Below are 56,017 nucleotides of genomic sequence, written 5' to 3'. Positions count from 1 at the left end.
TTTGGATTTATATAATTACAAATGTTGAGAACTAATGATGGGATCTATCATCAAACAGCTATTAGTCAGCTGTTGTTGCTTGGTTGTATAACTAATGGCCCTTGTGATAGAAAGCCCATTTTTGAAAGGGAAAATGTTTTCATATGTTTTTAACATATACTAGTCGATTTACAAAAGCTGTACAAATCAACATTTATATATTTAGAATTTTTTTTTTTTACTGTATTTTATTTCATTCATTCATTCATCTAATAAAAAAGTTGGTTTTGTATTGATTTTATTATTTTATTTGATAAAACTCAGTTTGAAACAACACACAGAGCTGTAATTGTACAAATGCCAGCCCAAAAAATATTTATACACACATAAGAAGTAAAAATGTGCACATGATACTACAGTATATAACATGTGTATTACTATATATACAGTGGTGTATTAGCGGTAGTGTGAATGAGATATCCACAGTCTGAATGCCTTTAAAAGCTTTACCAGTGATCATTAAATACTATAATTAAAGCTGTCGTATCTGAGAGCGTTATGGGGTCAAAGGTGAGCTTCACTGCGGTAGTTTTTGACCCCCAGAGGCTCCAGGGTCCGGCGGACGCTCACCAGCAGGGAGCCGTCGGGGTTAAAGGTCGCGCTGACAGACAGGGGGTCCATGTCCTCGGGAAACAGGGACTTATGGGTAAATGTGTTGCTGACGCTGCCATCATCCAGCACCTGAGAGGCAGAAGAGAACACAGGATTATTTTATTACATTTTATGACTTGTTCAATACTTTTTATTACTTTAAGGACATACTATTCTATTACAAAAAAAGTCACACACCCCCACACACACACCTACACACACACGCAACACACACACACACACACACACACACACACACACACACACACACACACACACACCCACACCTTCTGGGCATGGATGACAACATGGTGGTTGAAGGCCATCACGGCGATGTCGTGCGGCTCAAACTGTCGCAGGTCAGCTGACAGGAAGTAGCAGTCGCCCAGGCAACGCACCGCTCCACCTGTCCCCGTCACAGCGCCCCCTACAGGAGCTACAGAGAAACAACAGATATTTTCTGATACTGAACTATTACTTTTTTATAACTTTAATGACAAACAGCACCGTTTATTTTTCATGTGTTTTTTACAGCATACTTTTTGTTTTAATCTTAAGATTTTTGACGACATACCATAACTTTTTTATGATGTTTACAACATACTGAAATTTGATTTTTATGTGACTTTTATTGACAAATTACACTGCTACTTTTTTATGACTTTCTTAGACTTTTTGTGACTACTATATGTCTATTTTAGGACACACTGTAATTAGATTTTCAGGTGACTTTTTATGACATAATGCGCTATGACATTTTTATGATTTCTTATGACAAGCTATATGATGACTTTTCACAACACATTATCCTTTTCGATGGCTTTTAATGACTTAAAATACTATGACTTTTTTAGGCTTTTTCTGAAATGCTTTATACTGTAACATTTTACTATGAGTATGACTTTTCACAACGTTTTACAAGATACTTTACTATGACTATTTTATGACTCTTATTAGATACTAGACATTGACTTTTAACGACATACTATAACTTTTGAAGACTTTGTAAGACATACCATAAAAGGAATTTGTAAGAATTTTCAAGACATACTATACTATTACTTTTTTGTAATATAGTATGGGACTGGGACTTTTCCGTAAAACATACTATATTATTACTTTATTGAGTATTAAAAACATGATATACGTTGACTTTTTAGAACTTTATAATATACTTATCCATGACATTTATACTACTTTTTACCACTTACTAAATAATAACCTTTTAATGACTGTTTTCACGAGGTTCACTATACTGGTTTCCTCCCTGAGTGGCTTTTAAAGGGGACCTATCATGCAAAATGCACTTTTTGATGTCTTTTATACATAACCATGTGTCCCCGGTGAGTCAGGGAACTCACGCAGTGTCAGGAAATAAAACCCTCTCTCTTTTCCTCCGTACCCAAATCTCTAAAAACGGGGAACAACGGAGCTGATCCAGATTTGCGTCCGATATGAGGTAATATCTGAAATGTGGACCCACGGCCCAATCAGAAACGTTGCTATCAGAAACAATGCCCGACTGTTTTGGACGTAATATGGTCGGTGTTTATATTAGCATCGCTAACACTCAGAGCTAACCTGTACTGGAGAGCATGTGTGTGAAGAAGCAGGAAGTAAAAAGGAACTCACCTTGTGGTATAACCGGCAAGAGAGAAAGCCTTTGAGCTCCTGACTGTTTCAGATCCTTGATAATCCATGATATGGCGTTTCATCACGGCAGTATTTAGTTTAGACAGTAGCTGCCGGGTCCCGCATGAGCTCAGACCCCTCCTCTTTTTATTTTATCAAAACAATTTTTTTAAAGCTTTATTCCCCAAATCAGCACTTTTGAAACAGGAAGTGAAATAGAGGGATATGAGGCATGGCTAGAATGGGTGATCTGTTTGGTATTTTGAGCAAAACACTTCATAGACATGATTTTTATATATCTGAGACCTATGCTATTGACTAAAATAGCATGATAGGTCCACTTTAACATTGAACTAAAAATAGCTAACTTTGCTATCTGGACCGGTTTCAAAAAGATAAGGAAGTGTTGACACCCCCTGTCATGATAAGGGGACGCAAATAAAAACATGTGAATTAAAAATAACATCAAAGATGTGGGTCGAATGGAGGAAATGCAGATATGGGAAAGTTACAAATGTTATTTGTTTGTAGCCTTTATTTAACCAGGTGAAAGCCCCTTGAGATCAAAAGATCTCTTTTTCAAGGGTGACCTGCAGAATTTATTGAAATAAAGTTAACTAACCATGTCACAATCAGTGGTTCATTTGTACATTTTACACAATGTATTCATGCATTATGTATTTTTAATTTAATATATGACACCTTCAGGTCCATATGTTGGAGCAGAGCGTTATTGTCTCAGTGGTTGATGAGAACACAAAGATCATTAAACACCAGGAGAGACTGAAGCTCCTGTATTTGGCTGTAAATGTGTTTTACTACCAGAGACAGCCTCTCATTAATAACAGACTCAGCGGGAGCATAAACACGTGTGAGCCTTTGATATTAAAGTACTACAAACGACCAAATGGCTCAATTAAATCAAATGTATAACCTGATTATAGATTATGCCATGAGTTAGTCACACCAGTAATAAAGCTTATTTTATGGCGGTTGTTACGCCAGAACTGTTTTATTCTTCCTGTGTTTTACAGCCTAACACCCACCCTCTCACACCTTGCTATTATTTCTCTATTTGACACAGTTTCCGGAGCCAAACAGACTCTCTGAAACGCAGCTTCTTCCTCTCTGTTGCATTATTATTCAACCCACACCCTCAAATACACCTGCCTCCTTCCTGATGAAGTGAAAGAAAAAGACCCTTGAGCAAGGCACTAAAGCTTTTTCCTGCTCCAGCACATCTGATGATGCGAGAAAGGCTAATTTAAACTACTTTAATGTAACTTTTTTGCAATAAAATACGGTTTTTAAATATTAGCAATCAGTACAAAACAGGGTTATGTTGGAACAAAAACCATCTGATCTTTTCCATTCGTTTTGTTCACATTTTTACTTCATAATACCTTCCCCTTGCATAACAAGAACATGTAGTTTCTTTATTTGGCTGTAGCTTCAGGACAACATCATGCATGTCACCTTAAGAGCATATTTAAGACCCTTTTAAAGTAACTTTCGTTTATAGCTGCAGTTGATTACATCTGCTTGTCTTCAATAGTGTTTATTGTCAGAGTTTATAGATGTTGTATCTTCACGGTCTACTGTGTATTTTATACTTTTTAATGCTGTTTAAATTCTAGTCTTGTTGATTTCTACTCTTTAATTTCTATTTATGTGCAATGCCTTGTTTTGTTTTTTTATTCTGCTGCAACGCAAGACATTCCCAATTTGGGTTAACCCTCTTATCTTATCTATAACACAATTGTAATATCATCATGTCTCCTTCTTTACGAAAATAATAGTAAATGCTCCACATTGTAATCTGCATGTACAATAACAGAGAGTTTGACTACAATAACAAATGTGGACGGGGCTTTGCAAACATTCCTCTCACCAGCAGAGGAGGGAAGTAGTGGAGTACAAATACTTCGTTACTGTACTTAAGTACATTTGGAAGCCCATACTTCTTTACTTTTACTTGAGTCCCAAAGAGTAGAACGAAGCGGTATGAAAACAGTTTTATCCCAGCAGCTATTGCACAAATTAATAAATAATGGGAGCGTCACACAGATGGCTATTTATTTCATTATGAATTGTGAATGTCCATGTTTGTACTTGTGTTTTTCTTTTTGAATGTTTTTTAATATTTTGAGATTTGACGGAGCAGGGTGTATTAGTTCTTTTATTAGAGATGTGTCAGGGTGGATCCCTTGTGTTTTTATCTGCAAACTAAATCTACCTACAGGTACAAATAAAGAACCTGAACCTGAGTTAAGAAGTTTAGTCAGTACTTCTACTTTTACCAGAGTATCTGTACTTCTACTTGAGTAAATGATGTGTGTACTTTTGCCATGTCTGCTCACCAGTGTGTCCGTAAGAGGATCTGCTGCTGAGTCTGCTTCCAAAGGGGGTCGAACAGACGGGACCCCCGCTGCTCTCCTCTCCAAACAGACTGGAGCCATCAGCAGAGTCGAGAAACGGCTCGTAGATTGGATCCAAAGAGTCGGACAATCCTCCCAAAGATCCCTCAGACCGGTAGGAGCTGGAGGTGCTGTAACGAGAAGACGAGCGGTACGACGAAGAAGATCTGCGGCTGGACGAGGACACCGAGGCCATGGCAGAGGATAATGCACACTGAGGGGGAATCTCAGAAAATGTGTTGGCTAATCAGAATAAACATTGACACATCAAAAAAGTAGTTTGACCAAACAGCTACTAACCTCTCACTAGATGTCCAGGCTTCTTTTGTTTGAGTTTTTTTTTATAGAGCCCAGGTGCATTGTGGGTTAGTAGCGGTCCTTCTTTAACCTTAAATGGCAGTATGCCCGACCACTGGTGCCAGGAATGTAACGGTCAAATAATAATAAGATAAGATGTGGAGACCCCCTTCTTTTACAGACACACAGTGGAGATAAGGATGAAGAGTGTTCAGAAATAGCAGGTCGTCCGTTAGACCGACACAATATGAGCACTTTATCAATAATGCAAGAGAAAACTGGGCTCTTTATCTGCTAATGGAACAACAGATACTGTAAAGTTCAAATGTGAAATGGACAGAGAACAAATTCAAGACTTGAATCACAAAATGTGCTTTTTTTGCACGACAAAAGCCATAGTAAATACAGGCCTTGTTGACCTTAACATTCCCATTTTTAAAAGCTTTAATTGAGGTGACATTTTCGTATTGACAACACAGTCCTCCGAGCAGCGCCACATGCCAACAATGACATTCAACACGGTCATAAATAGTACTTTTATATATATATGTGTGTGTGTTTTTTATTGGAGGAGGGCTGAAATGACATTCAGCAGCATGGACGTTTTGCCCTTCAGGATAATGCAGTCGTAGCAGAGACGTTTCCTGTTTGTGAGCTGTAAAGCTGAAACAACGCAGTTATTAACAGCAGCATACATCAACATGACAGTCCCAATGTGTGCTCTCATGTGCAACACGTGTATCTGTCCTTGTGTAAAACGTTATGCATTAATAAACCCCTCTACGGCATATTTAAAAAAAAACAGCTTTAAAAAACATTTTCTGTATGACCTGAAAAAATGCAGGATATTGGAGACTCAGCTCCTCACAGTCAGCAGTAGAAGAGTTCGTTCAGAGGTCCAACGTCTCCACTGGGAATATTTGTAATCTCCAGGTGGCAGACTGGGGTCCCAGGAGCCCAGTGAGCACATCACTGACCTCTAACAGATGGTGAATCATGAGGTGCACTCTGGCTAAACTCAGAAGAGAGGGAATAAAAGAAGCAGGAATAATTTGTTAAACCAGAACATTATTTTTAGCACTTCCTGTTTGCTGGTCTCAAAGTAGGTTTTTTCAAATGTGGTTTTGTTACAGTAGATGGTAAGAATCTCCACATGTTAACACCAATTGTATGATTTGTAAGCGTAAATACAATCTGTAAAGGAAGAAGCTAACACAATCGCTAAGCTAAAGGTGGATAATGTTTGATTGTCTCATTAGCCACTTGTTAGCTACGGCTGTTTTTAAGACACATAATCTCATGGAAAATCTCTTCAGCTTGTGTTAACCATAAGTATTTAGACGCTTTTTTTCAATTTGAATTACATACACTTCAATACGGGAGCAATGTTGGTTAGATGCTTAAATAGTAATATAATATGGTTAATGCTGAAGAGATTTCTATGAGATTTTCTAGAGTTTATATTTGTCTTAAAAACAGCGGTTGCTAACAAGTGGCTATGAGACAAATTAGAGAAAAATTAGCCACGTTATTTTAGCGGTAGTGTTAGCTTCTTCCTTTTGGAGATTGTATTTACGCTTAAAAATCATTCAATTGGTGTTCATATGTGGAGATTCTTACATTACATTAACTGGTATTTAACTTACGCTTGAGATTTTCTACAATTTATGTGTTTTAAAAACGGCGGTTGCTAACAACTGAACATTAGCCACCTTTAGCTTAACAGTGGTGTTAGCTTCTTCCTTTTGGAGATTGTATTTACGCTTAAAAATCATACAATTGGTGTTAATATGTTGAGATTCTTATATTACATTACCTCCTATTTAGCTTACGCTTGAGATTCTCTACAATTAATATGTGTCTTAAAAACATTGGTTGCTAACAAGTGTCTAATGAGACTACTTAACCGAACATTAGCCACCTTTAGCTTAGCGGTGGTGTTAGCCTCCTCCTTTAGAAATTGTATTTACGCTTAAAAATCATTCAATTGGTGTTAATATGTGGAGATTCTTACATTACTTTACCTGGTATTTAGCTTACGCTTGAGATTTTCTCCAATTGATATGTGTCCAAAAGACAGTGGTTCCTAACAAGTGGCTAATGAGACTGCTTAACTAAACATTTGCCACCTTTACCTTGGCGGTGGTGTTAGCTTCGTCCTTTAGAGATTGTATTTACGCTTAAAAATCATACAATTGGTATCAATATGTGGAGATTCTTACATTACAAAACATGGTATTTAGCTGACACTCTTATCCAAATTGACTAACATACACTTATATACCGTAGTTTAAATATTTAGCCCAAAGCCTCCTGACTTCATTGGTTGTGATTAGCTAAACATTATGTTAGCCATTTACTTCTGGCAAATGCATTTACTCTTCAACTATTATAAAAGTAGTATAACTGTGTGGAGATTATCCTGCTGACCATGCTCTTTTAGAAAAATATTGAAAGATCCTACTGGCTTTTTGTAAAGGAAACCAGAGGGATGCTAACTTCAGGGTCGGCCTACAAAAACACGTCATCCCTGCAGCACTTTAAGATGAGATGGTGCTAACGAGGCAAAAGCACAAGTACTGCAGCTAAGGAGAGAAAAATAACATCAAAGAGGCTCCGTTAAGCATTTTGGGCACAGATTAATTATTGTCAAGTATCTTGCAATTCTCAGAAATCCTCTGTGAACTCCAGGGTTAGGACAAGTTGTATTTATGTTTATTGAATGGCATGTCAGGATGTTGCAACAGGCAGAAAACTGCAAACTTCTTCTTAAATATAGTCTTTGAGATAATGTCAAATCCAGGAGAGTTGGTCAAGTCTACCACTTTGGTCAAGACTTAAATATCTCCTCTTCTGGCTGGATTTCCATTAAATGTACATTTCAATACTTTGGTTTATGACCATAAATGACCTGCAAACTAGTGCCCCTCCCACCAACTTAAGCCTTGAGTTCAGTATTGTGGCGTATGTTAGCACGCTGCGAGGTACTGTAAGCAGGTGACCATGATGAACAATTGTCTGCATTTACATACCGTTTGCAGAAATAGAAGTTCAATCAGGAGAGAGGGTTTTGATGTGATGATACATATTTAATGCGCAGATACACAAATGAATGTGACAGTAGTTTTGGCAATTAGGCCCCGTTGTGCAGGAAGTATCATTCGGGAGGGTAGAACCGATCCGATGAAACCACCCCCAGGGTCTAGACACTGGGGGTGGTGAATGGATAGTTGGGTCGGTCTGAGGAGGAATGGTTTAGCTTGACCCTGGATTATGAGGGACGGGAGGTGAAAAGGGGTGGAGGAGGGTTGCGTTGAGTCACCTGAAATGACAGCTGTCGGAGGGGAAAGAGCAGAGTTTAAAGGGTTTGACGGCACGCTATGATAGGCTCTTGGGAATAGAGCGAAGTGATTGGCTAAGCTGAAGAGTGACGCCCCCGGTCACTTATTGAGAGGAGAGAGAGTAGAAACGTGGAGATAGAAATACATGAATGAGTAAAGACGGTCTTCCTGGTTGAATTTGCGCTAAACTTCATAAATCCTGGACAATCCTCCTGTTACTTTCAGGATTATAATTCCTACTGCTAGCTTTGACATCATTTAAAATAGCTACAATTAGAGATACAGGTCTTTAAAAAGTGCATGTAATTCCTTCTAAATTGGTGTTAACATTAGACATTTTAGATTTACCACAAACAAGAGAGGTATCATAGGTGTCAAGATCCTCGTAAATCACCAGTCCTAAGTGCAACATAACTAAACCAACTCATTAGCACTTTAAAAAACGTTTCAATTCAATTGATTTATTACCCCCCTCGTATGATTGTCTATGTGTGTTTTATTTGTGTCTGTTTTTGTTTGCGCACTGTGACAGGGTTGCACTACAAAATAATGTTTTTATAATGACTATAAAGACTATATATTCTATTCTATATCTCAACTGTAGTATTACAACTTAAAGACGTGAATCTTGTGAGTTTTCTGCTTGTAATCAGGGTGCCAGTATTATAGCCAATCATTAAACATTAGCATTGTCTTCAACTGGAGCAAGTCAGCATTTAGTTTAAAGTATAGCCTCATCAAACTGCAAGCATTCATTCACATTTTAGCATGCTATATTTACACTAATGTCTCAAAACTAATGCATGAACAATGTATTGATATGAAAGTGCTGCACACATAGACTGTATATACACAAAGAGCCTGTAAAGAACCATCAATCTATCCCATATTGATGTATTGGAAATCAAACAGTAGCGGTTTCGTCTTGAGTTTCAGGAATGATATTTCAGATATTGGGATTTACTGAAGCCTGACCCAGATACTGCTGGTTATATTGAGTTCACATCTCCTGTGGCAGCGACTCAGACTCAATCCTAATAAACAGATTTTAATGATCTAGTCACAGCCATGATGTAATGGATGGAAACATTCATTTTAAACCTTCCTTGTTAGCGAGAACTTTAACCCGTTAAGCCCTGAGCCTATTTTTCAGGTCTCAGGCTCCAAAATGACATTCCCAGAACAAATGACTATATCTTCCCTTCTAAAAGGGTTACATTAATAATCTTTGTTCTCAAAGTAATGATAAATATGTGAGTTGGATGTTGAAGAGTCAGAATCAATATAGATGTTTTTCATTTTAAAGTAAATTCAGATTGAACATAAAAAACTGTAAATTATAGTGTCTGTCCAAAATACAAACATTACTTATAGTGAAAAGTTTTCACTATAAGTAATGTTTGTTTTTTGGACAGACACTATAAGACACTTTAAGACGTGGACATGGTCATTTTGTTTTGTAACATTAAATAAAATAATAAAAATATTTTATAAAAATAAAAAAACATTCCCGATCCCCGATTTTTTCCCCCCGATTCCGATCTTTTGAAAATCACGTTATCGGCTCCGATCCCCGATCACGTGATCGGATCGGGACATCTCTACTGAAAACCACCCTTGAATGATGGGATGGTAGACTAAAGCTTTAGGAATCCACACTATAACATATAATAAGTACCTTGTATCAAGATTGATTCAAAACAAGTGACATTTGACCTTTTTAGAGAGATTTAGAAAGAGAAACCCACCTCTGGGGTCATTTGGGTGGATTTTCCATATCTCTGTCCCCCCTTGGTCGATTTTGATGATTGACACCTATTTTTAACCCTTAGAGCCAATAGAATCGAGGGGAGGTTCCTAAATCTATCAAAACATTACCATTGGTGAATGAGTGATGCGCAGCCAGAATGCCCAAACCAGAAGCTGGCAGCTCTCACATGAAAACTACTCTGATTGACAAAATGTTACTATGGATTATCAGTAATAATTGTGCAGATCTGATGAAGTATAACATATTTCTACCGTGAGTTATGTGCTAAGTGCGTTAGCACTCTTTCGCTTAGTGCTAATTCAATTCTAACAAGTGTTTAGAGTTTTGGTGGTCCTGATAATTATTCCGGTAAATTACTCTGACCTACTAATTGACCTGACCGAAGTTATTGAGTCTATGTAAGGTTGCTGCTTGGCTCAGATCCACCAAACGTCAGCAAGATCTCACCTCTACTAACTTCCCGAAGAACCAAGGTTTCAATTAACTGCTGTTTCAATTCAGACAACTCTTTTTTAATCTGTTTAAAGCGATCCCGAAGGATTTTGATATCAGTAAATGGAGTGTGCTCCTACCTAAGTGTGTGTGGCAGAGTGCAATCTTACCTTTCAAGCAGGAGAGGAGGGCACAGGTGTCTTTTAAATTATCCCAGTCCAAAAGGTGGGATTCAGTTTATTTGAAGAAAAATAGGTCCAAACTAATACAGGGTTTTTACCTTCTCTCTTTACAACATTATAATCATCCTAACAAAAAAACCGTGCTGTGATCATGTTCAAATGAAACTTTAATTCACAGTCTTACATTTATTACCAAAATGTTTTAATTTCAACTGCCCATTTCAGTTGTGACATTTTAAAATTCTCCCGATAGAATTTAGAGGTATTTCCTCGTAAAAGACCGGTGACAATAAAAAGCGCATTCAACTTTTTCATTTCACCAACTCAATTCACATCAGTTTCATACCGTTTTTTCCAACACAGACGGCGGGTATTACATTTAAAAACCCATACCTATCCGCAAAATTCGGGGGCAAGATTTTCCCCACAGGTAGCGGTATTTATAATGTTCATACACTTTTTCCGACACAGATGGCGGATTAACACTCAAAAACCCATACCTGTCCGCAAAATTCGGGGGGCAAGATTTCCCCACAGGTCGCGGTATTTATAATGTTCATACACACATCTCTCATCAAATCATTCCACTCAGCCAACAACCAATAAATTCGAGAGATATTTACCCCCGTCTGGAAGGACCTTACCGAGAGCTATTAACCCAGCTCTGAAGCACACAGCCTACCGGGGAGAGAGTCTACCAGGGGTCAACCCCCCTCTCTCCTCTCTCTCTGTGGCTCTCTCAAAAAAACAGTCTCTTTATGCTAAAAAAACTGGATCGAAAACCCAAAAAACAAACTCCTCCTATACACCCAATTTGTGGAAAACTGCGCATGCCCACTAATGTACAAGGCTAAACATGTCTCAACATGTTCCATAGTTTTATGACATGAGACATACCTCCTCATGTTAGTGTGAAAAGGACATGAACTCTCTTTGGCCTCTAATGTTTCTCCCCTTAGTGTGAATCCCCCCCCTCCCTGTGGACTGCTGCCAGAGGAAGAGGAAGAAACTCAACCTAAACAAACCACTTTGTTTTGTTTATACTGTAACTATAGAAAAACCTAAAATATGAAGCATTTTCATTGTGGGTTATACAAGAATATAATTGATTATATTTTATTATAACTAACTTTCGTTTTTAAGTATTAAACATATTATGAAAAACTCTCAACACAAGTTAGACTTGTGTTTTGGTAAAAATGGTTCATATCGTCAGGTGAGTTTCTTCCCGTTAAGTGCATGACACATTCATAGTTTGTTAAATGTTAAGAAGCCCTCAGACGCTGTTTCTTGCAAGATGTCATTCACATTTTATTTGTATTGTATTTAAATTGTACATTTTGATTTAATGTTAATATTTTTATAACAATCCTAATTTAACCAACTAGCGAATAACTAATCCAACATTAGCTAGCAAGCAAGCTAAAGTTAGCCAGCTAGCTGTAACTTAGCTACACTCCTTTGATCAAATTGCTTCATAGCATTAGCTGATAAAGTAATTTGGAAAAGGCGAGCTATAGCCTATTCATCAACCAAATCATTTCCAAAAGACTGGATAAAATAGCTAGCTCAAGGCAGTTTTTTTTTCGACATGAAGCTTCACGCTAATGGCGCTGTGGGGCAGCGGAAAGTCGGGGAGGATTTTTAAGTTAGTTTACAATCCATGAACATATTAGAAATATAACGTGAATGATAGACAACATGTTGAGATTTATATGAGAATCATTACAACACTGTGTTGGTATTCAACACATTGATGTATGGAATAAGTATGTTTTTCTTTGCCAAATGTAACTGTTACACACTGGAGGTTGCTGATCTGAAAATGAAATTTAATACAGAAAAAGGCCCTTTTTCAGAACATGATTATATCCCCCAACCATGTCCTGAACAGTGAATATGAATTGTTACCATCAAATGGGAGATACAGGGTCCCACGATTTAATAAAGTTAGACTGAAGCACTCTTTTGTGCACCAGTCAACTCTGAAATTAAATACACAGTTAAAGTAAAATGTACGTTAAAGGGTCTTGAACATGTTGTCTTAGTTATTGTAATGTTGTGGTAAATGTACTTTATCATCACATTAACCTTCCTGTTGTCTTCGGGTCAAATCTGACCGATTTACTACGTTCATCAATCATAAGTTTTACATTCGATTGCATTAAGGCTTTATGATATCCTTCACAGTAAGACATTTGAACATAGAAAATTGCTGATCACCACTTTCATTGAAATTTGGATGATTTTGTCAACTTTGTAACACCATGGTGTTCCAGGTCAAACATGAGCGCCATAAAGAAAAGGAATTAGTAACCATCCGGATCAGATAAAACACACACACAAACACACAAACACACACACACACACACACACACACACACCACACACACACACACACACACACACACACACAGACACACACCACACACACACACACACACACACTCTAGATGTGTTCCCCCCCTTATGTGCCCATCCCCCCATGTGAATCACACCTGGCACACACACTAACACACACACGCACGCACACACGCACACACAGTACAATTTGACACATTTCCCGCTCTTATGTGCCCCTCCCCCCACATGGATCACACCTGGCACACGCAATACATGTCAGTGTCTATTCTTTGTATATTTACTGCAGTTCTTCATGTATACCAGTAGCCTGATACAATATGTACAGTTTGAAAGGGTGTTAAATGAAATGTGGTGATGATTAATGGCTTTTGTGTTAATGTAATAGCAGTTAAAACAGGACCGGTCAAATTTGACCGCGAACACCAAAGTAAGGGGGAAACGAAGACAATAGAAGGGTTAATATTTGTCCTTGTTTTGAAGTTCGGAGCTGCAGTGATGCAAGGAACATTTTAGACTTGATCTGACAACTGAAGTAGACGTATCTTATCTCAAGTCCATCAACAACATATGGTTCTCTAGACCTACATTTGACTCTTTTAGTTTACATCAGGATTTGGGTTGGTGTTTAATCTCCAACTTCACATTTTAGAGAAACCCTTTCCACGCGGATCTGATTTCGTTCCAACACAACCAGAGTATCCCCCACACACAAGGCTCTATTAGAAATCCATCACATCCTGCTCTTATATTTCCCTCCTCCTCCTCCCTCCGCCGATGCACCAAATGGATTTAGTAATCTCCCCGGGGGCCCATGATGTCATGGAAAAATGAAATACTTACTGCTGCAGGACGGATCACTGAGACTTTGTGCGGTCTGTCTGACTGCTTGTTCTCTGCCCTGCTAATAACATAGTAATGATGATGTAGTCGTGTGAGGGCGCTAATTGCAGAAGGCTTTATGGTGTGTGTACCCCAGTGGATGTCTGCTAGTAAATGGCTTTGAAAGAGGTGAATGTGTTCATTATCTAATCATAACCATAACACGTTGCATTAATGGACTTCACTGCACTTATCATCTTTACCTCTTTTCCTTTCGCTTTAGTAAATAAAAGCTTAATGGATATCGTTCACAAAGCTTATTCTGCAGCTTCTCAGCAATATTGTGCATGGTTGAAGTACTTGAGTGCTAAAGTAGGAATGCGTTATTAGCTACGCTTGACTTATAATACATGCTTTCATTTTATTTTATCAAATGCCTGTTTTACCTGATGGTTTCAAACTAATTAGTCAATCACCTTCATCTTTTATAGCCAGATATAAGACATTACGCATTTGTGATACATTAGTATATCTTGTTAATATTAAATTCTGGTTTGTATTGTGTGCACTTTGTAACAGATCCTATCAATAAAGTTATAATTGTTGTTCTCATAGGAAAGTATTTGTTCTTGTTGTGTAGCGTGAACGGGGCTGTTTCCAAAAAAATCACATCATACCAGTTTCTGTATTTTTTGCAAAGAACAATAACAATATTTTATTAATTTGAAATAATATCAGATGCAGCAAACAAAGATTCATTGTTCAAATCCAAGGTGGCAATATTCAAATAATTACATTCAGTCAAAAGAGGAAGAAAAAGCATTAAAAAGAGAAAACTGAAAAAGACAGGATTGTGATTTCAGCGGGAGGAGACGGTCGAGTGTGTGTGTGTGTGGTGTGTGTGGTGTGTGTGTGTGTGTGTGTGTGTGTGTGTGTGTGTGTGTGTGTGTGTGTGTGTGTGTGTGTGTGTGTGTGTGTGTGTGTGTGTGTGTGTGTGTGTGTGTGTGTGTGTGACTGATGATGGTGATATGGAACCCACTTAGGATGGATGGGACAGTACATTTATTTTTTCGGGTCTTCAGTATTCCTCATACCCTGTCAGTTCATAGTGTCTCTGCTGAGTTGTATGGCTTTGCTCTCTGAACCTTCACTAGCCTCGTGTGTGTGGTGTGTGTGTGTGTGTGTGTGTGTGTGTGTGTGTGTGTGTGTGTGTGTGTGTGTGTGTGTGTGTGTGTGTGTGTGGCCTACTGTGTGCATACTACTGTATGTGTACATGTACGTGTGCACCGATATAAATAGAAAAGGAGCAAAACAGACATTCAACTGTTTTTTTATTGACATTTAAACAAAACCAAACAAAAATGGGGATGTAGTAAATTCTTTAAAACCAGCTATGGCTGAAGTATGACGGTATTAGCTCTCTAGATAACTAGCCAGCTGTACGCAAGTTAGCTAGTTAGCTTGCTCATTCGACCATGCAATGATGCAACAGCAGGAATATTCTAAGCTAGCTAGCTAACTAGCCAGCTATCCGCTAGGTATTTAGCTAGCTTGTTAATTCAAAACATTTTTAATGCCAATCTGGTTAGGCCGAAAAATACTCATCTTGCTAAAGCTCTGTGCTTTCCTACGCTGTGGGGCTGGAGGATATTAGCAACGTTTACTTATTAATCCAGCTTTCTTTACTTTTAAAATTAACATTCCTTTAGAGAGGTTGCAACTTGCCACTAGTCGGTTTATACAGAAGTAGCCTGTTGCAATGGCAAAGCTACACATACAAATGTCCACTGCTTTGTCCATCCTGCTGTGTTGATTTCAAAAGGAAAAGTCCATTCTACTCATATCCTATTTATACGGTGCACCAGAACTGCCCCGGAGGATTGTGGGACGTTTTAATTAAAACGTTGGAGGCTAATGTGGGTTAAACGTGTCTCTCTGTGAAGATTACACTCAGGTCCTACAGCAGTTTTCACAGTCTCAGTTTTGTTCACAGGTTTTAATATTCACCGCTGGGGGCCGGTGGAGAGGCTTTGTTCTCAGATGGTAAGTAGGCTATATGGTAACAGGGGCACACCACCCGCTGAATATTCATCCGTCCTCCTGCCTTCACACTGTCCAACAGATGCGTCGGTATCTTTTTATAGTGTTGGGTTATCCCACCACTATCACACACACACACACACACAGAATCTGGAGCACTTCTCTCTGATAAGTATCCATGTCAACGCTTGCCTGAAGCAAGAAACTTCACTGCCCAGAGACACACACACTTGTACAGAAAGAAACACATCCGTCTCCCACAAGGACAGCTGGTTGTTCCTCTGTTATTGGTTTACCAAATATCAATCAGCTCCCAAAAGAAAACGAGAGCGAGAAACACTTCCCTTGATCTGAGTTTTCTGGGACAACTAACAAAAGATGTGGAGGAGGAGGAGGAGGAGGAGGAGGAGGAGGAGGAGGAGGAGGAGGAGGAGGAGGAGGAGGAGGAGGAGGAGGAGGAGGAGGAGGAGGAGGAGGAGGAGGAGGAGGAGAGAGAGAAGAGGAAGGGAGGGTGCAGATGGAGTGAAGGGGGAAAAGACTCAAGGGTGAAATGAAAAGACAGACAGGAGCGATAGACATCTCCTGTTCGTCAGGCGGTTTTGTAATCGTGGGCTAATTGCCTGTCTGCAAAGGTAGCACTCTGACGTCCTCTTAGTTACGCAATGAGCCCCCTGTGGTGAATGATGGAGGTGGGAGAGAGAGAGAGAGAGAGAGAGAGAGAGGAGGATGAGGGGCAGGAAAATGACAGGATGGAGACAGAAGGATGGAGAGGGGAGACATTCATCAGGCTGTGTGTGTGTGTGACGTGTGTGTGTGTGTGTGTGTGTGTGTGTGTGTGGACAAAATGAACTCGCAAGGATAGAAGAGTGAACAAATGGAACAGGGTACACAGACGGGATTAGGTCGGATTTAAGGTTGGGATTGGATTTGGGGTAAAGGTAACGCTAGATAGATGGTCTTCAGCAGTAGGGAAGTATCAAATGTCTTTTCTTTTTTTTTCGTTTACATCTTATTTGATTGTGTAGAAAAGAAAATGCCCTGTTTGTGTGCAGCCAGGGGGAAAGCAAGAGTTTGTGAGCGGCACAACGCAACCCATGAATAATTACACATGTCTGTTTCCCATTAACGTTTTCTTTTAGACTTTTGTATGAAAAGGCATGAGTCAATAAATATCACAGACGTCAGAAACAATCCTCATATCTGTGAAGCCTTCACTTCATCAGCAACTGTGCGGAACAAAAGGTTTTAAACACAATGAAAAGACGACAAACCAGAAGCTTCCAGGCTGCTGCTGGTTTCATATTTCAATGTCATTTTGGTGCAACTCAGAACAATAATCAACAAAGAAGCACATATGTCAATGTGAGAGACAGCTGTGTGAATGAACACACACCAAGGTGCCCGTCCTCTCTCCCACACACACATAGCTCAACACACACACACACATACCATGTATACATCACTTCAGGGGACATTACATTGACTTACATGCATTTCCTGGAGACTTATGCTAACCGTAACCATAACCAACACATGCCTAACCCTAACCCTAACCCTAACCAAGTCTTCACCCTAAAATTAATGATTCCCCTTATGGGGACCTCCAATTTGTCCCCATAAGGGAGGCGAGTCCCCACACGTGACTGTGTAAACAGATTTAGGTCCCCACAAGTATAGTAATGCTAGGCCACACACACACACACACACGCACTGCTCGAGGACAGAATGGAGGACATTTAGAGAGAGCGAATGCACTGTGGTGGACAGAGCAAACGGAGGGGGATGTGGGGGTCGAACAATGGCACGCTCTCATCACAACGCCAGGACAAAGCAGCATCGCTCGGCTTTTTAATGTCAAGCGAAAGGACAGTGACGCAAATATGGTCCGCTGTAACCTCCAGCTATAGCGAGAGGGGAAAACACACCCAGCGGAGAGTTAGCGCCTCGAAAAACAGAATTTGAAAAAGGGAGGAAAGAAGTGACTGCCAGCGTGGAGGATGTGATGATGGACAACTTGGGAGGTCAAAGGTGACGAATGAGTGAAAGGCACAGCTATGGCTTCCCCCTGAGTTGTCGCTGTCTTTTTCCAAAACCTCCTCAATGTCCTCCAGATTCGCTGCTTTTTAAAACCGCCAACATTAGTTAGATCCTTCCAACAACGTTTTAAAGGGGATCGCTGCATTGGAGGGGTTTATGAATTGATATGCAAGCTCAAGTAGCTCGCTGACATCTTACAATACACACACACACACACACACACATTTGAACAAAACGTCAAACATTTTTGTCGCATGTCGAGGCTTTTTCTTTTAAACAGTCGATCAACAAGAAAGAAGGATTCGGGGAATGAATCTGTGCTTTAATTATTTGTAGAAAATACCATGCTTTTTCTACAAAAAATGCACACACACACACACAACACACACACACACACACACACACACACACACACACACACACACACACACACACACACACACAGAGAATGACAGATGATTGGTGTTATATGTGCGGGCGGGATGCATCGATGCTCTGGTCCAAATGGGATTTCCTGAGTTGTATGAATGACATTTCCCTCGACGTCGCTCCTCATATCTCCGGAGATGAATATGTCACAAATCAATGTCGTGCCATTTTGCAAATATCATGAAAAAGAAAGGAAAGTATAGAATCAAAGGCAAAGCTTCCAGGGTGTGAGAGGAAAAGACAACCAGAACACTCGTCAGGAGGACCATGACAGAATGCAATAACAAAATCACAGTATCCTCTTTTGAAATAAAAAATTAAATTCACATTTGTTATTTTTTTTCCCAGTAAACTATATCACACAGTGATAACGAAGAAAAGGAGAATAATCTACGGCCACATTAGCTTCGTGCAAAAAACCACATACACTGGCACGCCGCGTAGGCAAAGAGATCAAAGCAAGACAACGCATACAAAAATATAGAAAAATCTCCGATGCATCTCTGCAGAGAGACGACTTCCTGTCTCTTCCACTGCGGCCACTTCCTGCCAAACATCCCTTACACTTCAGGATCAATCTGTCAGGGTTTGTTTCAAGACAACCAAACTATCCCATTTAAGGAATCCACGGAAACCCCCAAAGATATCCAGAAGCTATAGTCGGCAGAAGTCCATCGTAATGATGTCTGGAATAACGTGAACAACAACATGTCAGAGTGATAGAAAACTAGTACAATAAAAGCATATCATTTCTGTTATATCATTTGTGACAAATCTTTTCTTTTTAAACTTTTGTTATTTTAAAATACATACTATGCCCTGTCACTTTGTAGACATTCCAGCATTTGCTCATAATTGGTAGTGACAGGGTTAAATAGTTTGGCATACTTAGCAAGCCATGCCCGAAAGGATGCTATTTTGTCTCTTGCAAAGGAGAAAAGGGGGGAGGGGAGGAGAGGGAGGAAATCCCGGGATGCAGGTTCAACGCTCCCCTCCAGAGGGATACTGGGGAGAAAGGGGAGGGGGAGGGGGGGGGTACAGAACAGCTGAGGACTGCAAACCGGGCTCAAGACCAGGTCAGCCCCATCGGTTTTAGCACTTGCAAAACACATGCAAATATAAGTCAGAGTTTTGGGACTCTGTCGTTCTGTCGGCCTGTGGCGGCGTCCGTTTCTTTAAAGAGTCGCTTCACAGGAAGGGACGGAGTCTTTCTGAAGTCCAGCACTCCTGTTCTCACACTGATAAAAAAAGATTGTTTGGACGCCTTTAAAGAAAATAGGAGTCGGTACAATCGAATGGGGACAAAGCGAGGGCGGGGAGGAGGAGGAGGAGTTTGAAATGCTGCAAGTAAGGCAAAGACGGATGCTTCAGTCAGAGGAAAAGGGGGGGGACAGCATGCGAGGCGCTTCAAACGTTTCAGATGCCGAAATAGTCTAGTTGCCTAGGTCACATAGAGTCCTTTTGTGATCCTGGAAATGTTGAGTAACCCAAAGTGTTAGGTTTAGAAATGTTTAGTACGGGTTTGAAGCACAGTAGGGGTGCAACAAACTGATCGACTATTAAAATCGATGACCAAATTAGTTACTAATTCAGTCGTCGATTCGTTGGTGACGTCATAACCCTGTGTTTTACGCGCCGTTAAGCTCCAACGTTATTGGTCTTTTTATCGGTACTGGAGACATTTAAAAAATATATGTCATGTATTTTGAATCAAGTATTCATCTTTATTGTCTTCATTGTTAGTTTCCACATGCCTAAAACAACCTCAAGCTACATCTAAAAGTTGATGGCTAAATAAGAGCGTTTGAGAAATTGTGCAAGGCATACAGTAATAGTCCGAATAGTCGATTAATCGTTTCATTAATCGATTATCAAATGAGTCGTTTGTTGCAGCCCTAAAGCACAGAGAAAGTGCCGGATGCTAACATATGTTGGACATTTTATAAGTTGCGTTAAGTAGCATTAATAAGCAGAAAATAGCTAAACATCTATTGTGACATTTTTAAGATCTTTAATGGCAGTTTTGAATTCCCTAAAGCTTTAAAAATCGACCCATCTGGAGAACAGATATGGCCTCTTTCTGGTTTCAGACTGCCATTTGTTATCCTGAAAATGCCAGAAATGGATTCAAACATCCTCAATAACTCCCAAAACCACAACTAAATTGTCCAAAATCGTCAAAAAAAAAACTATTTGAAAACTAATGTGGTGCAAAACGCTTATTATTGCATCAACTTGCAACTCATGCTAATCGTGTAAATCGCTCAACAATGCAAGTTAACATCCGGCAGGTTCTACGTGCTGGGGACCCGCACTCTACATTTCCATCATAACCCTTTGGGGTTGATCAACACTGCTGGCAACTAGACTGTGATGGAGAAGGGGGGCAACAAAACAACACATTCTTCTGAAGAGGGGGAGAAAGGAGTGCACTGCTCGTCTCCTGCTCTCTCCTCTTCCTCCTCCAACTCCTCCTCCCTCGTCCAGAGACCACCACCCCCGGAGGACGCCACGTCAGAGACCCTCCTGCGCGGCACATATTCTGGGGGGAATACCTCCTCTTCCTCTCCTCCATTTCCCTCCCCCCTCCACCTGGCACCCGGTGTTTTCATAGTCCTTGCAGGTGGTGGTCCGTCGTCGTCGTCCTCCCCGGTGGAAGGTACGTCTCGGAGTAGACATGGAGTAACACGGAGAACCCTGACCTCCACATGGCCTATTCCTCCTCTCTCCTCCTCCTCCTCCATTTCCTGCTCTCTGGAGGCGTGCCAGCAGAAGCTCCTCCCCCCCCTGCAGCGCGGACAGGATTTGTGGGCGGCGAGCTCGGCGGCGCTGCTGTAGTATTCCTCGATGGCCGCCATTCAGGGTCTCTCAGAAGAGGAAGATGGTCGTGCCAGAACTGCAGAATGCTGGAGCACAGGGTGTCTGGGGAGCCAGCGGTGGGGGAGGGGTCTCCACTTTCCTTCTCCTCCTCCTCCACTTCCTCCTCCTTCTCCTCCTCCTCCTCCTCCCACCACTACCACATTCCTCCACCTCCACCTCCTCCTCCTCCTCCTCCTCCTCCTCCTCCTCCTCCATCCTCCTCCTCCTCCTCCTCCTCCTCCTCCCCTCCTCCTCCTCCTCCTCCTCCTCTCAGACTCAGGTGCTGGCAAAGCTGGTTGTGGATCAGGTCCTTCAGGTAGGGAGGATACGAGGACAGGTCTGCAGGAAACACACACACACTGTGAGCATGACTGAAGAACAAACACAGCAATAAAGAGAAAACACAATGAATGAATGACCAATAGCTAAATTGTTATTTACATTGTTGTGTATATTACAATTAAAGCCAGCATAATTGTATCGTAAAATACTGCAAACAATTCGTTATATTTCCTGTATGTTTCTCATTTTAGCAGATTACAAAGTGCTGATACCGATAGACAGATATTTTGCATTTCATTATTTCAAACTAAAGTATTTTAAATTAACATAAAGAAAACGACTTTAACTTAGGTATCATTACAAAACACACCATGTTTATGTTTGAGGGAAAATGTACTAATTTCATCTTTCCAATATTAACATCAGCAAATATGTTGATAAGAAAATTATTTGACATCAAAACTAGGTAAAACATTTGCAAAATTGCTGCCAATTAGTTTTGTGTTATCTCACTAATTGTCTCAGGTAGTCCTGAATATAATGTTGGGAAGTTTAATCTTCATCAAAAAACATAATATTTAACAATACTTCAGTATTTGTGTGCGTCAAAGACTGGTTTTATAAGGAACCGGTAACTAGAAACTAAAGCTGTACAAAGAACAGTTTCTCTCTTCAAATTGTAGAAATTATAAAGAAAGCACATTACAAGTACCTCACATGTTTACATAAGTACAGCAATGAGTAAATGTACTTAATTACTTTCCAACCACTGTTAAGATAATGTAATGCTTGTTTGTGTGCGAGTCCTGCAAGAAGAATCCATAGATGTGTATATATATGAGTGCTGTCAAAATTATCGCGTTAACGGCGGTAATTAATTTTTTGAATTAATTGCGTTAAAATATTTAACGCATTTAACGCATGTGCAGAATGGTCCGCCCCATACGTGCCACCAGTGGCAGCGCCATTGTATGGCTGGGGCAGGCTACACCCATACCAATAAATGGCTTAGCCCCACCATGACAAATGATGTTAAAGTAAGCGAAATAAAGTCTGCCAACTCGCGCGGAGTAAATTTTACAGACAGCTGTTAGTAAGATTGATTTCAGCAGCCACGGTTTTGAAAACTTTTGTCACGTAGTGATCGTCTTCTCAATAGAACATCTTTGATAACGGCGTGGTGTTGTTGCAGGAAGTCCCGACGGAGAATATTTTTGCTGTAGTACGGGGTGCACATAACTGGTACGCAGGTTATGTGCGTAATCTCTCTGAAATGCGTACCGTCACTTGAGTCACAAAGCGCATTTGCGTACCGACGTACTTGTGAAGCTTTTCCAGAAGGCGGTTAGATCACCGGACGACAGAGTCGCTCTCCGTGTGCACAGACAGGGCTGCTGTTAACGTCGGTCTGTACAACGGAATTGTGCCAAAACTACGCCAACCGGCTGCGGAGGGAGATTCCCCCCCTTCACTGGAGAACTGCGCTAAAACAGCTGATCACAACGTTCACACTCTGTGGTCACGAAGTACTCCACTAGCCGCCCCCCCCCCCCGTCGACTTTGCTGAAGTACTCCGTCGTTGATAGAAATCAACACGTAATGAATTAAGACCCCACGGTTTGATGATTGATAGATGTGTGGGTTGTCTTTCATTTTGACACGCAGAAAAATGTTTTAATAAACATAGATACTGTATGTTAAATGGATATATCCGCCTTCTTTCATTTATCTTTCCATTCCCACAACAATATACATAAATAAATGGCATATTTTGGACATAGTTCGAATGGTGATTAATCATGATTAATACATTTTAAAGCTGTGATTAATCTGATTACAAATTTGAATCGTTTGACAGCCCTAATATATATATATGTATACAGAGACAGAGCTGCTTGTTAGTAGCTGCAGATCGTACTGGCTAAGGTGGTTCACTGTAATCAAGATGAATGCTAAAAGGTACACACACACACACACACACACACACACACACACACACACACACACACACACACACACCACACACACACACACACACACACACACACACACACACAGTGTGTATTTATAACCCGCTCACACACCCTCCCTCACACGGACACTGTCTCTGCAAGCAAAAGGAAATTATATTAAAGTTGCAGGAGGGATATCAGATTGCGCTGAGGAACAAAAAAAAGATGTCGGGAGAGGATGAAAACTAGGGCACTGGGACAATGAGGGGGGGGGGGAGGGAGAGGGGGGAGATAAAGGGAGAGAGAGGGGAGATAAAGGGAGGGAGAAAGGGAGGGAGAGGGGGAGATAAAGGGAGGGAGAGGGGAGAAAGGGAGAGAGAAAGGGAGGGAGAGGGGAGAAAGGCTGTGAAATAAATTGAAGATCAAAAAAGAACTGCTCTACATTTTTTTGACAGCAACTAATCGATTAATCTGGAAAATAAATACCTGAATAATCTGTGTGTGTGTGTGTGTGTGTGTGTGTGTGTGTGTGTGTGTGTGTGTGTTGTGTGTGTGTGTGTGTGGTGTGTTGTGTTGTGTGTACCTGTGCTCTGTGTGCTGGGCTCGTTGTTAGGCAAGAAGTCCTCGTCGTACGAGTCGTCGTTGGACTCGTCTCCGTCCACAGAGGACCAGGCTCTCAGCTTCGCCTCTGCTATGGCAAACTGCTCTGCCACACCTGTGCACAAAAACACACACACACACATGTTTAAACACAAACAGGTTGATTTAATTGTACTCGAAAGACATAATGGGATCATGTTTTATGTGATCAGAGGATCTGTACCAAACCGTTCACAGCCCACATTCAAGTTTTTTTCACATATTTTGCCATGTTTGTACCAAATATTGAACTTACAAGGATTTGGATATTGGTCCATGTTGTGATTTGTATAAAGTTTCTATTAATTGTGCAGCCCTAGTGTCATATCACAATATTGGAATACATCCTGATAATCTATCCGAAGCTTGAGAATAGAGACACTTAACGTAAAGATATATAACACATCTAGTTGGAGCTACCCTAAAACGAATCTAACCCTCAAAGGTCCCAAAACATTTATTAATCAGTCTAAAAATGGGTTTAATCTATTAAATGGAAAACAATGGATCAAATTGAATGCATTTCAAACTAGAGTGACTTGTTTAAAAGTCCCTAAGAATATTTAGTGTTTTAAGCTTTGACATATTTTAATACACACACAGATAAAGACATATTTATTTGAAGTTATTATCTAAATCTCCAACATGTGGACCTCTGCGAACCGCACATTGTAAGATTTATGTTTACGTTGAATTACCCTTAATAAGATGCTCTTCCTTAGTCTTATATGTGTGCGAGGGGAAATAAATGACATGCAAACACATAAATATACACGTAAAGTGCACACAGAAATACACGGTAGGCATGGAAACAAGGAGGCAGGAACATTGTGTCCTGATGTCATGTGTGTGTGTTTGATTGACAGGTGTGAGCGAGGAACCAAGTGCATGCTGTGATTCTTCGGAGGTCGTTTGGCCGGTGCACTTAAGATGGCCCTAAGCGATGTGAGCGTTGTGTGTTGGTGCCTTTCTTCCAGCGCAGAAGATTATATAGAAAAGCACAAACATCATCTTCAGGAGAATACTTGAAATCCATCTCCAGGCATGTTTTTCAGTATGTAACAATGCTCTGCCTCGATAAAGATTTAGCTGATGTCATGACCGAAAGAACGAGATCGCGGATACAAGCGGCCGAGATGGGTTTTCTCCGCAGGGTGGCTGGTGTCTCCCTTAGGGATAAGGTGAGAAATTCGGTCATCAGGGAGGGACTCGGAGTTGAGCCGCTCCTCCTTCGCGTCGAAAGGAGCCAGTTAAGGTGGTTCGGGCACCTAGTTAGGATGCCACCTGGGCGCCTCCCTAGGGGGGTGTTCCAGGCACGTCCAGCTGGGAAGAGACCAAGGGGTAGACCTAGGACCAGGTGGAGGGATTATATCTCTTTGCTGGCCTGGGAGCGCCTTGGGATCCCCCAGTCAGAGCTGGTTGATGTCGCCAGGGAAAAGAAAGTTTGGGGCTCTCTGCTGGAACTGCTACCCCCGAGACCCGACCACGGATAAGCGGGAGAAGATGGATGGATGGATGGATGGGTTTCTCATATAAAAAGTAGTAAGGAAACTCTGCAAGGGGGCAAGACATACATTTGCTCAATTGCTTAGAAATAACCTCAATGCTAATTCTGCCGAAATTAAATCAATGTTTATTAATGTGCAGATACAAGTAAACACATTAGAGGCCACTGAGAGGATATTCCAGCTTGATAGCAGGTGACAAAAGAGACTAACAAACGCATAATTCCCAACATTAGCAGCCTTTAGCTTAGTGGTGGAGACGTGAAGTCATGTGACCGTGCTGTAGTTCCTTTATAGCCCAACATTAGACTCCTTTAGCTTAGCGGTGGTGACGTGAAGTCATGTGACCGTGCTGTAGTTCCTTTATAGCCCAACATTAGCCACCTTTAGCTTAGCGGTGGTGACGTGAAGTCATGTGACCGTGCTGTAGTTCCTTTATAGCCCAACATTAGCCGCCTTTAGCTTAGCGGTGGTGAAGTGAAGTCATGTGACCGAGCTGTAGTTCCTTTATAGCCTAACCTCAGTTTTTACTTCAAAAATCATTGTTGTTAATACGTGGAGATTATCCCACTGAACAAAATGTGTAAATATAAAAGTTTTTTTTGTCTCAATTCAAATATTCTGTGTTAATCTAAAGTCTAATAAAATAATCCCATTGGCTTTTAGTCGAGGGAGCCCTTGCAATGCTAACGTTTACATAAATACGTCACCACTGCATCGCTCCATAATTCACAAGGTCCAAGTGACCAATCACCTTCGATCACCATCAGGAGCCGGCCAATCAGAGATCGAGCCTCCCTTTTCTCTTCTTCTCTTGTCCTCCACTCATCCACCTGTTTGGTATTCTCTCCTGTTCCTCCTCTCTCATTCATGTCCTGCCTTTTTCTTCCAATCGTCTCTCTCAATGAGACGCTCCATCGACTCACCTGACTCCCCTCATTCCTCCCGTTCACTTTCCTTTACCCCTGCAATCTTTCTGTCGCTCACATCTCATCTTGATTTCTATCTCTCTCTCTCTCTGGTCGATGCTCAGTATTCATCTCCCACGGAGAGATCGATGCTCTCATTTATCTCCCACTGTATCTCAGCTCTCCTTGAACACGCTGCAAACACCATGTTCTTTAGTTATCTTTTTAAAAGCCTTTCACTGCATTCATACTTTGTTATGCCACTGACCCACATACCCAGCAACAAGGAGGTGACCCAGTTTCTCTACGGACAAATAGAGGAAACTAAGTGTTATGTTGTGGGGAAATTAAAACAGAAGGCATGATGCAAGGTTTGACTCGATATGAGCTTGGTATCTTGGGATTTAAGCACTTTTCTACGCTGTAGCAAGAACGAACAAATGTCACAAACAACTTTACTAAGTGAAAGCTGAGCTGGGAGTGGAGAGGGGGAAATCAATCAAACCTAATACGAAGATGCTGTGACACACACTTACACATACCTCTACACATGTACTGGATGAGCGTTTGACACTATACGCAAAAGATGATAGGTTCAAATACTTGATTCATTAGATATAAGAATTAAAACTGCATAACATGTGCTAGACATATAATCTGAAGTTAGGACACATTGAGATTGAAGATACCAGTGTAACACACACACACACACACACACACACACACACACACACACACACACACACACCTCTCTGTCAGAATAGGCTGGCAGCCAGTTGTATGCACAACGGAGAGACACTGCTGGATTACCTTCAAACTGTGTGTATGCATTTGTGTGTGTGTGTGTGTGTGTGTGTGTGTGTGTGTGTGTGTGTGTGTGTGTGTGTGTGTGTGTGTGTGTGTGTGTGTGTGTGTGTTTTTGGCAGGAGGCATTACATCAATAGGACAACCCCACCTGCCTTTTTTCAATACTCGTGATGCCTCCTACACAAACACACACTCTTTTTTTTCCCACAGTCACACACTCTCACTCTCTGTACTAACATGCTCGCTGACATTCACACAGTCCCCGCGATACAAGGAGAGTCAGCACAACTGGTGTAATGGATGATGTCATCTGAAGAGACAAGGAGAAGTGTATTGTATAGAAATGTCTGGGTAGGTAAAACAAAGAAACGGTGCAGAGCTTCAGATTTTCTTGCTACGGGTTGGATTCTGTTCATGTGCCATTTACAATAAAGCAATGCTTGCTAAAACTATATTATTTTAATCATTATTAACAAATTATCTGCTTCTGAATGTGGCTAAGACCAGAGAGATGTTAGCTGGGTTTCATTACATCACATTACATGTTACTTATTAGACGCTTTTATCCAAAGCGACTCACATACTCAATACTGTGGGCAATCCCCACAGGAGCACTTTGGGGTGAAGTGTCTCAGGGACACAACGACATGCTGACTGCAGTGGGGTTTGAACCTGTGACCCCCTGATCCGAACACCAACACACTCGTCCACTGCCACAGCCTCCCTCCCTCAGATATCAGGGCTGAGACACATATGTCGATATAGGGGCTGCACAATGGAGACTTTAGTGAAATCAGAATACGGACCAGTCCAATATCCAAAATGCAATGAGTGCAATGTTTTTGGTATAATATATGGAAACATCTGAATATTATGCTGGATTGAAGACCCTGGTATTTTACAGACTTTATAAAAAGTATTTGTTTGGTAATATCGTGAATCATTTCGCAATATCAGTCAAAAATATTCATCTTTGTTTATTTTGTTTTTTATTTACTTACTTATTTAAATCACATTTACTTTGTTTTTCAAAATTGTGCAATTCTTAATGAAACTAGATATAGTTTTCAATATTGTCTTAAGGAATACGTGTCTTTTCCTGGTTTTAAAAAGCTGACATGACCTTATTATTAACCTTTACCCATTTAATAACTTATGAAACTTATGATTATTTATTAAAAGGCTCATTGTTTAAGTATTTTGAGAAAAGACACCAATGGTCAGGGGTCTCAAACTCAAGGCCCGGGGGCCAAATCCGGCCTGTGACTTCACTTCATTGCGGCCCCCGCAAGAGCTTGCAAAGAATATAATATGTTTATTATACGGTTACATGATTGCTTTACAGAAGCTCGTTGCCCATAAACTACATGTCCCCACAATGCATCTCAAATTTGCCCTAGACCTCTGCTTTCAGACACAGCTAATTATGAAGTTATTACCCTATCAGATAATAATCCAACGCAGAGGCAATAATGTAATATCATTAATTTATATATATTAAATATTTATATATGTATTTTTTTATATAGTCTTATATATAAAACTGGCCCTTTGAATGCAACCATGATGCTAAAGTGGCCCGAGATGAAATTGAGTTTGACCCCCCTGCTCTATGTCATCCAGCTCTATAAGATACACGCTAACAGAGTCATGTGACCAAGAAGAGCGACAATTCAAAAACAGGTCTAGCGAAGGAAGCAAGTATAAAAAACTCCATTGAATAAACTCTTCATTTCTTTTCTAAAATCCCTAAAAGCTTCACCGTATTTCATGCAATGGCCAGGTTCAAACTGTTCTAAAAAAGCCTGTTTATAGAGCTGTTTGAAACTATATAAGGAATATAATAAGTCATGGTTGAGCAAAGAAATGTGAACTTTCCTACCCACCGAAAACTCTTAATTGATGCCTTTTTTGAGGGCATGAGAACAGACGAGAAGTCATGTAGGAAATGAAAGAGAAAGGGGAACAGAGGAAGCATGCAGGGAAATCGCTCAGTCATGGTGGCAGAAGCCAGGAGTAAAACCTTACTGTGCAAATTAACCTTGAGAGTCTGCATTGCAGGGAGAACGGAGGGAGAGCAGGAGGAGAGAAAAAGGGAGAGAGAGAGGGCAGAGAGGAGCGTTTAAAGACAGTGTGAATGGGATGAAGAGGGAATTGGACGGGAGTGAATGTTAAAGATGAGGTGAGTAAGGGAAAGATAAGAGGAGGTGTGTGTGTGTGTGTGTGGGACTCTGAGAGGATGTGTGGAACATTTAAACCTGAATAATTAATATATCATCTGATGTCAACTAAAAAAGACAGCTGTCCTCCAACAAAATCGTTGTTATCATCGCTTCAAAAGTCTGGGACAAGCTCACTATTTAAGATTGCAGAAAGTCTACACACAGTCTTCTGCCAAAAAAACACCTGTGTTGACATTTGTTTTAAATGTGTATGAAGCACTCTTCAATGTTTGGCTTATAGATGGTTGGAGGTATCAGTCTTAAACCAGGACATTATTCAGCACTTCCTGTTCCTGTGTCTTGAAGTAAGTGTTATTTTAAAAATGTGTTTTTGGTTAAAAGCGTGAAATAAGGTCTGTGGTTAACAAAAGACTATAACGTTGTGTTATATGACATGAAATACGTCAGTAAATACCCCACTGATAGATTTTAAAACGGTGGTTGCTAACAAGTGTCTAAATGAGACGACTAAACGTCAACATTAGCCGCCTTTAGCTTAGCGGTGGTGACGTGAAGTCATGTGACCGCACTGTAGTTCCTTTATAGCCCAACATTAGCCACCTTTAGCTTAGCGGTGGTGACGTGAAGTCATGTGACCGCGCTGTAGTTACTTTATAGCCCAACATTAGCCACCTTTAGCTTAGCGGTGGTTACGTGAAGTCATGTGACCGTGCTGTAGTTCCTTTATAGCGCAACATTAGCCACCTTTAGCTTAGCGGTGGTGACGTGAAGTCATGTGAACGTGCTTTAGTTCCTTTATAGCCCAACATTAGCCACCTTTAGCTTAGCGGTGGTGACGTGAAGTCATGTGACCGCGCCGTAGTTACTTTATAGCCCAACATTAGCCACCTTTAGCTTAGCGGTGGTGAGGTGAAGTCATGTGACCGTGCCGTAGTTCCTTTATAGCCCAACATTAGCCACCTTTAGCTTAGCGGCGGGTGACGTGAAGTCATGTGACCGTGCCGTAGTTCCTTTATAGCCCAACATTAGCCACCTTAGCTTAGCGGTGGTGACGTGAAGTCATGTGACCGCGCTGTAGTTACTTTATAGCCCAACATTAGCCACCTTTAGCTTAGCGGTGGTTACGTGAAGTCATGTGACCATGCTGTAGTTCCTTTATAGCCCAACATTAGCCACCTTTAGCTTAGCGGCGGTGACGTGAAGGCATGTGACCGTGCCGTAGTTCCTTTATAGCCCAACATTAGCCACCTTTAGCTTAGCGGTGGTGACGTGAAGTCATGTGACCGCGCTGTAGTTACTTTATAGCCCAACATTAGCCACCTTTAGCTTAGCGGTGGTTACGTGAAGTCATGTGACCATGCTGTAGTTCCTTTATAGCCCAACATTAGCCACCTTTAGCTTAGCGGTGGTGACGTGAAGTCATGTGAACGTGCTTTAGTTCCTTTATAGCCCAACGTTAGCCACCTTTAGCTTAGCGGTGGTGACGTGAAGTCATGTGACCGCGCTGTAGTTACTTTATAGCCCAACATTAGCCACCTTTAGCTTAGCGGTGGTCACATGAAGTCATGTGACCGTGCCGTAGTTCCTTTATAGCCCAACATTAGCCACCTTTAGCTTAGCGGTGGTGATGTGAAGTCATGTGACCCCGCTGTAGTTCCTTTATAGCCCAACATTAGCCACCTTTAGCTTAGCGATGGTGACGTGAAGTCATGTGACCGTGCTGTAGTTCCTTTACAGCCTAAAGTTAGCATTTTACTTCAGAAATCATAAAGTGCTGTTAATATGTGGAGATTATCCTGCAGAACAAAACGGGAAAGTATCATAAACGTCACAGAGTTTGGTTTCTGCAAAAATCTAAAATCCCACTGGTTCTTTGGGAACCAATGGGAGATGCTGCCTTCAGGGTCAGTTAAAAAAAAATACGTCATCCCTGCACCGCTCTACTTGAAGCTAATGCACCATCACTTAAAATAGTTTGGCTTTTTAAAAACGTACTTGCAGGATGTTTTATCATTGTTTTTCACATTACCATAAGCCTTCCTGCCCTTAGTGTGTGAGTCACCTCTTCCGTTGATCCATGAACGTCATTTGGTGTAGCAACAGCAACAGTGTTTTAAAGTGGGGACATATTAAAGTTGTATGCAAAATAGCCTTGTTTGTTCGAAGCTATTATAAAACGACTAATCTGCTTTTATTTTTAATCTGATTACCTATTTGTTACAATGGTTTCTCATTAATTGGGATCCCTTCTGTGATTATTAATCATTATTTTGGCACATTTTCCTAACCCCTCTTGCCATAGCTTAAACTTGGAGTACAGCTGTTGTGAAAATACTGAACGTCCTCTTCCAACATGAGAGTAACGTGATAACAAAGGTATCAACTGTAGCTGTGAACATGGCAGGATGTGTGATTACCTAGAAGAGCACCAGGACTGTTTGAGGCATATGATAGCTATGTGATTAACATGATGATTCAGCCTCTATGGAGAGAGACATCAAGCATGCTCATTTCTGACGTGGAGCTAATCTGAAGTAAACATTGAATACTGCTTTCTATTCCTCCATCTTGTGACTGTGTAACTCCCTCTCTTGGATATCAGCATGTGAAGGACACTGTTCAGGAACTAGTTGATGCTCTGTATGTGATCACTACTTCCATCCAGAGAAGATCACAAATACATGGATCCTGAGGTTGAAGTTCAAGCCGGAGACCAGTGATATTTTTCAAACAATAGCAAAGCAAGGTGTTTGTTAAAGGTGATATTTACTGAATAAACAAGGAGCACAAACAGAAGGAGTCTCACCGGCTGCAAAGCGTGCCTCCTGCTCTCCCTCTGTGAGGGCAGAGTAGGATCTGTTTAGATCTGACGCTGGAGCGGGGGTGTCGATGGGTCTAGACCACCCTTTCCACTCGATCAGGTGGGCGACTCGGCCCTGAGCCATGGCTGTAGGCTTTGTCACATGATCCTTCATTACCTGGGAGATACCTGCAGAGAAAGAGCATGAGGTGTAAAGTAGATTTACTCAAGTACTGTACTTCTACTCCACTACATGTATTTAATCCCTTTAGTTACTTCACAGATGTGGATGAATGATGTGAAATATAACCAAGTGTTTGAATCAGACTTTAGTTCCACCTGGAGTAAATCCACCAGCTACCCTGCAGTATACAAAGTCATTCAGACTAGCTGCACCTTTACCAGCTTTGAGAACACTTTCATGATCAATCATTATAAAACATATCATATATATTATTCTGAAATGGACCAATCTGCACAACGACTACTTTTACTGTCTTTCACTATATTTTGATGATAATACTTTTCTACTTTTACTTGAGGAACATTTTGAATGCAGGACTTTTACTGTAACAGAGTATTCCTACACTCTGGTACTTCTACTTTTACTCAAGTACAAGATCTGAGTACTTCTACTTTCACTCAAGTACAAGATCTGAGTACTTCTACTTTTACTCAAGTACAAGATCTGAGTACTTCTACTTTTACTCAAGTACAAGATCTGAGTACTTCTACTTTTACTCAAGTACAAGATCTGAGTACTTCTACTTTTACTCAAGTACAGGATCTGAGTACTTCTACTTTTACTCAAGTACAAGATCAGAGTACTTCTACTTTTACTCAAGTACAAGGTCTGACTACTTCTACTTTTACTCAAGTACAATATCTGAGTACTTCTACTTTTACTCAAGTACAAGATCTGAGTACTTCTACTTTTACTCAAGTACAAGATCTGAGTACTTCTACTTTTACTCAAGTACAAGACCTGAGTACTTCTACTTTTACTCAAGTACAAGACCTGAGTACTTCTACTTTTACTCAAGTACAAGATCTGAGTACTTCTACTTTTACTCAAGTACAAGATCTGAGTACTTCTACTTTTACTCAAGTACAGGATCTGAGTACTTCTACTTTTACTCAAGTACAAGGTCTGACTACTTCTACTTTTACTCAAGTACAATATCTGAGTACTTCTACTTTTACCATACTCACCATGCAGGGAGGACCGCGCTAACGCAGCGATCTCTTGAATGGTCAGAGCTCTTCTTGATTTTGGTAACATTTCAATGGTGTCGTCAACATTCACCTGAAAGGAGAGGAAAGACAGGAATGACTCGGGGGGGAAAAGCTGGTGCATTTTTAGTTATTAGTCTGCATTTTACCTTTTCAACTTCCCCTTGTCTTAAAACTATCAGCTGGAACATTAAGAAAAATATTATTTTGCGTCCTCTGCTCCTCTCCCTCTCTCCGTGTCAGCTCACTCATTCTTTCTTCCAGCAGACTAATGAACTACAGTTCACTGACCAGCGAGATGCAGCTGATTAATACAGAGCCAGATAGGCGGCTCTGTCCCTCTCCATTTCTCTGAGGGCAGCAGGGAGGATGGCTGCACATCTCACTCAATTAAACTGAACCCCCGGCCCACACATTACCTCCCCATCTCGCACTAAACACAACACTTAATCACCAAACTAAAACTGTACAGTGTTCATTTCCAAAGAATAAAACGTACAGGCCTATTAAAGTAACACTTGCAATTAGATTGTGTGTCTTATATGGTGTTCATAAACTACAAAGTCCTAACTTTTCTTTTTCAAGCCACACAGTAAGAACATCTTTAAATAATTAGGTAAATACTAAAAACGAGCTACTTGCAACAGTGGCAGTTCACAATCAATTGAATAACTAAAATGTAAATTCATTTTCCAGTTCATTTTATTTCGACCGCTCTGAAAAGGGACCACAATAAAAAGAAAAAAGAGGACAAGAAGAATTAGAAAGCTGGAGCAGTAAAGCACAGCTCAGCATAAATGTGAGCCAGAATACATCATGACTCACGAGAAAACCCAGCGTTGTGTTTTCCTTGAGAGGAGACTCCTGTGTTCACCGTGCTTTAACAACGTCAGGGTGTTTCAAGGTCTCGGAGAGGGAAGAAGATCCTCTTTACACACGTACCATGCTTTTAACGAGGCATAAGACCCAGTGATTTTTAAGAAGCTATTCAAAGGACCACAGTATGTTTAAATCAGTCAAGCTTAGCGTGTTAAGTAGCAGCTCTTGCCCACTTGCCAACCCTCCCGATTTTCGTGGGAGACTCCCGATATCATAGCCCTCTCCCGGTTTCCTCCCGGGGTCATATTTCTCCCGCATTTCTGACAAAATCAGATTTACTTGACTGTTTCCACTCGGACTTTAATACAGCTACACCATTGTTTGCTCACTCCTTTCCTGTCAAATACAGGTCCAGCCCACACATATGCTCCATCAAGGAAGGAGTGCACTTACAACTACAATAAGCATGGTCTTGCCACAATTGAAATGATGAAAATACAACTCTCAGTTATTATTTTACAACCTGGAAGTACAGATAAAAAATCCATGTAAGTAAAATGCACATTTGTTATCTTTGCAAGGCTTCTAATAACAATAACGGATTGTGATTGGCTGTAGTTTGAAATGATTGCGTTTTTTCGCCAACTTTGTCTCAATGAAAGTAGCGATGACTAGATCCATAGGCTGAGAAAAGTCACTAGAATACGCCAAAGCATGGAATGCATCCCATAATATACCTCTTGCTTTCCCTGTTGGTTTCAATAAGTCTTTACAACTTGCTAAGAGGATGTGAAAAGTTGCCAAATCTTAAGAGAAAGTCACAGTTTGCAAGACTGCATGGCGGGTGAAAAAATAACAGTGATTCACTCGTTTCTGGTGATTATACACTAATTGAAAACAGGGATAAATACTCTATTCCATGTTCACTAATTGATCCACCTTAACTTAACCCTTCTATTGTCTTCATGTTCCCCCCTTACCTTAATTTGACTGGTCCTGTTTTAACTGCTATTACATTAACACAAACACCATTAATCATCACCAAATTTCATTCAACACCCTTTCAAACTGTACATATTGTATCAGACTACTGGTACACATGAACAACTGCAGTAAATACAAAGAACAGACACTGAACATGTATTGCGTGTGCCAGGTGTGATCCACGTGGGGGGAGGGGCACATAAGAGCGGGAAATGTGTCAAATTGTTTTGTGTTTGTATGTGTATGTGTGTGTGTGTGTGTGTGTGTGTGTGTGTGTGTGTGTGTGTGTGCGTGTGTGTGTGTGTATGTGTGTGTGTGTGTGTGTGTGTGTGTGTTTTATCTGATCTGGATGGTTACTAATTCCTTTTCTTTATGGCGGTCATTTTGAGCGGGAACACCATGGTGTTACAAAGTTGACAAAATCCTCCAAGATTCAATGAAAGTGTGATCAGCAATTTGATATGTTCAAAGTCTACTGTGAAGGATATCATGGAGCCTTAATGCAATCGAATGTAAAACAAAAAACGTATGATTGATGAAAGTAGTGAATCGGTCTGATTTGACCCGAAGACAACAGGAGGGTTAAAAACTCTAACCTTTAAAGTGATACAAAATAATGACGTATGTTCAGCATTGTCCTATAAACATAATTGATTTGCATATGAACTCACATGGAAGAGTAGAAACAGCCAAGCCGATGCTACAGGTTGTTGGCTCCACTGCAGTCTCGTTGTAACTAAAGTAGCTCGTTAAATTAGCCTGTTAGGGAATGAGCTAATGAGCTAATGAGCATAACAACAGTTTGGAAAGGTAACTGAGCTGAAGCTTCTCCATTACACCTGAGAGCGTGCTGCTGCATCTATGGCTGCAGAGAAGAAGGCACTCCAATAAGAACAACAACAATACAGCATAAAGCATTAAGATGAAGACACCTGCGAGTACAAACGTCACATCACTCCAGTTCTGAGGTCTTCACACCGGCTTCCTGTCTGTCAAAGAACTGATTTATAAATACTGCTGCTGGTTTATAAAGCATATTATAATTTTGCATAATCAGCAATTTTATACTTTAAGTACAATAAGATGCTTTTGTATTTTGACTTAAATACGGGTTTGTTATGCAGGACTTTTACTTGTAACTGAGAGTTTTACAGTTAAACATGTTGTCAAGCTAAAAATGTTTTCAAATGACGTCTTTTTCACATCAGAACCATGTGAAAAAGTAGGTTTTAGACATACGAGGAATTTGCTTGGGGTAAGAATAAAAAGAGCAAAAAATAGTACCGTTATTAAAAAAAAAATTGAAAACTATTTTAAAGACAATTGTAAAGATTACAAATAAATACAATATTTACACAAAGTATAAATATATAAGAAATGGAGTACAGTGAAATAAAATATGACAAATACTATATTCTTAAAGGTGGGGTAGGTAATTTTGGAGAAACCAGCTCGAGTGGGCTAGAATTTGAAAATACACAACCGGATAAAATCTGCCACTTCCTCACAGAGCCCCTCCGAACGCGCACATGACCAATGAGGGCACGAGATACATTTGTGCACAGATGGAAGGCTGACAGGCAGGTAGGCCATCCAGTTACTTCCACAGATGACATTTTTATGGATTTTTTGTCAAAGCACTTCAGATATTCATTGCTATCGGGATGTTAAGAGCATTCCATGGAATATAACAACAAGTGTATCTCGAGCCGGTTTCTCAAACTTACCTACCCCACCTTTAAATCAATTAATCGCAGATCTTACCTAACTGTTTTTTAAAGCCAATAGGCTACTCATGTTTTAAATAATTAAATAAATAATGCAGGGATTTTTACTTGAAACTGAGTATCTATACAATATCCCCACACTCCGTCCTTTGACCGTCTATCTGAGTATCTGTACATGTTTACGTCAATACCCAGAAGCATACTTTTACAGGTAAACTTCTTCAAAGGAAACTGATTAACCTACAACCAGTTAGTGGGTGATCCCCCCCCCCCCCCCCCCTCCGTTTACAGACCCAGATGAACCCGCTCCTCCAGGTCAAATCCGTCCGCTCCGTAAAGTCCAACAACAAAAGAGAGTATCGGGTATTGACAAGCGTCTTTGTGTCCGACGCTTTTTTTAGCACCACCTGTATTCACGTGGAAAACGGACACGTCAACAGCAAATAACTCATGCTGAGTGTTGTTACTCAATATGGGTCAAAGCTCCCGGCTGACTGAGCAACGTGAGGATTTGTTTTAGAGGAAGACAAGTGATTCTCAGCAGGGAAGGAGTGTGGCGCTTTCAGCTGCTTTCATTTAGACGAGTAAACACGGTACATTGGAACAAATAAGGAAACAAGGTGTTTTCGCTTGTAAGAAGTGCAATCTGCCCATTAGCTCAGTTAGATGGGATATTTAGATACATTAAATCTTGTTATTAGCTTGGAGAACTTATTTTGAACTATATTTTAGCAGAATTAGTTAATGTTCTGTTACAAAATAAGCCAGAAATGCTAAAAATGTTTCTGTTTTAGACATTTTCCATTAAAATGGTGTTTTATAAAATCAGTTTAGATGTATTTCTTAAAACAAGATGATCCCTCTTTCACAAATACCACAGCAGCTTAAAAACCAAATATCTGAGATTCAACTCAAAATGAGTCTTTGACCTAAAGGTCTCATGTCATGCTTTTCCGGTTATCACCCGTCCCCTTGTGTTATGAAGGTTGTTCTGCATGTAAACGGTCTGCAGAGTCACAAACCCTCAAAGTACACCCTGTAGCGAGTAAAACTCTAACACAGAGAAGACCTGTCTGCTGCCCCAGAACGCCTCGATGGACATTTCTCATTCTCCATTGTTTGCTTCCTGGGTTCTGTGACGTGTGAACACCCAGATCAACAACAAATGACCGGATTGGCCCAAATGGACCAATCCGCGGAGCCCCTCACACGCCAGGATGCCTTGGCTAACTAACAAGGAGTCCCCATTGACTTGCATAGAGCTCCCTGGTTGGTAACAGACGAGTTGGGATGGTGGAGAAATGCTCTCCGCAGACCCATTCTCACAGCGTTACAAACCTTTTTCTTTCTCAATATCAAGCCACACTTATTGTTTTCACTTCGGCTGTGTGTGTGTGTGTGTGTGTGTGTGGTGTGTGGTGTGTGTGTGTGTGTGGTGTGTGTGTGCGTGTGTGTGTGTGTGTGTGTGTGTGTTGTGTGTGTGTGTGTGTGTGTGTGTGTGTGTGTGTGTGCTCAGGATGAGTTTCGCGCTGTCTCGCTGTATCGCCGACCCAGAAACCTGTCCTCGCAGCAGCTGCGAGCAGCAACAAGCTTGCAACGTCCCGACCAATCAGAGCACAGTGGGCTCATAGGGAGGGGGGGCAGGAGCTCCAACAAGCCGTGTAGGACAGAGAGTGAATACACATGCTATACAGAGATGCTGTGAGAAACCAATGTGAGTTTGGAACATTGAACAATGTAAATCTATTCTAGTAGACCTCAACAATGGAATTATGATCAGTAGAAATGGCCATGACATGGGACCTTTAAGCTACTTAAGATGCATTGTCTAAAACACAACCCTATATTTCGCTGCAGTGTTACTTCTGAAGTTATTATGTCTTATATCAGCTGTAGAGACATATTCTGACTAGAAATTAGACAAATATACTCGGGAAGATTTCGAGTTCCTGCAGTGTATGAAGAATGAGAAGTAAAGAGTGGAGAGTTTGGTGTATGTAAGAGCTACTGAAGTGGAGATTTCGGCAACAAAAAGTAGGGTTAAAGAGGCCCTTTTCTGCTTGTTGGGTTTTCCATTTCCTTTCCATTTAGAGGAGTAAACACGGAGAAAATACACTATGAATCTCAGTGGCAAATATAATAATTAAATAGGGTAATATAGGTTTTAGTGCATGTAAATGGTCTGTTTCCTCAGAATGAGTTCCTCTACCACACACTTTGTTTACTTCCTGAACATAGTGACATCTCTGAAACAATCGTGCTTCTATTGGCTAGCACTCTAAAACATTGTACATGATAGATTAAGGGGCGGGACATCTTGAAGCCGTCGACCAATCACAACAGAGCTGTCAACGGATGTAAAAATATACATTTTCGCCATTCTTTTAGTAACACAATTCTCTATAAATGAGGCTGTGGATGATGTGTGAATGTCTGCCTTTGTAAGAAGCTTCAGAATGCTGAGAGGAATGACATTGGAGAGCTTGGTGTGTCTGAGATTTCTGATGGGAACAAACACAATTTAAAAAATGTACTCAGTAGATATCACCATGGAACTTCCCCAGGTCATCACTGACAGTAAGACATGACATGTTTCTATTACAGGTATTCTGAATTATGTTCAAAAGTGCATTTGTATTGATAACTGTTGGTGCATTTAGGAGAAATGTACATGCAAGTAGACAAAGTAAACTCCTAATCGTGGATTTAGGATGTTTCCTTTCCACTAGTCAGAAAGAAAGCACGTTATGGAAGGAAAATAGCTTCAAATTGATGCTTGAAAAACTCTACTTGTCGCACCTCCATGTTTTAAAGCTAAGCTATTTGTATTTATGGATTTTGGACTGTCAAAGTTGTCCAATGCATGAAAAAAAATACGTATTTTCCTGTAGTATCTCCACTTAAATCTCACTAGCGTCCTTCCTTTTACTAACAATGAGGTTCATCACCCTGACCTTGTCCTGTCGATTCCATTTAACACCAGCCGAGTCACAAACAAATAAACAAACAACAACAAAAGATAATCCGTCAGAGGCGGGGAATCCCCAGCCTGTGATGGTATCAGAGTTTATAATAATCCTCTGGAGCCGCGGAGAGCCACAGATCAGAGGATAATCTGCAGGAGACGTGACACACACCCTCAGAGAGAGAGAGAGATATATCGTGTTTAGCTTTAATTAAAAATCAGATGTCAGACACTTAGTGCCGTCCACCCTCAGCCCGGTGTTTGTTTGCAAATAGATACCCAGAGAAATCGCTTCAGACTGCTGTGGGAGGATCTTACACTCCTTCAGGGATAAAACTCAGACGTACGGCGCCTAACGCAACTTGTATTTTCCCAGAAGAGTTTCCCGTGATCTTTAGCTCCATTTGCATCTTCCACATATCTAAGAACAAGGTATTATTCAAGTATATTTAAACTCCTATTTGAACTAGATAGCTTCATGGCATCACGCACAGGATTTCTTTAAGTATTATAATTGTAGATTATAATTGTAACCTGTGGTTTTAAAGTGGCATCCTCTGTTTTCCTCTCTCCTGTGGACTCTATACGCTACCTGTGTTTTACTTCTTTTAAAAACGAAAAAAGATAGTCCTGAACTTTGTCGCATAGATTTTCTTAAATGATTAGTTTTGCACATTATTATCATTCAAGATTCAAGTGTCTGAGGTGGCTATCTGCGTTTTCATTTTTCCAGTCTATTGTACTGTTCTGTCTCTTCCCTATTGATTCTGTAATGTGTCCTGTTTCTCCTGTTGAGAACATGTCAAGCAGAAAATGATATAGTCAAACAAATATTTGTCTGGAATTGGCCATGGTGCAGAATGAGTTCTGTTAGAAATTAAAATCAATGTTTTGATAGCATAATGTACCTTAAACATACCGTCAGTTTAAATGCTATTTTATTCTGGAAAAAACCGGAAGTTCTCAATACCAAGCTTTTATTCTGAAAATCCTTCATGACGACATCCGGGACTACCGTCCATTAGTATCATTAAAGTGGCTATTAACGCCGTTAACATGTATTACATTTAAAGTTATGAAAGAGATAAGGAGGAGACAAGGCATGTGGAAGTAAGCAATGAATGTAAAATGTCGAAATCCTCCGTTTAACGCGATATCGGACACGGAAGAACGAGGGGGGAAGTCCCCTACGTCACCACAGCCCCCAGAGAGGAGGAGCGAACAGCCAGCAAGCGGGAAGGACGAAGGCTTGTGTGCTCTCTTCTGGACGGCCGCCACTGCGAGAGGAAGCTGCAGCCTTTCTCTCCTCACTGAACAATATTCTGCTTGCGCCTTTTTTAATTAAAGTACCATTTGAACCCTCTCAGAGACTCCATTTAATCTCCTTTTAAAGCTTCTCTCCTGGACGCGAGAATAACTAACACAGTTATCAGTACTTAAGTACATACTTTTGTACTTACATTTTGAAATCAGGTCTTGTAGTTGTGAGGGAGTATTTTAAATCAGCACAAACCGAGAATTATGGTGCATTTTATACTGAATTAGTCTCATAATGCAGCTTCAAATTGTGCAAGACAACAAAGACGATTGTTTCAAATCTCAATTGCTCTCAAAGAACATCTGTAGGGAAACAATTACTGAAGCTCAAGCGTCACCTTTTTGTTTTTGTATACATCCGTCACAACTCCACAGGTTGCATAAGTGTGAGTGACATTTTGTTTTTATCCCTCTTATTTTTGTATAATTACTAAGGTTACATCACAGCAGAAATCCACTGTGTGTCTACTGTCTGATTGAGACACGCACACACACACACACACACACACACACACATACCATGTATACATCACTTCAGGGGACATTACATTGACTTACATGCATTTCCTGGAGACTTATCCCAACCTTAACCATAACCAACACATGCCTAACCCTAACCCTTAACCTTACCCTAACCCTAACCAAGTCTTCACCCTAAAATTAATGATTCCCCTCATGGGGACCTCCAATTTGTCCCCATAAGGGATGCGAGTCCCCACACGTGACTGTGTAAACAGATTTAGGTCCCCACAAGTATAGTAATGCTAGGCCACACACACGCACACACATACACACACACAGACGCATACACACTCACACACGTCTCTTTATTCCACATGTTTCCATGCAAACCTCTCTCTCGTTTCTCTCTTTCTCTACGTCTTAACTTTTCGCATTTTGTTTTTATCACTCTTATTTTTGTATAATTACTAAGGTTACACCACAGCAGAAATCCACTGTGTGTCTTTGTACTGTCTGATTGAGACACACACACACACACACACACACACACACACACACACACACACACACACACACACATACCATGTATACATCACTTCAGGGGACATTACATTGACCTACATGCATTTCCTGGAGACTTATCCTAACCTCAACCATAACTAACACATGCCTTACCCTAATCCTAACCCTAACCCTAACCAAGTCTTCACCCTAAAATTAATGATCCCCCTCATGGGGACCTCCAATTTGTCCCCATAAGGGAGGCGAGTCCCCACACGTGACTATGTAAACAGATGTAGGTCCCCACAAGTATAGTAATGCTAGGCCACACAGACGCACACACACACACACACGTCACTTTCTTCCACATGTTTCCATGCAAACCTCTCTCTCTCGTTCTCTCTTTCTCTCTTTCTCTACGTCTTAACTTTTCCACGTTGGGAACATTTCTATGGCAACTGGTAGCCATGGAGCGATTCCTCTCTGCACGCCTGACGTCGTCACAGAAAAAGAAACAAATAACTGCCGCTGCTTCCTCCTTTCATTCGCTGTGAAATCTGCAGCAACACTGCGTCACAGACGGGACATTCGCATCATCACACATGCATGAAATCTCCTCCTAGCTTTTCATAGGCAGCAGGAAAAAGGAACATACCTGCTAGGAAAGTGTAAATGAATGCAATGACAGACTGTGGCTGGTTGCACAAAACACTTACCTTAATTATGACACTCTATACAGGGTTATACTGATGTTTTTCACCATAAAAGGTGTCCTTATAGGGAGAAATATAAAGGCATTTAAATAGATTTTACAGCGGTATAATCTACAGTCTTCATGGTGACTGTGATGTGTGTTAATGCCTCATAAAGTTGGCCTATAAAAGCACTGCTGAGTTTAATTATGTGCCCAGTTGCCAAAGAAATGTCAGGGTTTCCGTTGGTTGTCTTTCTAGATCCACAGCTTGAACCAAAATGACCCCAAAACCCTTTATTTTAATGCCTAACATCCTGTATAAATCCTTGCTACTAGTCTTGGAAGCAGAGTATCCTCTCAGTTCGCCTGCTTTTACCAGAGGAAACAAAACCATTAACAGGATCACACACCGATGCAACCAGTGTGGTTTCCTCCCTGCTGTTTGGTCAAATAAACAGTTTTCATGGTGGCTTTGATACCTGGTAATGCCCCGTAAAGATGGCCTAAAGGTAGTAAAGAATAAAAGAAAACAAGATAACCAAATAGTCAGAGAAGAAGAAGACAATATGTTGTTGATATGGAGATTAATTATAACAGAAAATAAATCTATATTCAATAATTTTAGTTCCATGATTGCAGACTGGATATTGATTGAATGTATTTTGTTGTCTGATAACAAAATGATCTTTATACTGAAGTGGGAGTAATGTAAAATCACTCAATGAACAAACGTATTAAGTTAGAGTCAAAGGTATCTTAAAGTTTGGTCGCTAAGGGCTTTATCTTGAATTAAGGGCTTTCTTAAGTAAAAGACCAAGACGTGGATAAAATCTTAAATCCTTATTCTGGAAACCTTAAGGTGAAAACGGTGTTTTTTAAAGAAACTGTAGGTAATGGCTGCAACGCATTATTTCATGATTTTACATATTCAGTTTTGCTCTGATACTACATCACATGACACTTGTTAGACGCTTGTATCCAAAGCGACTCAAATACTGTGGGCAATCCCCACAGGAGCAATTTGGGGTGAAGTGTGACACAACGACATGCTGACTGCAGTGGGGTTTGAACCTGTGACCCCCTGATCACAAGACCAACGCACAACCCACTGCGCCACACGCCTCCCACATGAACAATAACACTAAAATCCAAACTCACTTAATCAAGTAAATCTGTGTTTTTTGAGGTGCCTGAAGTGCACAGCGTTAGACATGTGATAACATCAGGACTCCAGCCATCCTGTCTCTCACGGTGCGTTCAATACCTGCTCTGAGTTATTCAACGGGGAATAGAGAGAGGCTGGATATCATAATGGATCATTTAGGCCGCGCTAATAATGCTCTGCACATCTCAGACCTGCTGGATTAGAGAGGAGAGGTCGATTCAGACGGCTTTATTCTTTCTTTATCCCATACTGTAAGCATTACACTGAGTTCACAGCTCCATCGTGAATAGACTTAAATACTGATTGTTGGTAATTATATATCAACAACTGCAGCAGAACAACAGGCTCCTTATGCTGCACGCTTCTACTTCAAAACGTCTGACTTCTTCTGAAAAAGAGACAGTCTTTTGTCCCCTATCTGTAGTCAAGAAACTATAAAGACTACAATTCTCACGGTGCCGAGAGACACAGAGATGGTGTGAAAGACGCCGTGGAGTCTATCGTTAAGTAAAGTTATATAAGCTTACACAAAGTAAACAAAGAAAGACGATCTGAGTTGTTTATTATCTGAGTTGTGGCTCGTTTGTGTTGATTTGTTTGACTCTGTTGTAAAAGCCTGTTTTCTTTATTGAATGTGTGAAAAGTTTAATATTATATAATATAACGCAAGTCCCACAATATCAACACATCATCGAGAGCCAGAAAAGTCATCATTACTGTGAGTAAAACTAATATATTGAGAGATAACGGGTTAGAAATGTCTGTTTTAGGCGACTAAGTGGCTTTTTGGAAACAAAGGAAGGAAGACGGAGGAAATACTCCATCTACTCCCATCTGTTTTTACATTATACCATGTCCTGATGCTTTCAACCAAAGCGAAGTACAATGACTTTATCGTAGAAAAGCCAACGTCATCTTGGGTTAAGTATCTCGCCCAAGGACACTTCAACATGCCGACCCTCCAGTTAGACAACCACTGAGCCAAAGCTAACCTCATTTGTGTATTAATGCTCATGTAAGGCACTTTGAATGTAGTCAAAATGTGATGAAAGCACTTAGCGTACTCTACTTTACAAATACATCTTTTAGGTGTGTAAAGTAATATGTGCCTGTTCAGGTGACAAGAAGAAGTAGATGTCCGACATCAAACCAAAGTAGAATTGTGAATGGATAACAATCGACTTAAAATCTGCCTGTTATTATTAAAAAATAATACATGCTATCGTTTAGTAACATCTGTTCTGTGTCAAAATAAGTCGTGAAAAATCTATTCTATGCAAAGTTTGTCAGGAAAATGTTATAAATGCCACAAAAAAATGTGTTTCCACTTCCCAAATATATATCAATTTAAAGGTCACCTATCATGCTATCTTTAGGCATATATTATGGGTCTCAGATATATACAAATATATAAAAACATGTCGATGATGTTTTATGATATCCCTCATATCCCTCTATTTAAGCCCTGTTAGAGAAACGCGGATTTTGGGTCCTTAGCTTAAAAAAAAAAAAAGAGGAGGCGGAGCTAATGCCTGATCAGAATTCTGGAGATAAAGTTAAATTCTGCTGTGATAAAACGCCATCCTGTTCTAAACCACATCAAGGATTATTTCTGAAACAGTATGGAGCTCAAATGCTTTTTCTCTTGCGGGTTTATCACAAGGTGAGTTCTTTTTTTATTTCCTGCTTTTTAAACACATGTGTTCTCCAGTACAGGTTAGCTCTGAGTGTTAGCGATGCTAAGGTAAACAAAGACGAGATTACGTCCAAAACACGTCAGGCATTGTTTCTGATAGCAACTTTCTGTGGGTCCACCATCTGAAATTACGTCATATTGGCAGCAAATCTGGATCACACCTGTTTTTTTAAAGATTTGGATACGGAGGAAAAGAGAAAGGGTTTTATTTTCTGACGCTGCGAGAGTTCCCCGACGCACCGGGACACATATTTATGTAGAGAAGACATCAGAAAGTGCATTTTCCATGATACAGTAGGTCTTGCACCTTGAATAAAGCATTATGTAAGGATGGCTCTGTTTAGATCCACCATTTTAACCAAAATGCCCCCAAAAAAACTATTTATTTTCTTCTATAACTCATTGCTATTAGGTGCCAAATATCCTCTTAGTCCCTCTGCTTCTTCCACATGAACAAAACACAACAACTGGATCAGAAATTGATGGAAAGAACATGTGTTTTCTCACGGCTTATTGGTGAAATAAACATTAAAGAAGCCACTATATATGTGAGCATCTGAGCTGATGATACTTTGTCCAACAGGCGAGAGGCGTTAAACTTGATGACCCTGAGAAACTATTTAAAATCCCAAATGACTTTTTTGCTAATTACACTGAAGGGCTCGCATATAAGAAGAAACCAAGTGGTTAACATTAATGAAAGTAAAATGGAGAAAGAACTGAAACATTAAAAAGATAATTATCAAACCAGGAAGGGTTGATCAAATAATGTTCTGCATCATGCAGCCAATTACTGACAGAGCGCCATCTGTGATTAGGAAAATCTGGATGCTGTCTGAGTAAGTTAAGACTCACTGATGTGATTGTAGTTTAAATAACGTGAAGTCGTGCACTGAACATCCAGCAATCTGTGTAGAAATACTGAGTGGCTCAAAGTGCACTAACTATTCATCCCCTTTGTAGGACTGATAAAAAGTTATATTATAAGTACTTGTTTAAAACAACACCTTGATATGGCTTCTGCAATATGTGACTGTTCATGTTAATACAATAAATATTCGTGTGTATCTTACTGTAAAGACTTTTACCAGAGAAAACTGAAAATGTTTTTAGACTCCATGAAGTGATTAAAGCTATAGTCAAATGCACGCTTCCACTAAATTCAATGCATCACGCTGTTAGGTTAAACTGTCATCATCCATTGTTAAGCACTGAGAAATATGAACTAGTGGAAGGATAATAGAGTGTGGCAGTCGTTTGTGTGACTGACCCGGAAGTTAGCATCTCCCTGGTTCACGGAAACTCAACAGGAATTTTTCATTGGATTTGGGATTATTGCAGAAAACAATCTCTGTTCAAATCTCTTCATATCTCGTGTTAACCGCAGATCTCATTTCAGGCATCTGACCAAAAACTATTTCAAAAAAACGTTGACTTTGAGACCAGGGAACAAGAAGTGCTACAATGCTAGCTCCCTGCTCATAGAGTCCTATTGTGAAGCAGGTAATGTTCAAAGTTGTATGTTAGAAATGTAAAGTCCCCAGCACATAGAAGCTGCCGGATGATGACTTGCATGTTGGGAAATGTTCACAATTAGCATTAGTTTAGTTAATTAGTATGAATTGCCATTATAGCCTATGTGGACAATAGTTAAAACATTTGGTTTTAGGGGTTATTGAGGATGCTGAGTCCATTTCTGACATTTTCAGAATAAAAGATGAACCAGAAAATGTCGTATTTGTACTGTCTGTGGGCTGATTTTGATTAATTTTGGGTCGATTTGGAAGATTTAGGGGACTCTCTGGATCATTTTGATTGGACAGGTTGCCTATTTATCTGAGAAAACAGTAGAGATGATATTAATGTCTATCTTGTGCTGTATCCAATGGTCTCAACACTTCTCATAGTAGTCAAAAACAGACTATAGGCTTCCCAAAGCAAACTGAAATTAAAAAAAGAGTTTTAAGTGCACCTGGCTGAAGTCCAGTGCGCCCAAAGGTGCCTATTTATTAAAACAAAATTGTGGTTTTAGGGGTTATTGAGGATGCTGAGTCAATTGCTGACATTTCCGGGATCAAAAATGGCAGGTTTAACCCGAAAATGTCATATTTGTACTCCTTGTTGTTTGATTTTGATGCATTTTGGGTCGATTTGGAAGATTTAGGGGATTCTGGATCGTCTGGATTGGACAGATTGCCTATTTAACTGAGAATTTTTTTTAATAAATTGTGCTCTCTGTATCCAATGGTCTCAACACTACTCATGGTAGTCAAAATCAGACTATAGGCTTCACAAAGCAAACTGAAATATAAACAAAAAAGATTGTTAAGTTTAGTTAATTAGCATTAATTAGCATTATAGCCATGTCGGACATTCCCAGGATAAAAAATGGCAGATTTAACCCAAAAATGTTATATTTGTACTCCTTGTTGTCTGATTTGTATATATTTTTAGCTGATTTGGAAGATGTAGGTATCCAATGCTCTCAACACTACTCATAGTCAAAATCAGACTATAGGCTTCACAAAGCAAGCTCAAATATAACAAAAAGTGCACCTGGCTGAAGTCCAGAGCGCCCAGAGGTGCTGTCAGAATCAGTCTTCGCACCAAGCTGGTCCGCGTGTTTCCCAAAAGTGCGAGGTCGGACAGGGAGCTCGCCGCGCTCCAGTCCACGCGCAAAGTACCGTCAGCGGCCACTGTCGGGAGGAAGAGAGCCACGTGAAGATCATGTGAAATGAACAAGTCGTAAAACTCATAGTCGCCACGCAAAAAGAACAAATTCTCGCTCCGAAAATAACGACTCACTTCCGCTCTCAAAGTGGCACGGAAACGTCGTTTGTTGTTATTTCTGGAGCAAGAACACGATCAACTATGAGTTTTAAAAGATGAGGAAAAGAAAGTACGAGTTGCTTTATGTTGCAGCATGCCAACACATGCCTCGACGGGGTTTCCCAGGCAGCCACGCAGGGGTCATGACCATATAAGGGAATGTGATGTTGATGCCATATCTCACTGCAGTTTCCCGCCAAAGAAAACCAAACACCTAGATAAAAAAATTCAAAAGGGAATTAAGGAAGTTAAAAAGGTACTAATTTATAAATATGTTGTTCATCTGCTTTAATTATTTAAAATAAGGGTTTTGAATGCATCTGTGAAGCAAAAAGACTTTAAAATATGTTAAATCTTGAAAAAGGACTAACAAATAATTCAGTAGGATATCGTTTCAAGATACCACAACAAATATATTTGACATTAACTTAAGAGATGAAGCCTTGGCATGTTTTGGGGGGTTGTTCAGAATATGATAAGCAACTGTAGGCTTGTACCATCATTGAAGACACAGGGTAAATACTTTAAAATAATAAATAACATCATGAAACTTCCCCAGTCGATTACTTACAGTTAAAGAATTTTTTTTTGTATTACATGTTTTCTTAAATGTCATGTTTAAGTATGCAAATGAGAGGTTAACCGGTTAAATATGGGCAGAAATGTGAACATTGGATAAAGCCAGGGTTTCTTTTTGGTGACATTTAAGAGTCAAAGGTTTTCTACAGAGGGGAGACTTCTTTATGTTGCTCCATAAACCAGAACATACTGCCCACAGCCACCATTTTTTACCATGTTTTTAGTAATAAAAATGAGTATAAATGAGGCTGTGAACGCTTTGTGAAGGACACCCTCTGTAAAAAGCTTCAGAAGATAGTAATGAAACTGGAGAGTGTAAAAGCTGCTGAAGTGGAGGTGAAATAAAACTCCCTTAAAGATATGGATTGTAAAATGCATACATTTTGTACAAACTACAGGTTAAAAGGGTCAAATGTACTTATAGATATCGCTATGAAACTTCAGTTCATCACTGACATTAAGACCATTATATTTCCTATTACAAGTTTTCTCAAATCTATAAATATGCATACAGTATGAGGCATTATCTAATGCACATTTTTGGAGAGTTTAGGAGAAATCTCCAGACTCAAATAGACGAAGAAGTGGGGATTGCTGTTAAAGGGGGGGTTAACAAACTCCCTTTCAGATATGTATTGTAAAATGCATACATTTTGTACAAACTACAGGTTAATAGGGTAAAATGTACTTATATATATCACTATGAAACGTCTCCAGGAGGACTTGTTGCATTCAAGAGATTCTAAAATCTTTAAATATGCATATGAGGCATTATCTAATGTTCATTTTTGGAGAATTTAGGAGAAGTCTATACAGACTCAAATAGACAGAGAATTAAATAAACACCTAAATATGGATTTTGGATTGCACTAGTCTGAAAGAAAACATGATTTAACAGCAGAAACTCTTTCATTTGACCACAGCATGAAGATATTGTTAGCCTCAAAGTAATGTTTTGCCTGTAGTGACTTGTCTTAAAATCCTAGTTTCAGAAACACACTTATTTGTATTATGCATGGTGCAAGTCAGGGCTGTGCTTTGTTGCAGCGTGCTCTGCAGAGACTACTTGTAGTGAGATAACATGGGTTTTTGGGCACAGATGCCTCCTTCCATGCACGTCCAAAGCCATGCCGAGTCATGCAGGTACTGTGAGCACAAGCTGTTGGATATTTCATGAAGTTTGTCGGAGGGAGAGAAAGCAGTGAAAGAAACAGTGAACAAGCGACATGCCTCCTGTGATGGCATTATGCATGTTTTACATCCCCTGCTGTTAAAACACGTCCTCTGACATCAAGATCGAGAGAAGCGAGCAAAGGTCACTGAGCAACCTTTCGGGCTGCAGACGTCACAAAGTGCATGTCTTTAGACGACTCGGTTGAATACACTGGGTTAACCTTTTTCTAACAGCTGCCCTCATCATGATCCGACACTCTTCACATGGAGCAGATGGTGCTTTTAAGAACAGGAGGTCTTTCCTCCCAGCGGCCGTCAAACTCCTCACCCTTCAGTAAAGGGAACTGAGAGCGTCCACACCACCACTATGTGCAATAGAAATACCTACCATCATTACACACTCTCTGCTATATAACATGTGCAATATCTTTATTACCAACCAACTATGTGCAATATATATGCCGTTAATAACTGTGCAATATATACTTGGCTGCAATTTCTCCATAGGATTTAGGAAAGTAGCTGGAAATAAGGTCTGTGGTTGAGACACATTGAAGAGACGGATCACGTTTTGTTCAGCCGGATAATCTCCACATGTCTACCCTACTTTCATAATGTTCGAATCATAAATCTAGTCCCCAGAAGCTAAATGCTAACGTTATGCTATAAAGGCACTACAGCCGAGTCCAGCTGCACGACTTCAACGTCACGCCAACTTCAGATCCATATTCAAACACACAGATTCTAAATGGAACGAGTTGGAGCGTTTGTTTGAACAGTCTGCAGGAGGCAGGGACTTGCTTTCAAGCAGAACAGAAACTAACTTAGAGGAGTGTTTACGTGTTCGGTGTAATGACGTACAACGACCTCCACGACTTCTGTAGTCCTATTCAGCCACTTGGTAACAACCATCGTTTTTCAGACACGTCAACTCTTCAGAAATCACCAGTGGGGTCACTGCTGATGTGTTTAATGTCCTAGAACAAAACGTGATCCGTCTCTTCAATGTGTCTCAACCACAGACCTTAGTTCAGCTACTTTCGAACATCCTATGGAGAGATCCCATTGGCTCTGAGACCAGGGAACAGGAAGTGGTAAAAACAAAACGTCCGGGTTTTAGGACGAGTCACTGTGGCACTGTATTACGTATCTGCCACTACGTCTTTTGCACTACTGAATACTGGTAATATTTACATTAATTATGAGACCATCTATGTTTCCTGTGGATATGTAATTGCTATTTTTACTGCACTGTTAGTGTACAGTTGTATTATTATCATGCTGATGTGTTTATTTTATTGTCTTTGTGTAACTCTGGTGCAACAATTTCCTTCGGGATGAATAAAGTCCTATCTTATCTTATCTTATCTTATCAGCACCTGAAGCAGCTCTCTCCCTCCCTCTCTCTCACACACACACGCACACACACACACACACACACACACACACACACACACACACACACACACACACACACACACACACACACACCACACACACACACACACACACACACTGCTCGCCACTCTCCAATTCAGATTTGCAAAACGAGATTAAAAGGTGGATCCCTGAATGTCAGCGCCTGGCTCTTGTTCCTCTGCAGGGAGGCGTTTCCTGTTACTGTGTGTGTGAGAAGAACCGCTCGCTCCATTAGTCTGTGGCACCCAATCTCCAACACTCGGTCCACTATGAGGAGCAATCACTCCGCCCCGGGTACCAAAACCTGCCCGTTTAGCGTACGGAGCTCAGGTTGCCCCACTGGCTGAACTCAATATGTGCCGTTTAATTGGCTGTGAAGAGATCGGATGCCCGGGGTGTATTGTATCGTTGAATCTAGGCCACCTTGCTCAATGAAAGTATTGTTCGAGGAGTGAAAGATGCCCACTTGTTTTGTTAAAAAGCTTCAGATGAACGTCCAGTCATTTGAATTTGAGCCCTGTGTATGCAGGCGCTGTTTTCCTACACCGAGAGAGAATTTAAAGTGACACGTCAGCAACTCACTGTCAGAAAACACCCGTTTGACCATGAGTTTGTTGAGCTGGTTTATTTCATTTAACTGCGACACACGTTAACAAAAGACATCGCACTCACTTCAGCAGAAATGTGTTGCGTCCACGTCTAGAGCTGCGGAGATATTATCTATTCAATTCATGTCAAACTGGTTGTATTCTTCTTATCGGATTATTCAACAAATTATGTTGTTTTTTGTTAAAGTAGACTTTGTTCATTTCTGTCCTTTTAAAGCTGCTAGACTTTTATTTCCGGAAATGTAGGGCTGCTCGATTATGGCAAAAATCATAATCTTGATTTTTTGGGTTAATAATTGATATCACGATTATTAAAAACAATTATCCATATACTTTGAAAACATCCATTTATTTAAAAAAACTGTTGATTACCCTGAACTTTAAAGGTGGGGTAGGTACGTTTGAGGAACCGGCTCGTGATACACTTGTTGTTATATTCCATGGAATGCTCTTAACATCCCGATAGCAATGAATATCTGAAGTGCTTTGACAACAAATCCATACAAATATCTCATCTCTGGAAGCCGTGGCGCTGTAAAAAGCACGACCAATCAAATAAGCCGGCCCGGCTGAAGTAACTTGATGGCCTACCTGCCTGTCAGCCTTCCATCTGGGAACAAACTGATCTCGTGCCCTCATTGGTCATGTGCGCGTTCGTGTGTGTTGGAGGAGGGGCTCTGTGAGGAAGTGGCAGATTTTCTACGGTCGTGTATTTTCAAATTCTGGCGATCTCGAGCCGGTTTCTCAAACGTACCTACCCTACCTTTAAAGGTTGGGTAGGTACGTTTCAGAAACCGGCACGAGTGCACTAAAATTTGAAAATACACAGCTGAAAAGAATCCAGAGATTACAGAGCACCTCCTCCAACACACATGAACGCGCAATGCACGCCCCAATGAGGGCACGAGATACATTTGTGCGTGCACGAGATGGAAGGCTGACAGACAGGGCGGCAACCCAATCCGTTTAGCCGGCCCGGCTAAAATGATTGGTCGTCCTTTTTACAGCGCCACGACTTCCACAGATGACATTTTCTTATGTATTTTTTGTCAAAGCGCTTCAGATATTCATTGCTATCGGGATGTTAAGAGCATTCCATGGAATATAACAAAAAGTGTATCTCGAGCCGGTTTCTCAAACTTACCTACCCCACCTTTAAGTATAATTCAACCGAAAAACCAATACAAAATAAATAAATAATAACAACCGTTTTATTTCGATTATGTTGTTTTCATAATCGTTGCAAGCCAACATCGTAATTGCGATTAAAATACGATTAATTGAGCAGCCCTACGGAAACGTATGAGCACATATCTGCAAAACACAACAAGTGGGTCTTTTCCTCTCAGAGTAACTCAGATCTGTCAAAGAGTGTTTTTATTTCTTTAGTCAAAGAGCTCTTTTTAAATGTCCTGACTCCAGCGTCTTGTGTGGGAAGGTGTTCTCCTTCACTGCGACACACGTTAGCTTAATAGATTGTAAATACAACTGCACACTCTTAAACAGAAGTGCTTTGCATCCACGCCTCACGCTGCAAAGATATAACCTGTTCAATGATTCGCCAACTGGTTTGATTATCTGTTTTAAGAAGAATAAAAGAGATCTCCAGGGCTGCCTCTTCTTAGTCCACTAATCAGACTTTAAGGCAGGGGGGTCAAACTCTATTTCATCGTGGGCCACATTAGCATTATGCTTGCACTCAAAGGGCCGGTTGTAACTATATACAAATACATATATAAATACACAATATATATGAAATAATGTATTATATTATATGATTGCCTCTGAATTGGATTATTATCGGATAGGGTAATAACTTCATAATTAACTACGTCTGAAAGCAGAAGTCTAGGGCAAATAATTGCAAGTCTCTTCAGTGCGCATGTCACAAAATGAGATGCATTGTGGGACATGTAGTTTATGGGCAACATGCTTCTGTAAGATAAGATAACATGGACCAGTAGTTTGACAGCAACAGGGTGAGATTGAAAAACAGCACAGATTCACACAGATTAATTAAATTAAGGATAAATCAAAGATAACAAAAAGAATGATAAATAACTATAAAATAAGAAATTAATTAAAATGAACATATATTGATATTCTGTAAAGTAGCATGTAACCGTATTATATTCTTTGCAAGCTCTTGCGGGGCCACATAAAATGAAGTCGCGGGCCGGATTTGGCCCCCGGGCCTTGAGTTTGAGACCCCTGCTTTAAGACAAGATGTATACATGTTAACCGTATGCTGATTTAATGCTGAATGACTTATGAGCATATCTCTTATTTAAAGTTGTGATTTTGCATTACAGGAAACTCAGTGGAACAGATTCAATCAAATATTGTGTAGACTAAGAATTCCTTTTGTTATAGACAACGCTTATAAATTCCTCTTTTCCCGCTTCTCAATGTGAACATATTTGTATTTCTTTACACCTCAATGATACTTAAACTTAGTATGTTAAACATTTGGGATGTCCTCTTGAAACACTCTGCCACGTCATAGACCAAACAACTTGTCAATGAAAAGAGCATAGGTTATACAGTAAACTACATCCCAGGATCAATTTCAGGTTATTTTTTAATTAATAGTAATCAGTTAATTTTCAGGTTTCAGGACTTTAACTTTAACTATATTTATGTATTTGTTCTTTTCTTTTCACTATATCTGTAAAGCGTCTTTGAGCACCTGTAAAAGCGCTAACAAAATAAATCTATTATTATTATTATTATAAGTATATCTCGCCAAAGATGTCTTCCACATGTTGCCTGCAGGGGCTGGGGATTGAACCGAGGACCCTCTGGTTGTTGGACGCACATTAAGCCCCTGAGCCACAGCTACACCTGCTTAGGGATGGGTATCGTTTGAAATTTATCGATTCCGATTCCGATTCCGGTTCTGCTTATCGATTCCGGTTCTTATCGATTCCCCGTTTCGATTCCAAAATTGTAAAAGAAAGAGGTCAAACGTTTAGATAACAAAAATATCTTTATTCTTTTCAGCTTTAACTGAAATTGTTACAAATAAAAAATATACATGCAATACAAATGTATTGCACAATAGCTGTGCTTTATTTTAACTGAGCTATGCCTGTGGCAAGCTATTAACACTGTGCCCAATTGTCTTTTTATTTTTTAGTGTAGTGGAGCCTCACTTCAGAGCGTTTACCGCGACCCATCTTTGGTGTTATGAAGTGACTGAGCTCGTGAACTGTCTACGGGAGGGCGGGGGGAGCCTCGCTGCGGGGCAACTGTGGACCTCTGTCGCCTGTCAGCGCAACTTACATGATGCCGTTTAAAAAAATTAAGGGCGGTGCCGGCCATCAGCGTACCGAGCCGGCCGTCAACGGCCCGCTGACGACCGGCCGTTCTGTGATTCTCCAGGTCCGCCCTGTATTCCACCGGGTCACCGCGGCGCCGCGGTACAGACGGACCCGCTGGAATACAGGGTCTACCGCGTTTAGGAACCGTTAAGCAGAACCGAAAAGGTGTATTTTGTACGGGTACCCGGTACCCGGCA

At 40.4% G+C, this 56,017-nt stretch overlaps 2 protein-coding genes across 2 annotated transcripts; both read right to left on the bottom strand.

Annotated features, from left to right (window-relative positions):
• Positions 1-269: 269 nt before the first annotated feature.
• On the bottom strand, positions 270-4,997 carry LOC117546264 (heat shock protein beta-7-like). Its single transcript, XM_034216443.1, has 4 exons — positions 4,980-4,997; positions 4,623-4,893; positions 918-1,066; positions 270-720 (listed from the first exon to the last, which is right to left on the bottom strand). The coding sequence occupies exons 2-4, from the start codon at positions 4,873-4,875 to the stop codon at positions 544-546; spliced, it is 579 nt and encodes a 192-aa protein (XP_034072334.1). The 5' UTR covers positions 4,876-4,893; positions 4,980-4,997; the 3' UTR covers positions 270-543.
• A 12,206-nt stretch (positions 4,998-17,203) lies between these two features.
• Positions 17,204-48,694, bottom strand: LOC117546263 (protein FAM131A-like). The gene is given in 8 exon segments (XM_034216442.1): positions 17,204-20,976; positions 20,978-21,253; positions 21,255-21,340; positions 21,428-21,589; positions 24,068-24,199; positions 32,333-32,515; positions 33,539-33,632; positions 48,446-48,694. Coding segments are annotated over 7 exon segments (1,131 nt in total). The 5' UTR covers positions 33,609-33,632; positions 48,446-48,694; the 3' UTR covers positions 17,204-20,754.
• Between the last annotated feature and the right edge of the window lie 7,323 nt (positions 48,695-56,017).

Source organism: Gymnodraco acuticeps, unplaced genomic scaffold (genome assembly GCF_902827175.1).
Source record: "Gymnodraco acuticeps unplaced genomic scaffold, fGymAcu1.1, whole genome shotgun sequence".
Classification (NCBI taxonomy): Eukaryota; Metazoa; Chordata; class Actinopteri; order Perciformes; family Bathydraconidae; genus Gymnodraco; species Gymnodraco acuticeps.
The sequence above is the reverse complement of the archived record's forward strand: the minus strand, read 5'-3'. Positions and strand labels throughout refer to the sequence as shown.

Coding starts and splice junctions, on each gene's coding strand:
- LOC117546264 (XM_034216443.1), bottom strand. CDS start 4,875: ATGGCCTCGGTGTCCTCGTCCAGCCGCAGATCTTCTTCGTCGTACCGC. Junction 1,067..4,622: donor ATCCTCTTACGGACACACTG/GTGAGCAGACAT, acceptor GTTTCTCTGTAG/CTCCTGTAGGGGGCGCTGTG. Junction 721..917: donor TTGTCATCCATGCCCAGAAG/GTGTGGGTGTGT, acceptor TCTGCCTCTCAG/GTGCTGGATGATGGCAGCGT.